This window comes from Symsagittifera roscoffensis, chromosome 8 (assembly GCF_963678635.1).
Source record: "Symsagittifera roscoffensis chromosome 8, txSymRosc1.1, whole genome shotgun sequence".
Classification (NCBI taxonomy): Eukaryota; Metazoa; Xenacoelomorpha; order Acoela; family Convolutidae; genus Symsagittifera; species Symsagittifera roscoffensis.
In genome coordinates, this window is record NC_087069.1 from 51,680,987 (window position 1) to 51,753,075 (window position 72,089).

Genomic DNA, 72,089 nt, shown 5'->3' on the forward strand with positions numbered 1-72,089 from the left:
TATAACAAACAACTATAGGATCAGAAAAGAAGTTTAATTTGTTGATAAAATTTGATAAATTACTTCTGATAGATATAGGGACAATGACTTCAAAAAGTTAAAATAAACAAATCAAACGTCAGATATAATATATAATTGAACTTAGTAAACAGGTACTCAGAAAAGAAACATTGAACGCATAAAAATGGGAAAAAACTGGGCATTTAAAAAAAAAATCAACTTCCGAAATCAGAAGAAAAAAATAAATGGCCTTGAAACTCGTCGATTGTCTGGAACAACTTATGGCTGATATTTTTTTGAAAAAAAATATAACAGTTTGAGATAAATTAATCAATAGGTAAAACTTTTACTTCGCAAGGAAATTTCATAATTGAATTCCAGTTTCGAAACTAGAAGTCAGTCTTTATGACTAATTTACTTTAGCTGTTCAATAGTGGAGTTTGCTTTCCTTCAATCAAAAGAATTTAACGGATCAGAAAAAGCAACCAAAGGTCAAATGCAATTAATCATAATTGAATGTGAAAAAAAATGTTCGACTTTCATCGACTCTAGGTTCTTCGACTACGTTCATCGATTCTTAATAACAAAAATTTTTCTGGTAAGAGATGTTTCTGTTCTCCTTCGCTCAGTTTTTAAGAGAAATAATGTAAAGTTTCTTTGCAGCTATTAAAAGCAGTGAATCATATGTTTTATATTATTATAGATCAGTATTAGGACTTTGAACTGCATTTTTATAGCGACGAAACTTTTCAAAAAAGCTTTTTATAGACTGAATGAAGCGTGCATAATTATTTTCTTTCCACCCAGAGCGCCATACTTATAGCTTAAAATTAAAGCAAAATAAAGAAAAAAGCCGAGTTTCTTTTCTCTAATTGGATTAGGTGGATTTGGAATTTCTCAACTGGCTTTTGACAACAATTTCGAGTTTTATGAAAACAGGAAACTTTTCATTGATAAAGCAAAAATTAAATTAAAGTTTATCTTAAGGAGTTGACCTTGAATTTTTTGAAAGCACTCCCATCAATGGCTCAACATAAATTTTAATTGTTGATGAAATCATTTTAAACCATTTGTTTTGTAACAATAGCGTTACTGAAATATCGAAGTTCGATAACACTTAAGGTGAAGAATAACATGTTTCATCAAATTGGGGGGGGGGGGGGGCAGTGCCCAACCACAAACTACAAATATAGTTTTCATCACGACACAGAGAGCTGTTTTACGAATCAAAACTTTGAGTCAACACTTAATCTTGGAACTCAGTTAAAAATATGGTTTCAAGATGCCGCATCTGTTCTTTATGGTTGATTACCTAATAGTCAAACTCAAACTATTCCAAATTCTTTGCAAAAATGTTCAAATCCAATTGAATCCCCAATCAAAAGAATGATAAAAATATGCCTCAGCTGGTCTGTATTTTTATTTTTAGTCCGATGAATAGTTCTTAAGCTCCAAAAACAGTTCGCATAATGTTTGGATTAATTTCAATCCATACTCAGTTTATCAACCACAAACTACCTTGACTAATAAACTGAAAACTGTTTAAAAGCAGTAAAAACAAGTAATGGTGCCAAAAAGGTTTCATTTAATTCATTGTACTGTAAGCACAAAGTTTAAAATAAGTTACAATCATTATTTTGTTGGATGCGTTGAGGAAATAACTTAATCAGTCAATAAACATCTTGTTAGATAATCGAAATACCATATATTTTAGTGTAGATTTTCTGTATGTGCTAAGAAAGAAGTATTTTAATTACTTCACACTTTTAGAAGCGATAGGGTTTCCACCTAATTTAGGAATATACAAGAATGCAGAGACGAATATCAGGGGAGGATAGATTACTTTCAAAATCGAAAAACGCAAGACATAGCAGTTTGGATTCTAGGACAAGCTAGTGTATGAAAATTTGTTGATGTATGAGTTTGATTTTTGTAGATAATATTTAGATAGAGCAATTAATGGAATTAAAAAATTATTGGTATAGTTGAAAATTTTTCGGGATTTTTTTTGAGTTCAATAATAGAAAATAAAACATACCAAAGGAGAACTTTGTAGGCTTTCAAAAAATGCATTCTTGTCGAAACACTCTCATCAACTTTCTGGTTAAAGTTTGGGTTGATGAAGAAACAAGAAAAAAGCAGAGACATCAAAAAAGCTTACAAAAAAGCTTAAAAAACAATTTAGTTTTTTCAACAATGAGTGCCAACAAAAATGTTGTCGGAGAGAACTGTACGCTATTTTTAAAAACTCGGTAATTATTCTAAAGAAGAAAACTGTAGAAAGTTTTTGGCTATGGTACCTCAATTTTATCTCAGATCTTCAAAGGTTGAAATTTTTCCAAAAAAAATACCAATCATGATTTTACGAAATGATTGAAGTTTTGGCAAACTCCTCAAAATAGAAGAAAATTAGCGTAACTCTAATTGAAAAAAAGCCTGGGAAAAGCTAGAAATCAATCATTATATCATTTTTACATCTAATTTTCGGAAACCATTGAACATTTTTTACTAAGTTTTCTAAATATTATCCCGAAAAAAATTCAAGACTCATTAAAAAAATCTCTTCCGTAACAAAACACTTGATGGGAAAAAGGAAGCATGTAGTTTCAAAAACGCCAGAACAGTCACTGTATCAAACTTAAGCAAGTTTACACCCTTAAATGGTAGAAAACGATCCGAAGATAAAACGAAGATTGAACCGATGTATTTTGAACCAGGGTTGTATTAGAGAATCGTTGATGTTTTTGTGGCCATGGATGAAATATTCGTAAACGTCTAGTTGCACATAATTTTGAATGTTAAGAACTTTATGTATTAGAAGGAATGATTACCCCGAAGATCGTTTACCTGACTTTTTTTCAGCACTTATCCTTCAAAGCGCTGACTTGGAAAAACTTTTGACTATTAAGCTTAATGCAAAATCAGTTTGAGATGTAAATTTAGAGCTTGCTTGAATTCAATAAATGGCAATTAAATGAACTAGAGGCATTTTGCAGGCTTCCAAGAAGATGATTTTCGGTCAAAACAATCTTGTCAAGTTTCTCGTTAAAATTTGGGTTAATGATGGATTCAAAAATGGAGGATATTTCAAACAAGCTTGCATTAAAAACAATGGAATAACTCAACAATGAGTAATATCAAAGCTACATTATCGGAGAGAGCTGTACAAAATTTAAACAAATTACTAATTTTTTAGAGAAGACCATCATGGAAAATCGATTGCTAAGGTACCTCAATTTGTGTCTCGATAGAATTTATAAAACAATAGATTCATTGACATATTAACTAGAGAAAAAAACAATTTTATCTCAATTCTGTACTATTGATCTCTGGAATACATTTGAGAACAACAATTCAATGTTTGCGATGAAGTGAGATTTTAAAAGGTTCAAAATTTTTTTCCAAAAAAAATTGAAACCACGATTTTACGACATGATTGAAGTTTTGTAAAAGTCTTGGAAAAGTTTTGGAAAAGTCTCAAAAATCGACATTTTGTCGAAAATATCAGAATAGAAGAAATTCCTGGAAATTTCAATTGAAAAAAGCTTAGGAAAATCTAAAAATCAATCATTATATCATTGTTACATCTAAAGTTCAGAAACCATTGACTTTTTTATACAAAAGTTTACTATAAACTGTCTTTAGAAAAGTCAAGGCACATTTAAAAAAACTCTTTCGTAACAAAACACTTGAAGTGAAAATGGGAGATTGTAGTTTCAGAAATAGCAGAAAACTCACTTTATCAAAATCTTACTGCGGCCAAATTTTTACCTTTAAATGGCAGAAAAGGAAGATTGAACAAATGTATTTTGAACCAGCGTTGTATTATGTATCGTTGATATTTTTGTGGCCATTGATGACAAATTCAAGAACGTCTAGTTGCACACGAAAGTTGGTGTTACGAAAATCATGATTACCCAGAATATAGACGTTCATTTACATGAGGGTTATTCAGTATTTATCCTTCCAACTGCTGACTAGAGTCATAACTTGTTGTAAACTTAAATCAAAATCAGTCAGGAGTAAAAGTGAGTGGAAAAATCACCCTATTCTCGTTATCTTTTCGACGATATGAAATTAAAATCTCTGATGTTATACAAGGATGTTTAAGAAAAGAGTATAGTCGGTGATAGAGAAACTCCTTTATTGCGTTGTATACCTCTTGTTTCCAAAAATCGAAAATCCACGCATCAGTACTTAACTTATCAGTTCTATATAAAGCTACAGTTTGGAAAGGAGAAATAATTTCTAACTTATGGAAGTAGAATTAAGAGATTCTAAATGCAAAACAAATTATTTGTATCCGAAAGATTTCAACGAGTTACTATTTTAAATTCTGAAAACTCATATACTCATTTTTGAAATACACTTCATAGAAACTGGTCTGCCAAGAAGTCCCAAATTTTGTTGACATGCCAGACACCGTGGAAATGTATTTGGTGTCATTGCAAAATTGTGTGATAACTTCAACACCATTCACTTTAAAAAAAGTTGCTGCTACAGAGATTGGTGAAGTTGTTTATGAACGCGAAAAAGTTTTGCAACAAAAACTTTGGGAGATATTGTTTTTAAAATCTTATTGCAACAATGTTTTTGGTCGAAAACTTTCAAATTGAGTCAAAAGGTGTTAATTGCACAAGCAAAAAAACAGCTGAAAAAATCTCAAATTTTTTTTTGATATTTTTTGTGATATTTTTTTGACAGCCTTTGCCCACATTTCAAATGCGGGTCAGATAAAACGTTTAATTTTAAATCTGAAAAACGCCGAGATTAAATTGGGAAATTATTGTTTTTAAAAGAAATTTGTTTAAGAATGAATACATACAATGAAACAACAAATTTTTCAAGCATGGAATAATAAAAAACCTGGTAAAGCAATCAAAACTAATCAGTAGTCGTCCCACTCAAAACAAATAAAAATAAATTAAATGAACATAAACAGCCAATTTAGTTTTGATTCTGTTCAAAGAAACAAGCTGGAATTATAAACTGATGAGCCACTATTTTTTCGAGACTACTTGTATTCATTCAGCTGTCTGAAAACTACTGTAACTTTTCTCATAACTTAAACAGAGGCGAAGCAGAGCTTCGCACCACTTGTGATGCAAAATTTAGAAGTCAAGAAAAAATATCAAAAAATTACTTTACGAAATTATTGCAAATAAATCTTTTTTAATTTATGAAAGCAAAGAAAGCCGCCTACGTCCAACATACTTTTCAAACCTTCCTGCTATGCATCGAAAAATTCCGAAGACACGTGATCACCACTTATTCTGGTTTAATTTTTGAATAAGTAAATGAAAATCACATAAATGCCGAACACGTTACTAAAGTTTTCAAAATCCTAGAAAACTTAAAAAATCTAAAACAATTCAAAAACTCAAAATTTATTTTTATGAGTTGAACCAAAATCAAACAGAAAAAAAACCAACGAAACAAAAAAAACTGGAAAACCGCCAATTTTCTTTTCCAAAAAAAATCCGACCAGACTAGACCAACGAATTCTTTTGAACTTTTTATAGAGAAATGTAGCCCGAAACCAGATCAAAATCAAATAAACGTGAGAAAAAAATTAGTAAAACTGTATAAACAGCGAACAAAAAAAATGAAAAAAAAAAAACGATAAATTCGTCTTTGCAATTTTGATCAAAAGTTATCGTAAATATTGATATTGAAACATTCTGATTAGATAGCACTTAAAACTTACCTTGTTCACATTTTAATTTTTTAATTCAGTGAAACTACACAAAAATGAAGAAACAAAAAATTAGCGAGAAGCAACTGAAATTGACTTTGCAAAACGATGAACTCGATCAGAAATTTTAATTTAATTTATCGAATAATTTGAATTTAATTGTTCCTGTTTGCTGACATTTCAGGGTTGCTTGCTTCTCATTTGTCAATTGAAACAGCTAACCTTCAAAACAATTTGAGCTAAGAACAATGTGAGCATTTTTTCATTTGTTGTTGAAAAACTCCTAAAAAAAGCAAACAAAGTTTGCGAAAATACAGGAACTCAAATAACTACACCAAAAAATATTTAAAAAAAAACAGCTGGTTCAAGAAACAGAAGCATTAGAGGTTAAAGCCGATTAAAACCAAAATTAAAGCAAAAACGAAAAAATATATAGATGTAATTTTTTTTTCAAAAAAATCGGGGAAAGTGATTTAAATTTGACCTAAACATCTGAAACTTCAATCAATTCTACAAGAACCAACAAAAGTAATCGAAAAAAAAATCATTCGGAAACTGAGCCGACGGAGTTAGAGTCGATACTCAATTGTAGAAAAAAAATGTCGACATTTTTTGCAAAAAAAATGCTCTTAAAGTAACTCATAACAGGCACACAAAGTCAATACCTGGCATGCACAAAATACATTTACCTCTGCAGTCAAACACATGCAAATTCTTGTGCAAGTTCTGTGGACAAAGTTGTCTACGGGAAAAAAAGTCTGGTACCCGATTGCAATACCCTTTCTTATCGGAAGGGTATTGCAACTGGGTACTAGATTTTTTTCCCGTAAACAACTTTGTTTATAGAATTTGCATGCAAATCGCACGTGTTTACTGTAAAGGCAAACGTAGTGCGTGCATGTTAGGAGTGGGCCTTGTGTGTCTCTTATGAGTTCCTTTGATAGTGTTTTCTGTGCCATAAAGTCGGTATTTTTTCGGCACTTAAGTGAACAAGCTTTAAAATATTTTAAGTTTCATTTGATGAGCTCAATTGTTGGCCTCGTTAACTTTTTGGGACCATAATTATCCGCATGTTTATAGACATCCTTTCAGGTTCGAATTTTGATTGCATTTTTGATCATCTCTTGTTTTTTGTTTATTCGGACATCAGCAAATGTCAAAAAACTACAAATGTATTTTTTTATCAAATTACTAAGATTGCAAATTGACTTTTAAACCTTTTCCAGTTTTGTTCTCGGTCTAAAACATTCAAGATGCCGTTCGGAAAAACTTTAACAAGATTTTCCTCTCCTTTTGTCAGTTGTTTATTAAGAAATTTTGCTCGGTAGTGATAGAATTTGCTTATGGCTCTAATCCAAGGTGCTGTAATTTAGTTACCACAATGCTGAATCTGGAAGCGCTTCACTTTTTGGGCTACTCCCCTGACAAGGAATTTTCTTAAGCTAAGCGCTATCAATAAATGGTCCAATTCTGCCTGATTTTTTTTTAATAACTTTTTCTTTGTTTTCGAAGATTCAATACCGGTTGGCTAATATCAATAGCTTAGAGCAGAGCAATTGAGCCAAATACTTGGGCTGACGAAAACGTTTTCAAGGAGATCAATTAGCTTCTTAAAATCTGTATAGCCGTAAAAATTTTCGGTTCCCGTGTAGTCGAAACTGTGATTAAAGGTGCAACTCTCAAGATACAAGGAGCATATTTTGGACACAAAAACTATTTTGCACGTATTTCAAGTTTTCGAAAACTGAGCTATTCCAAAACATTAAAAAGACACTACATTGGGGTAATTGTTTGCAACAGAAGCAAAAGTCGGAAAAACTCGGCTTTAAGCAGTTTTTTGGCGCAGACTCCCAGCCTTTTTTAGGACAGTTATTTAACAGTCCATTTATTTGGCCATTTATACCGAGCAATTTTCCAGACTTTAAAAAGTCAAGTTCGGAATAAGCTCTTTCTGGAACGTTTACTTTAGACTCTTCTTTTTGGGGTTGTTTTTTTAATGGGTTAGTTTTAATCCATATAATTTACGTCTATTTCTCACCCGCATTTGAAAAAGTTTTTCTATTGATTTGCTCCTGGTTTGCACCAGCATTTGAGAACTTAGAGTTTTTTAACCCACTTAAATTTTTTCAGGACTTCATGCCTGACCACATTCACTTCGTTTTAGCAATCTTTTAAATATTCGTAATCTTTGAAGCGTTTCACAGCTTCAACTGATTGAAGAAAGACACATGTGATCAATAGAACAATACAATTGGGTTCAAGTATTTGATTAGTTTTGATTTCAATTTCTAGCTGCAATATATCTGTTTATTAATTATACAATTTTTGTTTAAATTATTGAGAAAATCTCGCTTTTCTGTAGTTTTTTCAAAAAACTTTATCAACTGTAAGTTTTTACTATTCTTCATAGAATGATTTGATCAATAGCCGTTTGTTTGTGGCGTTTATAACTCCAATATCAAAAATTTCTTATGGAACAGTTCGAGAAAACTATATTCTATTTTTTAATTTTTGCTTTGCTACGGGATGCAACTGAGCTGTTGCCGTGTCCATAATTTAGTGGAAAACGTTTACAACAGAAAAAATTTTTGAGTTTTTACTTAGAATTAAAAAATCGAAAGGAGAAAGGAAAAAAAAGTCAAAATTCGAAAATGACAATTTCGGAACAGATGCTGTAAAGTTTTCCGAATTATCTTTTCGTCTTAAAATCAAGTTTTACAAAAAAAATTCTCCTGGAAGTAATTGCAAATTGAGAGATAATCTCTAGAACAACACGAAATGCATGAGTGTAAATGGGTTTCTTATATTAAATATTTTTTTTCAACAAGTCTTGTATCGGAGTTTTTGAAAAAATGAAACCGCAATGCCATTATGAAACATTCGTCTTTCAATTTTGCTGGAAAGAGAGAAGTTTTTTCTTTTTTTTCTGTTTCAAGTCATACAAATTGTTTGCAGAGATGGATAAATTGTCACTAGTATCGGTTATTAAAAGAAGTCCCGAACTAAGTTTCAAAAGTCTTTTGGGTCATACCCGGATGATAAATTCCCTCTAGTTTCGAAAGATTTGTAGGCCATCCTCAACTCGGCTCCAAGCAATGACAGAGTAGATAATTGGGTTGTGATTGCACAATTACGCAATTATTTTAGTTTTGCTGATTCTGTAGAAAAAGTTATGCATCTAGTGCTAACTAAAAAGCGGCAGTAATAGACCCAAGTTAAGCATTATCGTTCCTCAAATTATTAAATTTGAGGGCTAAAATTGTGAAACTTCAAGCTATTTTGTTTTGTAGTGTGCAAACTTAGTGGTCTAAAACTACGTTGCTAATTCATGATCACATAATGGTATGAACAGGCTTCAAAATTCCAATTCTGATTCTTAACAAGGACTTTACTTGTTTACAAAAACTTATAGCAACAAACTGTTTGCTCCAAGCACATGTCATCAAAGCAATCAAATCTAATAGGTAGTCAACTCACTCAAGCCTATTCAGATTAATCCAAACTTACTTAAGCAGCAGTTTTTGAATCAAATGAGCAATTTTTTCTTTGAAAAAAAAACTATTTTTCATTCAGTCATTTTAAAACGAGCATAAGTTTTCTCATAACTAATGATACACTAAAACAAGCTAATTTTAGTTGAGTTTCACTTGATTTCCACAATTGTTAGCCCCATAATTTAAGTGTGACAATAAGTACCAGCATGATTATAGACATAAGTTTAGTTTCGAGTTACTTGTTTGTTGTTTGCCTTTTTTCCCTATGTTTTGAACATCGTTTATTTGTCGTTGATTCGGATATCGGCAAATACCGAATAACTACCACATTGTTTCTTCATCGATCGACTCAGAACGCAGGTTGACTAAAAAACCTTTTCCTTTTTTATTCGCGGTCTGAAACATTCAAGTTCGCGTCGGAAAATTATGCCTTCTTTATTCTCAGTCTGAAGCCTTCAAGTTCGCGTCGGAAAAATATGAAGTATTTTCCTTCAAAAATTTTGCTTTTTGCTCTAATCCAAGGCGCTGTGATCAAGTGATCATCATGCCGAATCTAAATTTTGTCTATTCCCGTGACAAGGACTATTGACGAAAAAAATTTCGTGCTGAACGAGTTCGCCAAACAGTCCAAATCTGACAGGCTTTTTAATTATTTTATAGATTTCATATAATCAATGTTTATTAGCCAACACAGTCAGTTTAGGGCAACTGAGCCAAAAAATTAAAAGGTGAAAACATTTTTTACGGAAAGCCGAACAGCTTTTTAAAATCCGGAAAGTTGCAAGACTTCTTGTTAACGTAAAGTCGGAAATGTAATGAAAGGCCCCAAGCCTTAATAACAAAGCATTTAATTTGGACTCAAAACTATTTCGTACGTTGTTGGGGGATTTCGAAAACTGAGATATCTCAAAACACAATTAAGGCATTACATTGGGTTGATTGTTTGTGACAGAGGCAGAAGCAAAAATAGAAAAAACCAGGTTTTGTGCACTTTTTTGGCGCAAGCACTCAGCTCTTTTCAAGTTATTTTTTAACAGTTGCTATGTTTGGCTATTTATACTGAGCAATCTGTGGGATTTCTGAAAAAAAAACGAGTTCGGAAAAAAGCTTTATCTGGAGCGTTTACTTTCGACTCATCTGGTTTTTTGGAACGTTTTTTTTTTTATTATGGAAATATTTTTTTTCCATTTAGTTAATGTTCATTTCTCACCCGCATTTTTTGAAAGAACGTTTTGTATTGATTGGCTCTTTGTTTGCTCCAGTATGTGATAACTTTGAGGTTCTAGGCCAACTTTTTCTTCCGCAGGATTTCCTGCCTGACTATATCCACTTTGTTTTGTCAGTCTTTTTTTATTCTGTCGTAACCCTTGAAGGGTAACAATAATTGACTTCATTGATTTTTTTAGATTTGAATTTCTATCTATAATATGTCTGTTTACTCATTTGTCAGTTTTTTTTTCGTTAAATTATTAAGTCTTTCTTTTTCTAGTGTTTTTTAAAAATCTTTACCAAATGTGAATTCAACCATTATTCATAGAATGACACAAAAAAGAGCAGGTTGTTTTTTTCTTAATTTTCTTTAAATAACCCATTTATGAAATATAGCTGCTGTGTTCTTCAGTTTACATCCAGGGAAGCCTATCTCAGTTGTTTGAGAAATCAAGTGATCAAAAAGCAAAACAGCCTCGTACAATATTACTTTCCGTTAAAAAACGTGCATCAGAAAAATGATAACGAAATTTTTTTCAAAAAAGATAACTAAATATCACCATGTCCCGCAAGAGAGTGGGTGGCTATCTAGAGTAAGATTGCACCAAATGTTTAAATGTTTATACTATAAGGCATACCTGAGTATCAAAAAGTTTAACTTGGAGATTTTTCTTAATCCATTTCAAAAGAAATGTTTGTTTTGGATTCTGGCTGATGTGCCTGTGCCAATTTAAAGGAAGAAAAAAAGGAACTATCAAATTAGTCCCTTACTGAAAAAAGATTTGGAATCCAAATAACTCCGATCATAACTTCAGCATTGAAACAAATTTTGCACAAAAACTTATGAAAAAACTCGTACATTTTGTGTCATTCAATAGTTCTGCGTTTCGTTTTCCACGTAATAATTTCATTCTACAAAAAGGTTTACTTATATATTTTTTCTAAAATGATAAGGAAACAATGCGTCATCAATTAGCAGAAGAAAAAACTCAGCGATGGTCAGTTGGTTCAGTGTTTCAATTTGTTCAAAAAACAACCATGTTGATCAAAACTCATATAAAAACTTATCATCATACAATTCTATATAAGTCCAATCGTACTAAAAGTTACATGAAGTCTCTTTGAATAATAATTTTCCATACATGAAAGTTATATGACAAGCTTTTTTGAAAAAGAAAAACAAACAGCTATTAATTTTGCTGAATGGCTGAATGTTTTTGACGTGTTTATTAACACAAAAACTAAATACTTTCTCGTTTCTAAGATAACAAAACTCTTTGGTTGAGGGTAATAAATTGCCCAGAAAGTCGGCATGTGTAGTTTTTTTTGATGTTTCAGAAATCACTCAAAACTGTTAACAAAAACGGTAAATTATTGTTTACGCCTATAAAACTTTGTGTCAAAATTTTAATTCGCCGGCAGTTTAAATGTTAACAATTTATGTAATTTTTGCAGAGACAGCGCAAAAACAAAAACTGAAGTTTGATTTCGAAGAAAAACCTCAATCAATTTGGTTTCATTTTAATGAACAACTCAGCCCGAACTAAGTTATAGACAAAAACCATAACTTTTACATGCAATCAAAACATGCTTCGAAGTTTGGCGTTCTTTTGTTTTTATTGTTGTGAAACAATTATTAATTACAAAAAGTGTATGATAAGCGGTTTTTTTCATACACTCTCTGTGTGGAATTGTATGATAAACGTTTTTCTTGTATGAAGTTGTATGACACTCGTTTTACCGGATAGTCATTTAATTTAGTGAACATTTTCGCTGTAATCATATAACATCACTCCCAATGTTATAAATTATCGCAAAATTTGCTAATTAAAATGACGCAAACTATCATTTGAACTGGCCGTTTAAAATAGTTGCGATGTTTAGTTGCGATGCTTGAAAATAGTTTGCCATGTTTAGCTTTTCTAATTTAAAAAAAAACATTATTCGTGATAGCTTTTTTAGTGTGATAAAATCAAAATCTACACAGAGGCAAAGCGGAGCTTTGTACCACTTGCGATACAACACAATCATTAAAAAAACCTAGTTCGAATTAAATCGTAAAAAGGGAAAAAAATGAACCATACATTTTGTATGTCTAGATCAAAAACAGCTGGGGGCCAAGCTGAAGCTGTAGATATGTCATTGATATTATATGGATTTGCTATACTGATGTGTCAGAAAAAAAAAAGATTTCAAAAATTAGACTTTGTCCAAAACTTTAGTTGTTTCACTACTAAAATCTGTGAAAAGAGTTTAAAAAATTGAGATAATCAAATTTCCCTTGGAGATAACATTTCTCTCATAAAAAGTGATGAAAAACCTATGATATGAGATTTGGCAGTATAGTTAGCAAGAAAAGTGCAAAAAACAGTCAATTAATGAAAACTTCAACCTTTCTGAGAATCATAGCTTATGATGTGAAAAATTAGGGGGTAGCCGCTTACACGTGGGGGAATCAATCATTTTTTGTCAAATTCTGACTAGCCCAATAACTCATATTTTGGAGGCTAGTCCACGAGAAACGTCAAAAAATTAGAATAAAAAAGTCAAAAAATCAGATCTTTGAGAATCCGAGGGCAAAAAGTTTGTGCCAGAAAAAATTAAGCGTAGCTGCTTATATTGTGAGTTTTTGAAACCGTTCTATTCTTTAAAACCAAAAACTCAGATGCAGATGAGAAAACAAAAAAAATCAAACGCATACGTCAAGTATTCCCCCACAGACATTTTCGAAGGCTGTAGACAGAAGAATCAATTTAAAAAAGACTCTAAGGGAGTACACAGGCACACAGGTGAATATACGGTCTTTCAATGATAAAATTTTTTGAAAATCAGTAGAAGTTTCCGAGATTATTTGAAAAAAATTTTAATACGAAAAAAAATCGACAACATCGATAAACATACAACCAACATGAAAAGTGCGAAACGGAGTACTCAAGTTGTGTTTCCCTTGAAACGACACATAGTTATATTATTAAACCAATAAAAAAGGCCGATAGTATTTTGGCTCAGGAACTTTTTAAGCGAAACAAAAAAGAAGGAAATAAGGAGTCAAGGTAAGTAAAGTTACAAATTGTAAGAAAACATGTAATCCTAGAATTAACCTTTTTTAAATCGCAAAAAAATGCTTTCAAGATGTCACCATTAAGCTGACAATAGATAACCACGCAAGTAATTGCCGGCAATTTTATTTAAAACAGAGTTTTTTCCGTGTAAAAAGAAAACAGGTCCTGGTCAGATTCGAACCCAGGACTTTGCCGTCCCAGGCATCTTTGTTACCTCCAGGGTAAAAACGCCGGAAATGCATAAAAGTCTGAATTCATTTTAAATCACGATACAAGTTATTCAAGAGATTCTGTTAACGCGAAAAAAAGTCTTCTTTCCAATTCGATAACGTTTGCTAATTGCATGCATCACCAATTATTAAACTGCTCAAAAAAACTTCAATCAGTTTGTCCAGTTAGAGCTGCTACACGCTTTGCTATTCGAAATAGTAAAATTTGAGATTTCATCGCTGGTCAAGATTACTTCCAAGAGCAGTTTTGAGATAAAAAATAATTAGAAAGTTTATTTAGTTTGTATATTCAAAAAAAAGACTGTTTGTCATTGGTTTTCCGGTTGTTTTTCAATTAGTGCAGTGAAATCCAACCAAATTTTTTTTTCAAACTGAAGATAAACACGAGTACTTTTTTTTGTACAATTGTTTCCTTGTGGGAGGTGATTAAAAAAACTCAAAAAAACTCAAACTTTCGAAACGAGTAGGTTTTCTTGTTTTTACCTCAGTTGTGTTTCAAAAATTCCTTTCAAAAAATTATGGGGTTGAAATAAAAAGAATGGGGATTGGCTTATGTACACTTCACATTGGCACTCACACTCTCACACGCCCAAACACAAAGACACACACTCATACACACACTCAAAAAAACCCTCAATCAACTCTTTGAACAACATTATTGGGAAACGAGGTAAGTTGAGTGCATATGGGGGATCGAGATAAATTGTGCGTGTATGGGGGAATGAGGCAAGTTGAGTGCGATTTACAAGAGGAGGAAGAAAGAAATACATATTAACAAAAAACAGCTTTGATTTAGTTTAAAATCATATACTTGATTAGCCAAGAATTTTTAAAAGAATTATACACACACTCAAACAAACCCTCAATCAACTCTCTGAACAACATTATTAAGTATATAATAGTATATAAAAGAATTATACACACACTCAAACAAACCCTCAATCAACTCTTTGAACAACATTATTAAGTATATAATAGTATATAAAAGAATTATACACACACTCAAACAAACCCTCAATCAACTCTTTGAACAACATTATTAAGTATATAATAGTATATAAAAGAATTATACACACACTCAAACAAACCCTCAATCAACTCTTTGAACAACATTATTGGGAAACGAGGTAAGTTGAGTGCATATGGGGGATCGAGATAAATTGTGCGTGTATGGGGGAATGAGGCAAGTTGAGTGCGATTTACAAGAGGAGGAAGAAAGAAATACATATTAAGAAAAAACAGCTTTGATTTAGTTTATAATCACATACTTGATCAGCCAAAAACTTGGAAAAGAAGTGCAACGAGCTAACTAAACAAAAAAACATCAAAATAATCAGTCATTCATACAAACAATATTAGTTCTTACTATTTTTAAGGAAAAAAAATCAATTATAACGGTTGAATAAATATTTATACTTGATCAAAAATGAACTTAATAAATCGACTAAAATCAATGAAGTTCTTCAGTTTTTTTTCGTGATCAAACCCGCTATAACCAAACTTTTAATCATGAAACTCCAATTCAGTAATTTTGCAGTGAGTGAACTGAAACATTACTTAATATAATAGAAATTTTATTTTCACATATTATTTGAATCATGTGTATAGTTATTATTTATGGTTTCTCTTTAATGATCTGCCATCGTGTTGGAATGTCATTTACCCGAAAATTTCAAGTGTGTGATTTCTCCAAAAGCAAGGAAGTTCTTTGATTTGATTGGTTTCATCTTTCCACGCGCTAAAACCATGCAACTCCCCTTAAATTCTTAAATTTTTCAATTAAATTTCCACGCTGTTTGTTTGCTTCTCTCCTTTTTTTAAAAAAAACCAAGCTTTTTTAACCAAAAAACTGTAATTTACGCTTGTGATTGAGATGCTACTCCATTAATGGCCCTTGTGATTTTTATGAAGCATTTATATAACCTCAGATGACAATTAAAAGTTTCGGTAGAATTTTCGGCAAACTGACACTTCGGCAAGATGAATATTCACTTCCCTTGCATTTACACTGAAAAACTGGCTGGTAATGACAATTTGCTAAATTTTCCATTGTTAGAGGACTTACACTTAACATTTTTTTTGTCTGAGACACATGTGATGAAATAAATAAGCATATGATAAATGTTGCTTCTGAGTTATTTGGAGGCGTTATCTTTTTTTAATTCCATATTAGTGGTTTGCCTTCAAGTATTTCTCTTGAAATCAGCGTCAACTCTCAGATGGCAGTTCAGGGGAAAATTAGGTCTGAATTTCAATCATCTCAGAGGGTCATTTTATGTGGGTGTCCACGCAACATGTTTTTAAATTTTTGAGACACCTATAAATTCAAAAACCAAATAAAAATAACCTAAAAGTCTTCGATCCTGTTTTGACACAATTTTGACATTGAAATCAGCCAAGCAACTTACGTCAGAGTTTGTAAAGCAAATAAAACGAAACCAGTCATTTTGGCGGTTCCAATTACATGTATCTCACGTTTAATTCCACTAGAAGCTAATGAAGCTAATAAGTTTAGGCCAGTTAGCCCAAAAAATGAGCAACTTATTTGAATTTCAAGCGGCACGATATCGAAAAAAGTATAATTCTTTGATAACAACATTATCTTAATGCTGGCATAAAAAGACCTCTCTTTCTTAACTATCTATCGAATGAAAATTTAAGTGTTTGAACTATTCTTTTAACTGTATTTTGTCGATATTTTAGACCAAACAAAACTGATTCGAGCTAGAGGCATGAAAATTAAATTTAGAACAATCAGACAAAAAACATATTACCAAGAGCAATTTACTAGCCTCCAATCAAGTTTGAAAGACTTAGTCAACCGCTTAGGTTTTAGAGTAAAAGATACAGTGCTGATTTAAATTACTAGCAAAAACCGATTAAAACATGAAATTTACAGAGAGGGGAAGTGGCACTTCACATACACAAGCAAAAATTTGACCGATAACGCTACTAGGAAAAACTGAATGAGTAAAACTTTGAGTCTACAAAAACTTATAAATGACGCACATTAGCAGTACCAGTCAATTTGAAAAAAAATTTACAAACTAACATGCCTCAAATTTTAGAGCGGACGCATTTAAACAAGTATACGAAAAATGTCATCAAAAAAATTCAACCCTGCCCAGGTTCGAAACCTTTTATTTTGCTGCTGGTCTCCTTCTCTACCTCTACGCTAGAGATACAAGATGCCTAGAAGCGAAAGTGCCATTTGTAATAAAAGTCTGCGTTAAAAAACTTAGCATTGGCTGTACTTGAAAGCTGGATTAAATGAGCGCTTTCAAAAGAAACACATTTTGTCGCAACAATTGCACCGCAACAAAATTTGCGACTTACGTAGGAAAAAAAAAGAAAATTCTTACTATATCACAAGCTATGCTTGGGTAAAAATGCTTTTTTCTCAAGTTGGGTTTATTTTGGACAAAAACACGAGTAAGGCTATACCTTAGATTTTTAGCGAATTTAAAAGGGCGCGAGTTTTTGCAGAATTCGGGCACAATCTCAAATGTTTCCCTCTAAAACAAAAGTTTCCGTTTTTGTAGTCATTCCCAATTTGAGCCAGAATAAAATGTTTGGTTGCTGAGAAAACTACAATACAAGAAGCTTCTTATGCAGTTCAACAAAGTTTCAGAAAGGTATAGTTTTCAAAAACTATCGCAAAAAGTTTGGAAAATTTTTTTGTTAAAAATTGATTTTTTAAAAAAAAAGTGTCTTTTTTTGGCTATCAAACAAAAGTAAATTCACTTTCGGAAACTTGTGAAAATGAAACAAATAGTTTTCTGACAAGAAGTTTCTCAAGAACTAGTTTTTGAAGTTTTTTATTTCGTTTCAAACGATCTGGCTGGTTTATAACCTGCAAGTTTCAAATGATCTGGCTGGTTTATAATCTGAATTTTTTTAAATGTTTTGTTAATTTCTGCTTTACTTTTTTGAGAGTATTTGCTCATAATTTGTATTTCATTTAGATTTTTAAATTACTCCTTAAATTGTTGAAGAGTTCTAGCTTATAATTTCTAAAACTTTTAGGTTTTGTGAATTTTTGATTTTATTGTTTCAGGTTTTTGGATCGCTTAACTTGTCTTCTTGTGCATAATTCAAACAATTGACTGGTTGAAAATATCCATTCCTGAATTAAATTTGATCCAATCAGATTATTTGATTTTTTTCGCAAAAAAAATCTTTATTTTTCACTTTATTTTTGGAATGAACTAATTGCGTGGCTACTCAGTTGTCTTTAAAATTGTGATTTGCGGCAAGCGAAATTGAAAATTAGTACCATCCTCTGACAGCGATTTTCGCTAAAAAATAATTAGCAGAAAATCATCGACGTTTTCAAATCAATCAATGAAAAAGGCAAGGCTCGATTTTTGCATCTGCAGTTTGATATACAAATAGTGTAATGCATGTATGATTCGATCTTGTTTTATCTTAATTCCTCCTGCCGTGGCCCATTAATCAAATTAAGTAAATTACTGTAAAAATGAGTTCTGATTATATTTGATTAAAAAAATAGAACGTTTTAGAAAGTCGCTTTTAGAAAGTTCAACGTTTTTTACCCAGAATTTTCTTAAATTGATCCCATTTTTATGGCAAATTAAAAATATACAAGATTTTTGTCGAAACGTGTAGAGGACAGATTTTGAGCTAGAATTCGTTCAAAGCAATTTTTTGGCTGCAGAAAGGGTTTTGCTTTTCAGAAAACAACAAGCGACAGAAAAACTAGATAAAAAGATCAAAATTTGTTTCATTTCCACAAAAAGTGCTGAGAACACAAGCAACTTAGCTTTTTACCAAATATAAACAAATGCAAGTTAGTTCGCGAAAGTCGGACACCAATTTCCATAACTAAAATTAGTCATTTTTGAGTTCTTTAAGGTCAAATTTCTACTAAAAAAATAGGGTCAATTGCTGAGCAATACACATCAAAGTTAGTGTCAGTAATAGCTTAACAAAGATTATTTTGCTTACTAATTAATGAATACTCGCTGAACATCCGTGGAATTACTAGCACTCTTAGCAGAGTTAACAATTTTCTGTCAATGTCGGAACTTAGTATATCGCCACATAAGCCGAAAAAAACCGAGAAATTTGATATTTTTTAGGATCCAGCTACAAGCGATTTTTTTAACAAGTTGTTCAGCCTGAAAAAACTTCATAGTTTGATTCGATAATTTTTGCTAATCACGACAGTATTGGACTATTAATGGGAGAATGGGAAATAGAGGAATAAATAAAAACCGATCAGGTTGTCCTTTTAATCAGATTAGAGCTATTATTCAAAAGGGCAAGCCAGCAAGTTCCAAAAACTTCTTTCTCGTTAAATAAGCTAAGCGACTGTTAAATCAAAATTAACGCCATTCAAAAATGTTTAAAAAACCTTGTCTATTGTCTTTGAAAACAATACAAATTAAAACTTCTTATAATTATCAGCAGCTATATTTCTAAAAATTGTAGTTTATTCTCAAACTTTTCTTTTGAAAATAATTACACATTACACTAGATATTTTCGATCACAAATAATTGAAAACTCAAGACGCTCATTAAATCTTAGAATCAGCTTGGCTATTGTTTTTGAACAAGATAAACTTATTTAACCTTGTAATTGAGATCTAAAATAATGCTTTTATTTACAGTTTTGCATCATTTTTACAACTTTTCATTTGTACATCAATATACATTAAGCTAGAGAAAGATACGCAAAAAAATTAACACCAAACATGTACAAATATAGCAGGAAAAAACTCAGACTTTGCAAAGAAAATTTACATAAACAATTTTACGTTGCACTCACTATCAGCCGTGAATCGAAGTCATGAATTGTTTCACATTTAACTTCGTGTATATTGTATACTAATTTTGGTGACATATTACAATAGGCGGTAATTTTGAGCACTAATTGGTAATGAATATATTAAACTTGAAAACTATGAAGCATAATATAGCCATTTCACTTTCAGTCTATTTTACAAGCTATAAATATAGTTGTTGTAAATAAATTATTCTGCCAGATGAAATATTATTCAAAAATTAAATTTTAACCTTTTCTTAAAATCCGGCTTTGAAAAACAGAAAATGCGGCTCGAAATAAAACAAACATAGATCCAGCTATTTAACTTGGTTCTACTACCTATATCATATGTCACCTAGTTTTTTTTCTAAAAGTTCCAGCAATTCTTGTTTCATGAACGTACATTTCTTGAAACTGTAATGTATTCTTGTCTTTCAGCATTTTTGTTCCGGTCCTTCAATTAAACATTTGGCAAATTTTGGGATCTGGAACGGTTAGAAAAATTCGGAATTTCGAGTAAAAACACATTTGACTCTCATGAGTTGTTGGCTGTTATGAGTAGTTTGGCTGCCACTTCAATAATATTCTGATGGCAATTGTCTTGATGGCAAATAAACACTTGACGTCCATTCTCTTCTGCAAATTGGCGCCTGAAAAAACTCAACTTTGAAAACATAAACTCCAACTATCTAGTGAAAATATCTTAATTTTGAAAAGATAAACTTCAACTACCTGGCTGCGTTCAAAGTTTGATTGATTTTCGCAAACTTTGATTACTAAATAAGCTCAAAAAAAAAATCCTGACAGGCTACTTGATCGCTAAACTGTCTGGGAAACTTCAACTTAAAACTCGATAATGTAAAATTATTCAACGTCACAAAAAGTAATATACAACGTCACAAAAAGTAATAATCAACAATCGACAGCCATAAACCATTCGGAAAGAAACCATACTAACCCTATGATCCAGTACCGAATAACATTTGACTCGTAAACAGTCTTTCTCGATTTCCGACTAGTCGTCATTTCTGAATCAGATTGCTGTCTCGTCTTCTTTGCTTTGGCCGAACTGCCATTGGCTCTATACGTGAAAAGATAGCCGAGCTCATCGCAGTTCTGAACAGCAAAACACTTTTTTTAAACTAATTCCGATTTTTTTGTTTCCAATCATTTTAAGCGCTTCAAGCAATCAAACCTAATGTAAGAAATGTACAGATTGTATTGCCTACAAGTGTAAAACTATAAAACAACAGATACTTAAGAAACAAATTAGCCCAAATAAATATTTGGCTAAAATTTGTTTCAAATTATCTACCGAATCATTTACACATCACCAGCTAGAAAACAAATTTTACCCAAACAAGACTGCTCGTATCAGGGTGGAACCTTTTAATAACATAAAAAATTAAATGAAATAAAATAATGAGATGAAATTTTTTTTTCTTAAATTTGAAATTTTCATTCCGAGCACAAATATTCCGTTACTTTCGTATCGAAAGTCGGAACAATTATCAATTATCTGAAGATAAAAATCATTTCATGGCCCACTTAAATTTTACCTTTTTCTCAAATTGCTTTCTCATCCTTACAACTGCTTTGTAAAATTCTGCTACAATGTTCAAATGATGTTCGCCTCCCACTGAATTGACAATCTGGTCCAGCAATGGGTTGAATGCGTACAATCTACTAGTGGCGTTAGATGACGCAGGGCCAGTTTCGGTGGGTGGAGTAAAATGGTCATCTGGGTTATTTAGAAGTTCCTCTGGATTTGGTCTGAGGTCCAGATAATACAGAAGACTGTTTTCGATTCCAGCTACTACCCTGAAAAGAAAACCGCAAGCCATGAGAAAATTAAAAAAAAACTAGAAAACTCGCCCGAATAAAAATATATCTCTAAATTGAAGTTCAGTTCTCATGACTTCATTTTTATTTCAAGTTTTTGTATCAGAGAATAAATCGCGCATTCAAATTTTCAAAAATATATCTATTTAGTAGAAAACCAAACATGAAAAAATTGCACTCCATGATATATATTCCTCTAATTTTCACCGCTTAATAATCTACAAATACTCCAGGTAACCTTATAGTCATTTCACCACTCTTAATCTTCAAGTAAATTTTTGTCAATAAACAAAGTTCCAGTTAGGTTTTATTATATCGCGACTTCACTAGGAGTTATCGAATTACAGCAACATTTAAAAATTGTATTCACTATATCTTAAGAATAACACCGATGTAATAGCTTTGTTTTTTAATCGCGCGGTTCAATTCGATATTATCTCGCATCTTAGGTTTTTCAGTGTCATTCTTCAAAAAACTGTATAGCTTTTTGCATGATTCTTGGTGAGTTCTTCTGTACAAGCACTTTCATCAACTTATTGTATGTGTTCAACTCTCTCCTAAAAATATTTAAAATTCGTACTGTTTGGGATCAAACTTACTTTGCTGGCAGTGTGAGTGCACTGATAAGTTCTGTTGTTTCCACAGAAAGAGGCGGCCACTCTTCGTAAAATGCTGTCCGACTGTCCAGCGAAAACTAAATACAGCAACAACAAACACGATTAATTAAAAACAGACCAGTCTTTTTAAAAACGAGTTATTTAAGAAGGCAGCCAGCAAATAACCCAGGTTACTACAGTTCATGGCAAACTTGTTGTCCAAACATTTATAATAAACGCTCAAATTATTTCCCAGAAAAAAATCTATAATTGGAAGTCACGATTAAAACAAAACCGGTAGAAAACTTCAAGTTGATCAATTTCCCCTATTTTTTGTAAGCAACCAAAAAAGCAGCCAGTTTTTTTCTTCTGAAATTATCTCAATTCGTGTCAGGCTAAACAAATTTTAAGGTCTTTCCAAAGTTTTGACATTCTCAACTGTTATTTCCTTACTGAGTTTAATCAAGTAACTAGTTCTCGTCTGTATCTCAAATAATTACCATAGATCCTGACTTCTGAATTCCATCCGATGACCCAAACACATTCCTACTATTTGCCAACCCTCCTCCATTAAAGACAGGTGTGTTTGATGATGAATCAGAAGCTGATGATGATGCAAAATTAACATGATGACCATTGTTGTTGTGGTTTTGGTGGTGATTAACTATTCCTTGCTTAGATGAAGTGATAGGAGGTAGCTGGTCATTGCCATTTTCTGGCGCTTCCTTGGGCAGATTTTGAAAATTTGCTGACATTCGATTTCGCTTTGCACCCACTGAAACACACGAAAGTCTGCGCTTTTAGTCATTATAATGAGTTATAACCGAAGTGGTTAACTCATAGAGTAATTTCGGATAGGGTACACCGTCTGCTCGTCACGCTATCTAATTTTCGGCCGGATAGATTCGTGCAACTTCTTAGTCTAATACCGATCCTAATCTTACTCTTATACTATCTAGTCTCAGGTTGTTTAACTAGTCTCTGCTAGGCTCAATAGATCTAGGGTATACTGGTTTATTGCGGCTGCTGAAGTTCTCTTGGAGAGGCAACTAATTTCTAAGTTAAATTCAAATCTCTCTGGTGCTGAAATTACAAGTAATTTCAGCACTTACAATTAAGTGGGTTGTTAGTTTGATGGATCATGATTGGTTAAAATTAAATATTTAACAGTGGTAAAATATCTAATTTATCCAATCATAAAATGTAGTTTAGATCAGGTTCCACCCATCCGGGTTTTACAGAGTTTTTTAGAATTGTCTTTCTGCAATTCAATGGATGGATGATGGACGTTGGTATTTGGCGAACATCATATTCTTCTGGGTTCTCTTGTTAGAGAAGTTCCAGGACGCTGGAATGATGGATATCAATCGTTGTGTCTTCTTGAGACAACGACTGTGTTTCCCAACGAAATCAATCTGATTTCAGAATGGTTTGCTTTGACGGGTTTTTCTGTTTCATGTAGAGAACTTCTTTTGTGTTCGACCTCGTCTGGGAATGGCGTGGAGATTATGCGTGAAGGGGATGCCTTGTTACTCGGATCTGTACGTATACTTGAACATCGAGGTGGTCATTGGTCTAGTTCAATGAAGTCCTTTTCTGCGAAGTCAAGTCGTACTCTAAATCCTTTGAGTTGTGATTGTGGACGGCATATTGGTTGTGGTTGGCCATTCTTTTTCGAGTGTAGTGGGGTCATTTTGTCTTTGGATGTTCGTCTTTGGTGTTGTATGCTGATCTATATACTGCAAGGTATAATTTACATTTTATAAAATTTTTATTAGTTCAGTGTTTTAATTATGATTTTGGTTAGTTGTTTTCACAAAAGCATTTTGTTTTAGTTCGGTTATTTTGAAGAGTTACTCACCCTTGAGTACCTCTTATTAAAAATAGAAGTGTGGTCACAAAGCGTGGATGTAGCGCGGTGGGTTAGGCCGGCTATAGAGCATGCTCAGGACGTCCTCTCTGGTGGGTTAGGCCAGGAGTGGGAGTATGATTTCGTGCGGTTTCTGTGAGAGGTCCTGTTATGTGATAACGTTTTATGTCGGGTTTGTGGTGGTTTTTCTTATGTTTCGTTGGTTGTGTCCTTTTTTCAAAAATCAAATTGTTTTTGGTATGGGTTTGTCTTTCGACTTTTTTGTGTTTTATTATTTCTCTCTTAGACTTTATAATAGTCTTCAAAAGAATAAATTATCCAGTTTTAAACTGGGTTAATCCGGTTTGGGTACCGTTGGTTTTCTTTCCTTAGTCATGCTGTTATTTTATGATTTGCGGTGTTTAGTAAGCTGCGTTGGTTAGTTTGGTTTAGTATATAATTCCTTTCCAACCGGGTTAAAGGAAAGTTTGAAACTTGTTATCGTGTGTTAGAGTTGTTGAGTGTGAAAACTTGAAACTGAAATTCATTATTTAAACAATTCTTCGCGGGCGAGCTGTGCGAGTTTGGATAGAATTCTTGTGCGAGTGATAGAAAATATCAAAAGGTTAGTACTGCATTTTCGTCTTATCAATTTACTACATAGAATTTCAATTTTACTGCTAGTTTTGGGGAAAAATTAAGTTACAAATTTTCATCATTATTAGAATTACTGCTTTTGGGGAAACAATTTATAAGTTAATTTACTACATTGGTATGAATTTTATTATATTTATCTAGTGCAAAATATTAATAGAGTTTAGAAGAATTTGAAGTTTTCTATTTTTTATTTTTCTTTTGTTTTTTGCAGATGATCGTGGGATGAAGACTAAAATTCTAAATGAGACATGGATAAAGAATGGTTAGTTTTAATGTAAATTTATTAGTTAAGAATATGTATAAATTATACTTACCTGTTTAGTCGTCGGGGAAAAAACCGTGGGGGAAGATGTCGTGTATTATGTCGGAATTTGTTAGTAATTTTGCTAGTATGCGAATGATGTTTTTAGTTTGAAGCAGTGGCCAAAGCAATTGAAGTGCTTTAATAGTTTTCAGTTCTTCAGTGCCAACTGCAAACTCATAAGGTGTGTTTTGAATGAGATTATATAATTTGTGATTGTATTTAGTGTTGTGGATGAATTCTAATATTGGGATTTCAATAGGTTGAATAAATTCATGTGGGATAAGGAAGGGTCTGGATTCTTCTGCGTTAAGGGTCTTCGTGATGGGACAAAATACATACATTTGGGTTATGGGATCATAATTGCGGAGAATACCGTGAAGGTTAGTATCTTTGATGCAATATGTGAAGTTAAGAAAAAATGGTGAAGTGTATTTAGAGTTAATAAACTGAAAACGGTGGTGTGGTTGTCTTGATGGAGTGTGCAGATCGAAATGATTTTTGTATGAAACGATAATATGTATATGTGTGGGTTTGTTTAGTGCGTAACATAATGTCGTGTGAGCAGTGCAAATCGCGTTCATGTGGTGCAAGGAAGTTGAAGGTTAGTGAAAATTATTGAAATTTTTCTTTAAAACTTTCGTAAGCTTGCGTGTTGGTTAGTGCTTCAGAAATAACGTGGTCAAATTTGCGATCAAATATATTGAGTGTAAATACATATGGTGTTTTGATGAAGAATTTTTCTGTGATTTGTGGATTAGCGAAGCGATCATCATCTAAAAATTGGTCTTGGTTAGTTCGGATGATGTTGTAAATGGTCGGATGTTCTAGCGTAAATTCGTTAGCTCGGGGTGCAGTGAATGTTTTTAGTGATTTTTTTATCCTATATAAGTAAATTGTCTATGTGTTTGTGATGTGGTGAGTCGGTATAGCATACCTTGATTTCTTTCTATATCGATATGAGTATTAGCTAATGGTAGGCAAAGGGGATTAGTAAAATGATAATATGATGTCCAATGAAGTGTAGGCATTGAAACATGTTCATCTACAAAACTACGTGGGTCGTTAGTGTCATGAGGAGTGTTTAAAGTATACTGTGGAAATGAAGGTAAGGTGATTGCTAGAAAATCTTTCGTGTTAGTGTGATTTGGATGATTAATATATTCACGGGCTGTTCCTGGTTTTGTTGGAAATGGATGGTTTGGGAATTTTCTTTCGAAAGTGCGATAAGCTCTATTAGTGCTATTTGATGATTCGGTGGATGTGGATGATTGTGCTAATGATACGGTATAAGCTGAAGAGGGTGTAGGGTTAGGTGGGTTTGATGATTCTATTGTGGATGAAATCTGATTTATAGTGGGGGTGTCAAGGTGTAAGGGTTGTTGTTGTAGGGTGATAAAATTATCTAGTTCTTGGGAGATTTGGGGAATATCTGGAGAATTGGATGATCGGTCTGAATGAAATGAAGAGTAGGTTGGGATGACTTGTGAAGCGTAAGAGGGTGTAGAAATGGATGGGAGTGGGTTATTTGGTGGGATTGGTTGAAAAGGGGGTATTGAAAAAATTGAGGAGTTGGTTTGAAAATTATTGGATGGAGATGGTTCAGAGTCTGCAAATTCATCAGGGGTTTCAATATTAGGGTTATTGAGTTGTGAAATGGAGTATAAAACTGAAACATGTGAATTAGTGTCTGAATTCATGCCTGATGTTATATTACTGGTTTGGAAATCGGGTGGCGGGAAAGCAAAAAGTGGTATTATTGGGATTGGAGTGGTGAGGTCGGTTGGGTGGGAATTTGATCGGTGTAGGGATCCAAGTTGTCGGCTCATCGTGGGCTAAAAAAATTATTATTTTGAGACTGAAATGCGGTGGTATGGGGTTGTTCAATAATTTGTTCTTAAGTATTATCATCTTGTGACTGGTGTGTTATTATATGTTGTATGGGACTTTGTGATATGGTTGGTCTAAAATTTGGATTATGTGTTATTGCTAAATTTCGAAAATAGGGATAATGGATGGTTATGTGGTAGGGGTGGTAACTGTGGCGCTGTAGGCGTTATTTCTACATTATTATGTTCTTCGTCGTATGTGTTCTGTCTTGTTGCTATTTTAGTATTGTATTCTTTTAATTGTGCGTCTAAAAGAATTTTGTTTATTGATGATGAAAAAATTCCAAAGAATCCTGCAAATAGTATGCGTGCTACACTTGCTTGTCTATTGACTTGCGTGTGTATAGCACATGTGTTATAGATTCCTTTTAAAAGTGAAAAAAGAAATCCTATAAAGTTAAACATTGCGTATAGAATAGTCAACTTTTCTAAGATGTAATAGGGCCATCCTAGAAAATCAAGAATTTCATTTTTTAGTGTAACAAAGCTAAAAATGTTTATAGGCGAGATATCTTGTGGTCGGTATTTTTCACCGTTGAGATATATATATAGTCTTTAATGTCTTTAAAATATCCGCTATAATCTTGTGTATAGATATCTGCAAATCCTGCGGTTTCGGCAAGTTTGCGTAAGTTTTGGTCAATTGATTGTCTTTGTATAGTGTCCATTTGTGTTAACAATTCTTGGAGTTGTTGTGTTCTAATGTGATGTTGGATATCGGATTTCGAATATATTCCAATTGATTGTAAGTCGATATTTGGGTTTCGAGCAATAGCTCTGATGCTTTCTGGTGAAATCTTTTTGAGTGATTGCATTAATGTGGGGTATGGGGTAAGAAGGTAATATTGATCTTCATCAGGGTTCAGTTGTACTACATTGTGGCTATTTTCTGATCCACATGGTACTGCGGTATCCCAGAAATAGGTTCGTCATGAAAGTGTGTCAACGAAATGTACTTTATTCTTATAAAAGATAGGGATTCTTTTATAGCATCGTTTATCTTCAAAAACATAGTGGTGATACTTTTTTGGTACAGGTATAAAACCATAAAAAGTTTCCTTCGTAGTCTAAAAAATTTGATCTATTTCCTGATAGTAAATATCCTGCGTAGGGTATTTTTAATACTGCTAGTGCAAGTGATTGTAAGATTTGTGTCCGTTCTAATTCGCATAGTTGGTGAAGTGTTTCTAATTCAGAGAGTGACATTTCCTGAAAAATTCGGCTAATTGTGTAGTCTAATTTCATATCTAAGTGAATATCATAGTGGATATTACCAAAATAAGTACTATTCATTAGTGATAGTTCTTGTAAACGTGTGCTTCTAGTGTCATGGGGCTTTAGATGTCCACCAGGTTGACCTTTACTTTTTTAAAAATTAACTGGTATATATGATGTTCCTTCGTTTAGAGGATGACTTGTGGCATATGGGTCGATTTTTATTTTTCCAGTGGTCATGTCGAATCCTTTTTCGTATTCAACTAATATTTCAGAGTATTGTGTTTTGTGAAGTGGGTTTCTGTATTTGCATGCAAGTTCTGTTCCTTGATATATTTGAAAACGTGTCAATTTATTTTCTATATTGTGAATGTTTCTAAAATTAGTACTTTGTTTTCGTGATGGATTTACTTGTTCATATGGAATTGATTGTATAAAATATTTTTCGTGAAATTTTATCATTCGTGCGTGTATTTTTGCTACTTGAAATGTTGTACATGTGTCTTCGGGGAACCAAACAATTAACAATTGTTGCTTGTGTTCGTGTTGTAGGGTCACAATGGCCTTGATCGTTTTTACAAGGTAATCCAAAAACGATGTTCCTTCGTTTGTCTTGTCAGATAATTGTGTTGTCAGATAAATCGCGTGTGAGTTGTATTTTTTCGAGTTGTATTTTCCAATCGAAAAACATTACTTCTTGATATCCTTTATTTTTTGTGTCTGCTTTGCAGTTTGATTGGTTATTTATACCAATGTGCGGTATCCAGTGTTTATCGTGTATGTCATAAGTTTATCTTCCGTGTGCGCCATTGTATGGGTATTTTTCATCTAGTTTTATATGTCCTTGATATCTTTCAAGTTCTGCTTGATGTACAGAATCTGCAAAAACTTGGAAATATACTAACTTTCTATCGGTGTTTTTATTTTTTGTGATATTTAGTCTGAGTAACTCGTTTTTACAATCTTCGGGATTGAGATGTAAAAGTCGTTCGATATTACTCTGGTAGAATGATTCGTGGTCAAGTCGGTTTTTATTTCCATTTGAGACTTGTGAACAATGTACTTTCTTTTCAGAAAATGTTGCTGTGAATTTATATCCTATAACTGTTGTTGCTCGGGCTTTTGAATAGAGTATCGCTATTACATTTGTAGTTTCTATAGCTTGTGGTTCTGTTTCGCATTGTGATACTTGATTTATTGCATATTTGTGTAGGGTTTTTTGTTCATTTTCTTCACAATCGTAATGTGTTACTAATAAATCTTGGGGTCCTGTGCAGGGGGAAGGATTTATGTTCTGATTGGAGATTACTAGAAAAAAGAGTTGGAGAAAAATTAATATTTTTAGAATATACATGTGTATGATAATCCTGAGTATGGGTTATAAAATGTGATGTAACCAATTGTCTTTTTGGTATATCTGTCGTAATTATATATAACTTCAGTTGTTATAAATGGTGGTGGTAGTGATTGAGCTGTTATATTTGGTGGGTTTAATGGGTAGGGATGTTGAGCAATGTTGTTTAGTTTAACCGTGATTTCAAATTTTAATTGTAGACTATTTTGTTGGAGTATTTGGATGTTATGATCACGAATGTCTTCGTGGATGTCTTGTCTATAATGTAATCTATTGAGTGCCCAGTTGTGGAGTCGGTTACTTTCTGGGTGTTCTCCAAATAATGGTGGGGGTGCTGTGAATGTATTCCAGTCTAATCTTAAAGGGATATTTGTTGATGATTGTTCTCGATATCTAGCGTCGAGGTTATTTGGGAAATTTAAAGGAAAAGGCGTCGGTGAAATCTGGCTTATGGATGGTGTTGATGGTAGTGATAATGTTTCTGGTAGTGATGATGATGTTGTTGTATCCGTAGAAATATCTATTGGATCATTGATTAAATTTGGTTCACCTTGTGTGAATGATTGTGTTGTCCAATATGGTAGTCGTGATGTTTGGTTTGGGGGGTTAAAGGGATTTTCACGTATTTGTTCAGATGTTGGTGTTGAACCTAAGTAATCTGAGGGTAGGCTTGAGGTGCTACGTTGTGAAAGAAGTGTAGGGGTTTCTGGTAATACACCAATGGGGTTTTCTGGAGTACTTTGTGATGGGGATTGGGGTTAATCAAAATGAACTCGGGGGGTTTGAAAATTTCTGTTTCGTCGAGGATGTATAATTTGTCTATTTATTTCAACTGAATTTTGATTTTGACTAAGATTTCGTATTCTACTTAATTCTTGTGGTAGTGTTGGGTACAAGTTATATGTTGGTTCACTTAGAGGTGCTTGTCGTTGAACTGGTTCTAGTGGTTCAGATAAGCGAGCGTGTCGTTCTTCAAAGGTATACGGGTTATCTTGAAAAGAAATTCGTGTAGATGTTTGAGGGTTTTGGGTAGTTATAGGTGGTGTTGGGTTATCTTGGGATAATGTCGGTGAAGACTGACTGTGTGATTGTTGGTTAGCAATTTTTGATGGTTTTTGATCTATTTCTTTTAGTGAAAAAATTTATGTTTATTGTAGTACTCTTCTAGAAAAATAATTAGAAGGATTGTTGCTAAGGCGAATGTGATGATTGCTTTCTTTATACATTTGCATATTGTCAAGATGAGGGATGATAGAAATGTTATGAAAATTACAAATAGTAAAAAAATATCGGTTCTACTAAAAATGGTTCGTATCATTTAGATAAGTTTTGTGAATTGTACCTGTGAATATGGTCAATGGCTTTTGAAAGTTGGAGGTATAGTTCAAATATGGAATAGAAAATTTAAAAAATATTGCAAAAAATGATTAAGATTATTACAAAAGCTTCAAAGGTATCACAAAGAAATATGAATAAAAGTTTAATTATTGTTAAAAAGTTTATGAAAATGTTGAGAATTATGTTGACTGATTGAGAGAAGAGCATTTAAGAAATGGCTTCTCGATCGAATATTTTTTGTTGTTCGAGGCAATTTTCAAGTGTGGTCGAATTATTTATTGAATTTTTGACAAGTGGGTTGAGTTTTGTGAAAAATTGTTGGGGGCGAATTTTATGGTGTTCGGGAGGTCTTCTTTTTCTTTATTTTTATTTGTCAAGTGATCTGGGGTATTTTTGAGATTTTTATACTTTAGGCTAATTTAAATGGTCGTTCTTTTTTTTAGGCTAATTTAACATTTTTGTTTGGGGGGTATTTGAGTTCTGAGTTGGGTAAATATTGTTGATCTTTGGGTTATTAGATAAGGGAGGGTTATAATATTATGGTGATATTTATTTTAAATGTCAAGTTGGAATGGTTTGCTTATTTTTGACCTGGAGGTTGTAAAGTTATAATTATAGGTATGCCTGGAGTTTAATATCTTTCGTCTAATTGGTTTGTGTTAGAGTTATAGAAGGTGACGGATTGGGTGAATCCTATTGGCTAATTTTGAACTAGAATCGCTGCGTGTCTGTCAGCATGTTATTTTGAAAAATGAAAGTTCAAAATATTTTAGAGGTGCAAAGATTATTAATTGTAAAATTAAAGCTGTTTTTGAAATTCAACTTTCTTTAATATTTTAGATTGTGGGATGAATGTTTTATAATTTTTGCGTGGTTGATTTCTAAGTCGTGATGACTCTCTATGTTCTGATTTGTTGATCTGTTCTTGGGGTATAATTTTTTCTGTCATTTTTCTATTTTTTCTTTCTTTTTGAGGGATATATTGATCTAGCTTTTTTGTGTTGTTATTCGTTGTAGTTCATTTTTTATTTTGGTTTTCGAGGTGAATGTCATGTTGTTCTTTTGTTTCATTTTCCGTATGTGGGTTATTTTGAATAACTTTTAAACCTGTGAAAGAATATAATTGAGTTAGTTCGCGTAGTGCGTATTCTTTTGGGTAATAAGGTAATAGATTGTTTCGATGTTGAACAATTTCTTTTTGGTCTGAGTCGGTGATTTTATATGTGACGTCAGTGGGTTTGGCAATTATTTGGTATGGTCCTTTACGAAGGGGTTGTAATTTTTTAGAGATTCCTTTTTGAGTGTTAAAATTGGGTATTCAAACAAATGTTCGAATTTTTAAATCGGAGGCTGGTGTAAAGCGTGAATTTATTTGTTCATTTGTTTTGCCTTTGTAATAACTTTTTTGTTACTTTTTGGTAAATTTCATTGTGTTTTTTATCTCTATTTAAAATCCATTCGGTGTGTGTACCGGAGGCTAATTTAAGAATTTGTGGGTGATGAAAATGATCTTTATCATGTGTGTGTAAATGTAGGTTATAACAAATTGAGTCTTTATTCGGTTGACAATGACTTTGTGCATTTTTATTAGAGTTTGCTGTAAACATAATTGGTTTGTGTGGCTTTTGATTAAAAACCATTTCATATGGTGAAATTCCTAGAGTTGTCGTGATTTGTGAATTATATGCTAAGGGAAATAGTTTTACATCTGCTGACCATTCGGTGTATCTTGTATCATTTCCATTGATGATACATCTAAGATATTCTTGTAGTGAACGGTTCATACCTTCGACTAAGCCGTTTGTCCAAGGTGCATGAGATGTACGTGATTTGTGCTTGATGTTATATAAATGACATAGTGTGATGATTTCATTATTTATGAATTCTGTACCGTTGTCTGTAACTAAAATTTCGGGTAGTCCGAACTTGGCTATCAAGTGTTCATAAAGTGTTGTGTAAGCGTAATGAGCGTTACAATGTGGTCCTGGGTTAAGTGCTACATAATGTGTAAATGCGTCAACAATTACCATAATGTAGGAGTTTCCTTCGGATGATGGTGAAATTGGTCTTTTTGTATCAAATGAAATACGGTGGTTAAAGTACAAACTTTGTCCTTTAAAATCTTGTTTTTGTGCCAGTTGTTTTTGATTTGGATAAGGTTTATTTAGCTGACATACTATACAATCATTGCATAGTACTTTTATCCAAATTGGTGCATTTGGGAAATAAAAATTTTGTATGAAATTTGAATATGTTTTCTCTGATCCAGAGTGTCCTTTAATGTTTTGTGTATGTGAAATGTTAAAAGCTATGAGAATCATACTTAAAGGGAGACAGGGAACTGTTGATTCATTTAATTGGTATTCTAGAAGGTCTGTGTTTTCATTAATTGTTGTATTATTAAATTTTCGAAAATATCGGAGGAGTAATTTATTTCCTAAAATTGTGGTATCTGCCTTTACGGGTTTAGTTTTATATTTGTGCCATGATTTTAGTTGTCTAATTACTGGGTCAAGATATTGATATTGTTTCAAGGTATTAATTGTAATTTTTTCTGTTGGAGGGAGAAAAATGTTTTCAATTTCTAATTTAGATAAAGGAATTGTGTCAAGTGGGTCATGGAGGTCAAAAACTTGATTTATTGTGTATTTTGAATCTTTTGTTTGTGGTCCTGATAAATTTATTTTATCAGTTAGATTTTCTTTTTCAATCAACGGGAAAAGGTCTTTTTTATGCGAGTGTTGTTTTACTCTTTTTTGTTGGGTGTTATTTTTTATCCATTGTGAGTATGGAATTGGTTTGAAAGTTGATGTTCCAAGTAGATCAACTTCGTAGTGGTTATTTTGGCAATCTAAGTAAAGTGGGAAGTGTTGTAGGTTATTTATCTGTGATTGTTCAACGTCGGTTTTTACTGCATATTTGCATTCTAGTAGGGGTGATGTTTCGTTTTCTGCAAGGTAAAATTTTATATTTTTGGGTATTTCAACTGTAGTTTTACGTGTAAGTAATTCAGGTGGTGTATTTCGACTTAATGTGTCTGGTAATGCAAGATTTTTTCCGGCTGTCCAAGCTATATATAAGTTTGGAAATTTCATTAGAATTAATTGAAATCTATAAACTCGGTGATTTGGGTTTGACTTTTGTGTAAAGAGAAAAATGATTGGTTTGTGATCTGTGAATAGAACTGTTGGATGTTTTGATCCAAGTATCAGAAATTCATATTCTGTAAGTGTATAAATTATAGCTGTACATTCTCTCATTAGATTTGAGAGTCGTAGCTCTGCTTGAGTGAATAATCGAGAATTTGCTGATATAAGGTTCATTTTGTTTGTACCAGTGTGTGATTGTAATAATGCTGCGCCGATGCTAAAATTTGAAGCATCGCATATTGCATAGAATGGTTGATTTGGATCTGGAATTGTATTCGAAATTTGTTCAGTTAGGAGTTTTTTAATTTCTTCAAATCGTGTTTGATGTTCTGTATTCCATTCAAAATTATTTTGTTGTCTGAGTATATTATAGAATGGTCTTAAGTATAATTGCATTTTATAAACGTATTTGCTTAAAAAATTTAACATTCCAAGGAATTTTTGGATTTTCTTTTTGTTTGTTGGTGGTTGAAGTTTCTGAATAGCATCAATGCGTGATTTTAATGGAGTGATTGTTTTTCTTTCTATATTCTGTCCTAAAAATTTAACTCGTGTTAAAAAGAAGTGTGATTTATCGGGGGCGGCCTTCAGATTTTCATTCTGAAGTATTTTGTGATAGTGTTCTAAAACTTTAAACATTTCTTCTTTTGTCTGTGATTGCATAAAAACATCGTCTAAATAGGTGATTGCGTTTTTCTTGAGTATTAGTGGTCTAAAAATTTTGCTCATAAAAGCTGAAAATGCTGCTGGTCCTATGGATATTCCATAGAATAGGCGGTTGAATTCATATTGTTGATTTCCAATAACAAATTGTTTTAAGCGTCGCGATTGTTCATCTAGTGGCATTTGATTGTATGCACTATGCATATCTGCGGTTGTAAAGTATTTTCCATTTATTTTTGTTAAAATAACTTGTATTGGTCCAATAGGCCAATTGCATTTTGATTCGTCTATTAATGAATTAAGATATCTAGCGTCTAGAACTATTTTTAATGATTCTCCTTTTGCTAGGATGATAACAGGGTTGATAAATGTGTTACCCTTTGGTTGTTCTTCTTTGTTTACCGGTGAGATAATTTTGTATTGCTCTGAAATATCGAGTAATCTGTTCACTTTATCGTGTAAATGAATTGGTACTTTACTTGCTCTCTTTTTTGAAAACTGCGTCAGGTTTTAATGGGAGATGTACTGATGAACTAATTTTGCCAACATCAAATTTGGATGTTGCATAGACTGATGAATATTTTATTAGCTGTTTGGCTAACTTATCAAATTCGTCTTGTGTTATTTGTGAAAGTTGGAAGTTAAACATTGTTAAAAATTTCTGTTGATCCACTGTATAGTTATTTATGTTGAATGTAGGTTTGAAATATGGGGTTTTTGTGAAATAATCTGTATTTCTTTTTTCATTACTTATTATATTGTTTATGGATAGTTCTTCGTTAAGAATTGTGGATTGACAAATATCTAATAATTGGAGTATATTATTTACGCGGTATGCTTTTTCATGTATTGGTGATATTGTAGCGTTGGTTTCGCAACATCCTAAAAGTCCTAAGGGTAATGTTACTTGATACGGTGTATTGTTGTATACATGTAACGAAATGATATCTGAATTCGTATTTTTCAAATATTTTATGGATGAAATTGTGATTTTGAAAAACTTATGGATAGGTTTGAATTCAAAGTCTGACATATAGAGTTGTTGTTTATTTTGATTTTTATCATATTGATGAACTTGTTTTATTGAAAAATTATATATGTTTCCTGATAGTGGTTTCAGGTGTTTTCGTTGTTGGTTATAAATTGGATAAAATTTTGAAAAGAATGGTGGTTGCTTATTTAATCTTTGAAAAAATGTTAGGGCTGTGTTTTTTGTTTTTGTGTACTTATCTTTGATTAGTATTTTACTATTCAAGATGTTGATTGTTGGTATATATTTAGAGATAAATGGTATTCCAATGATATTGTGCTTAATATCAGTGATATGAAATATTTGTTTAAATGGTTTATTTAAAATTTTATTTTGCTCCATTGTTCTTGTGGGGAGAAAAAATAATTGAACTTTTCCATAGTTTACCAATGTTGATCCTTGTGCTGTTGCTAGTTTACTGGAGGTTGCAAGAGGTGTCAATTTTGGGTGTAATGTTTTGATTTCATTCCATGTGGGAATGTTTATTATGTTTGATTCTGCTCCTGAATGAATTAAAAAATCAATTTCAAGATCTGGTGGTTGAAATTCTTTGTTTCTTGGACTTTCTAAAAGAAATGGTATTGTCCAAATTTTTTCTTTGGGTTGTTCTTTTTGTATATTTTGATAGATGTGATTTGTATTCAAGCATTTTGTTTTGTCATTTTCATTGGATTTATTTACAGTGTTGATTTCGTTAGTTTCTTGTGCCATTTGTGTAGTATGGATGGGTTTAATATAATAATTGTGAAGGATTTCTAATTGATTTTCATATATACGTGATGAAAAAGGTTGTTCATATATAATAGGTTCGTAGTCGTTTTCGACTGCTATCATATTTATGGAGAGAGTGTTTTCTGTATCACTTTCTGTGTCTGATGATCCACAGTTTATTTGATTTAGTTGTAGTTCGTTATTTCCTGTGTCATCAATACCTGGGGGGTCTGATCTTGTTTCTTCATTTGATTGTACTTGATTAATATGTCTTTGATGTTTGGGTGTACTACTTCTGTGGCGATGTTTAGAATTATTATAATGGTTATTATTTCTATGTGGTGATTGGGAATAATTTCTATATCGATTATTATAACTTGAATGTCGATTTTGTGAATTGTTTCGTGATCTGTTTTGATAATTATCGTTTGATCTGTGATAGTTTGATCTGTTATATGAGTTATTCCTTGATCGATTGTTCGGGTAATTCTGATTTCGGTTGTTTGAATAACTTCAATTCAATTATTTGAATAGTTTCTATTTCTATTATATGATGAGTTTCGTGATTGATTGTTTGGATAGTATTTATTCGTTATGTTTGATTGGGAATTAGGTCTAGAAACAAATTGTGTTGTATTTGAATTTGATCTGGAGTAGTTATTTCGACTATTTGGTCGATTGTAATGATTTTGTGTATTTGTGAAGAATTTTGAAGATTGTGAAGAATTTGTGAAGATTGTGAAGAATTTTGTGTATTTCTTCGTTCTGGTGATCTTCCTCTATAACTTGAGTTATATGGTGATTGATTTCTCGTGTAATTGGTATTGTTTGGAAGTGGTTTTCCTGAACTGTTGTTGCTGTATACATTTTTGTTTGGTAGATTTTGATCTTTCTTCATGTATTGATAAAATGATTTATTTGGTTCTTTATATTTTTGAGGTTTGTTTTGGTTATCCTGTTGTTTTTGTCTACATTCAGAAATACTATGTCCGTATCGTCGGCAATAATTACACCATTTTTTGAAAGATGGTTTGCCTTTAAAGTTTGGGTTTTTTCATAAATATTTAGTATTTTAGTGATTTTTTCAACGAGGTCTATCTGATTCCTGTATGTTGTTAATATTTGTGGTATTTGTTTCAATTCGATTAACATATTGTAACTTCAGATTTTCTGTTTCTTCAAGTTTCATTGTGATTTCCGCTTGCTCTAGTTTGTCTACTAGTTTTCGAAAATCTAGATCGGGCTCTCGAATTGAGGAAGGATGGGATGCTCTCTTTTTTATTGCTATTTTCCTTAATTGAGGTGTTAAGGTCATCATTAAGATTTCTGTCATTTTTGTGTTTTTATAGTCATGTTTATTTAATGAATATGCTTTTCGAACTAGTGTTTCGATACGTACTGCTAATTGTTTGATGGTTTCATTTGGTAATCTGCGAATTTCATTACATAAAACTCTTTGTTGTTGTTTATTTCTCTCGGAGTCAAACATTTTTGAAAATTCTTGTGTAAATCTTTTCCAATTTGATTTTATTTCTATAGGCAATACTGAAAACCATTTTTGGGCTGCGCCATCTAAGGTTGTTTCTATCAACGCTGTGCGTCGGTGTATCCAATTTTGATGTAGTGGTGTATTAATTGGTTCAGGTCCTATATTTAAAATTAAATTTGCTGTAACTGCATTTAAATAATCTTCTACAGAATATTCAGGGTCTGTTCCTGTGAATACCATTAATGGCTTGTTTGATGTTATTGATGATCCACCCAAAGGGTATGGATTCATTGTCATTTGTAGTGATTCTGCGGCATTTGGCATTTGTGAAAAATTTGGAAGTTGATTTTTTGTTATTTCGTGTTGTTGAAGGTAATATGGGAGTGGTATTTCATTTTGCATTTGTGTTGGTTGATACGAGTGTGTGATCATTGGGTTTTGTGGCTGAATTGGTTGAAAAGTTTGTGTATTATTTGGGTTTTGCATTTGTATTGGTTGTTGATTTTGTGTATCTGTTGGATGTGGAGAAAAAATTCTATGATATGTATGTGGTTTTTGCACTCCTTGTCCGCGATATTCTTGAGTATATGGTGCAAATATATCTGGTTGTAAATAATCATCATCAGAGGATAAATAATCCGTTTGATGAGGTGCTTGCTTTTTATTTTTATTTTGTTGAAAGAATGGGTAATTTTCACTACGATCCTGTGGAGGATGTGAATTAGTTTGAAAATTTACTGAGTTGGTTGTTGCCATTGGGTTATCCCAATATCGAGATCTTATCTGATTATTATTATTTTTTCGTGGGGGATAGTTTGTTTTTGATGAATGTGCGTAATTATAATTGTGTTCCGCAAAAGTGTTTCTTGTGAACGTTCTGCGTGTTTTTGACGGTACTGTCATGGGTCTATATGTTTGATAATCCATTTGTGAATATTTTGGAGCAACCGAAGGTTTAACGGTTGATTGTAAGGTTACGTGCTAGTGAAGTGTCTGTATTTCTTGGTGTTGTTAAATTTGGACGTATCGGTGAAATACTTTGTTGTGTAGTTGTTGTTGTTTGGACGATTTCTTCGTTTATGAAGTGTGATGGTGTTTGAATATCTTGATGAGTAAGATTCCTAGTTCCATTAAGGTCTTCATTGTTTATGACGGTCGAATTTAAACTGTTATTTCGCGTATCAGGTAAAAATGTATTGTAGTTTAATGGTGTTGCATCAATGGTTAATGGTACTACTCTTACATAATCTCTTGTATAAGATATTGTACTTATTGCTTGATTTGAGATTGATTGTGGGATATTTATGAATGCATAATGAGACCATTCGGGGTCCCAAACGTAGTCTGACTGTTCTGTGATGGCGGTATCATCGTTTGAATTTTGAGGTCTGAAATTTTTTCTTGCTTGCGAAATTAAATCTATATTATGTGTGAAATAATCTATTGTAAACCATGCCAAAATTTTTTATAAGTCATGTTTTGTATGTTGTGAAACTTCATATTTAGTGAAATTTTCTTTAATTATATGTAGGAGAGTTGAAAAAAGTGTGATTTCATGTCGTACCCTTATATGTTTGGAGGTCTCTGTCGGTGAGACATTTGGGATTGGGATTTCATTTTCTAATATTGAAATATAACTATATATTATTGCAAAAACTTCATTAGTAAATATGGAGTTTGCTCTTTGTGAGTTATGATATTGTATGCTTTTTATATATTCTAAGAATATTTTGAAAATTCTAAGTCAAGATCGTCTGTTTGAATTACATATTTGCGGTGATTCGGGTTTGGTGTACTGAATTCTATGGTGTAGATTCCGTATTGTTGTGTTAAATTACATATATCTTTCAGATAATGATCAATAATTTGTCTTTTGATTTTTACATCTGGGAACTCTGCTTTACATGGGCTGATTCCGGGTTCGAACAAATTTAGGAGTAAATTCTTGCAAAGATCGTGTTGTCCTCTATTATCGGGTGCATCTACGAGGAAGGGGTAGATATCGTCGTCATCTGGACTATCTTCACTTGGAGTGTGTGTTTGGCTCAATTTTTCGTTTAATGACTGTTAATAGGTAACTATCGATGTGTCTCATTGGTTGATTCCAATTATACAAGTGTACTGGTTTGTGTTTATATTGCTTTTTTATTCTTCTTTTTCCTCTTTTTGATAAATTTGAAGTTGATTCTGAGTCGGAAAAATATAATTGATCGTGAATGGGACAATTTTTATCAATAGATTCTTTTAATTTATAAAGTTCGTCTAAATTGCTGGCTTCTGATTCTGAAAATGCGTTTCTATTTTTTGAAAATCTTTTTCGTGTGATTTGTCTTTGTTTGGTTATTATTTTCGTTTTTAGTGTTTGTCGTTTTGTTCTAATATATCCAACTGTTTGTGTATGAGGTGTGATTACAAGGTCGTATTTTTTGTTATCTATTTCACAGTTGTGTAAGACAATTGTTTGTTTATTTCCTAGATTTTTAAATGACATAAGGTTTAGGATGAGGGATGCAAAAAGTTGTTAGATGATTTCTATTTCTTAGACTGTTAGTCCTTACGATTTTTTCATTAGCTTAACCTGGGTCTATTTGTTCAGGGTTGGAGAAAAAAGTATATCGATTCCGAAGAATGATTTTTTACTTTCTCGTGGCTAGTATAAGCTAGGGTGTTAACTTAGTTAATCTTACTTAGGGGTAGTGATTGTGTTCAAGGGTTGGAGAATAGTAAATCGATCCACAAGGTTCAGGTATAATTAGAACGCGAGTAGTTCGTTAGATACTAATTTAAACTAACTAAGTCTAAGATTTATCCTGGGTCTGGTAAGAGGAGGGTTCAAGTGAAGGATGAATAACCGAAGTTCTTCACTGTTTATCCTAATTTGAATGATTAGTTTTGTTCAAAAATTTCTATTAGTCTTGGGTTTTTTTAGAAAGGGTTGGATAGTGAATCGACGTTTGAGGTCGTTAGACACCAGCTAAGTGGGTGGGGGAGAACAAAATTGTTCTTTTTGATCCAAGGATAAGCCTTGATGATCAAGTTTTAAATTTAATGAAATAGAAAAATTAATTTAGATCCAAGGATAAGCCTTGATGATCTGATTTTAAAATAAAGTGAATTTAAAAGTTTAAAATGGTTTAAATTGTTTAAAAAATTTTAGTTAATGATGTTTAGTGAGCTTATGATTGCTGTTGTGTTCAGGTGATGAAGCTGGGACTACAAATGATTTTATGATTACTAACAATTTATTGTCATGCTACTAATTTTTGTTTTGATTTTCAATAAACATTTTCCGAACATGTTTTATATAATACTGCAGAATTTAGGAAAACGATCTGAGATCTTTTTATCAATCGTTATTGTATATTAATAATTTTGTTTAGCGCCTGAAATGATCATGAAGATTGACTTCAAGATTTTATGTTTGTAAATGAAAATCTAAATTCATTGCTAATAAAATTCTAAATATAAAAGTTTGTGTTGGCTTTTGCCGTACTATCATATAACTATATGGTAAGTTTCTGCTTTGTCGTATGTCGTCTCTGGTTCGAGGTCTTCTTCCAATTCCGGGTAGTTCTATTATCGTTCGGAATATTGGCTCTGATCTATTGAGTCGTAGAGACATTTCGATTAAATTATCGTCGTATAACATTTTGAAAATGTTTTGTCTAAATTCTAATCTATTTTTGGTTAATTCTAAGCTATTAAGGTCTTGTTCGAGACTTATGGTCGCACCAGATGAGTTATAACCGAAGTGGTTAACCCATAGAGTAATTTCGGATAGGGTAAACCGTCTGCTCGTCACGCTATCTTATTTTCAGCCGGATAGATTCGTGCAACTTCTTAGTCTAATACCGATCCTAATCTTACTCTTATACTATCTAGTCTCAGGTTGTTTAACTAGTCTCTGCTTGGCTCAATAGATCTAGGGTATACTGGTTTATTGCGGCTGCTGAAGTTCTCTTGGAGAGGCAACTAATTTCTAAGTTAAATTCAAATCTCTCTGGTGCTGAAATTACAAGTAATTTCAGCACTTACAAACAAGTGGGTTGTTAGTTTGATGGATCATGATTGGTTAATATTAAATACTTTACAGTGGTAAAATATCTTATTTATCCAATCATAAAATGTAGTTTAGATCAGGTTCCAATAACTCCTGTGCCAAAAATGAGTTTATAGCATTCAAATTAAAATTCAGAACCCATTAACTTTCCACTAGATTTTCAGTTTCGCAAACACTAGCAAGAGCACGAAAAAAAGCAGCTCTAGAATTCTCAAAAAGCAATAAGAAAAAGTGAAAATAAGCTTCGAATTAGTAAAAATTCAGGGACGTCTCTGACTCGAACCTACGACCTAAAAACTTTGAGTCTCACGCACAAACCACTCAGCCACGGAAGCATAATCCACCACAAACACTAGCCATAAATAAAGCCGAGAAGAGATGCTATGAAATTTCCAATGCTACAGATCAAGATTATAGCAAAAAGGCACTCAAAAGAACACTTTTGATTAACACTTTTAATTGCGAGCTAGATTCGAAAAAAATCAGGTCCATACTAATACACTAGCTACTCGCTAGCGTAAAAAACAGAAAACTAACTGCACAAAATTGGCCTAAATAGCTTTGATTTTTAAAAAATTATATCAAGGACGACAATAAAAAAGGAACCTTGGATAACTTTGAACTTACAACTTCTGATTCTGATAGCCTTTATAATTACCTGGGGGTGCACTACTGCGTCGTCTATGCGGAGCCCGTGAGAGACTTCTATTCTGACGAGGAATGTCTGAAACAACACGCCTTAAAAGCAAACACTGTACTAGTAAGTACTGTTGTTTAACACAGGATGTTTTGAAAACAAAGCAACAATTTTGAAGTCCTAATTTAAAAAAAGAACTTCATCAATGGCATCAGAATTATGAAAACTCATAACAAGCTGTTTTAGTCGCCATGTCAAGACATAGTCACTTTTTTGGACAACAAAGTGAACTTAAACGGTAAAAAAAATCATAACTGCAAAACTGCATCGAGCATAACTAATTATAGCAGCCATTCAAAATAGAAATTCGGAAAATACCAGTTATCAAATTTCGAATATCGTTCTAGTTCACTAACAAAAAAATTTATGCCAACGTTTGACAAACTGTTCGAGTAAGTGAATTAAATATAAGTTGAAGTAATACCATGTGAAATTTTGAAAAAGTCAGGTAAATATAAGAGAGACTTACCATTATTATTATCAATTATAGACTCCGTTGACCCGTAGAACACACTGCCCCTATTTGACCTCGAATGTGCCTTCGAATACCTACTGTCACGACTAGTTCCCTCGCTAACTGTCGTTCTAGTTGTCAGAGTTGATGCCCTATTAGGAGAGGGGGAGGATTTGCGACTGCCACTTGCTAAACCTCTTTTGAACTAAAAGAGAAAAGATGAGCCTGTCATAAATTTAAGATGTGCATAGATTTCGCCCACCGATAGATTTGTCTTGGCAAAAAAATCACAAAATTGATCCTCTCTTGATATAGCAGCAGAATCCTTCCTATTTTTTGTATTAAACATAGCCAACAAACATATAAACTTGAAAAAACCGTATCAATACTAAAATTTTGTATTCAAAGAAAGCAAAGAATTAAAATCCACTTTCGAACCTTAAAGTTATTCACAATTTACTTGCTTATTTTCCACATTCTAAATAAGCAAGTAGGAGAGATATCGTAAAACTAGCAGCGTAAATTGCCTTCTTTTTTAGCGAACAAATTTGAATGTAACAAAGTCAAACTGCAAAAAAAATCAAATTTGGCGTTATAAATCTTAAGGCTTTTTCCTAAAAAAAAAGAAAAAAATCATATACTCTCCATCTATCTATTCACACATCAAACTTTACTTTTGGTACCTAGTTTTGTATCAAGAAAGAAAAGCAGCACATTCTCATACAATTTTCCTTCCATGTGGTAGCGTATGTTTAGAGACTGATATTTTCTTTTAAGCCTTACCCAGTGAAAAAAAAATCAATCGAAACCCGTTTTACAACTATATCACAACCTCAATTTTGCTGTTCTACTTTTATAAAACAAAAAAACGAGATATCTATAAATTAATTTAGCAATTTTTTTACAAAAGAAATCGGAAGTCTGCTACTAAATTAGAAAAAGCTCAGAGAGAACCTACCTTTTTTGATTATACGAAGAACTATTTGTGATGGGATGAATTTTGACTTCATTTATGATACTTGAAAAAAATTCCAGGCTTTTTTGGAGTGCCACACCTGTTCATTTCTCGCCTAGTAAACGATATTCTGCACAGGTGGCCTAAAGAATGTAAAATTAAAAGTAGGCAGAGACATCAGTAGTAGTATGCGAATTGCAGTTCTTGTACAAAAAAAAAAAGTCAAGTGGCAAAAAAAATGATCGTGAGCTGGTTTGAATAAAAAATAACCACAGCCTATTGTTGCATTCTATCGAGTCTTACATACACATACCTTATTTTTCTTTCCGATTGGCGACTGCTGTCTCAACGCTACTCTCGTTTGAGGAGTTAGCCCCCTTTTGTCCCTACTGAACACTTGTTGGACTCTCTGGAAGGGGGTGAATTTGACAGTCTCTACGTGGGGTTCACTTGAGGGGATGGAGAGGAAGTCATCTGCACAAGAGAGGGCGGGGTCTGGCTCAGAAAGACACCTGAATAATTAAAAACAGACTACCTAAAAATTAAAATTTATTAAACAATTGAAGAAACAAAATTCTGCGACAGAGCTCTTGAAACGTTAAGCAAAAAACATCGAACTGTAAAAAAAAACGCAATAACGAGTGTCAAATTTAAGCTATCGCCAAAAAAATAGGATCGAAACACATTAGAACCTTCAGGATTTTTATAACGTTAAAAGTTTCACTTTTTCTCGAATAATCAATTAATTTTCCCAAATGCGCCCAAAACGTTTGAACTGAAAAAAAATCAGCAATAATATGAAGCGTTTATGATTTCAAATCCAACCTCTCCGCAATTTCCTGTTCCAACTGTGTCTGTCTGAGACTGTACAGTAGATTCAGTCCCTCCTTGTAATATGCCTCGGGACACTTCACTTCTGGATCTTCACTCTGCGGCAGATATCTGCAAAAAAAAACAATTTTGTGAGAATGTAAGATGAAGGATTGATAAGTGATAAGTGCATCTGCCTCTCAGTCAAGATATTCGTTATCCTATCCGCTACGAACTAAGCAACAAAAAGTCAACATATCTTTGCGCCGTTTAACCCAAATTTCCGTTTTTTTTTTGCTGATCGTTAACTGTCCTTAACGAGTTTCAAAAATCATTTTTTTTCGACTAACTATCTAGGCTATTCAATTTCAATGAAATATGAAATAGAAACTTTTTGTTGCTAAACTCGACTCAACTTGAGTAATTTTTTTTAGTCCAATCAAAATATTTTAAACGAAATCCACTGAGTGTTAAGAGTGTATTTTTGCTTCACGAAAAGTTGTCTACAATCGTCATCTGCTTACCTTCTAGCACATGATCCGCCTTCCATTAACACACAGAGCGTGAACAATTTCTGAAACAAACAGAAATTTTTGAATATCAAAAGCTGAACTTTTCAATTCCAATTAACTTCTAGGTTTGACATCATCCTGTTCAAAAATATGTCGAATTTATTTACCAACACAAATGATGAACTACTTCATTAATTATTACACAACAATTGAAGCCAGAATAACTTACCATCCTAATAACAAGTAGAAAAGTCCTCCCAGAATACACTTCATATTCCATTGACGATTCCTCTCTCAAGAAAACTTCCCTCCACATGACTAGTTGTGTATCTTTAGGCGAAGATGAAGAATGATAATTTGGTTCAAAATTCGGATAGATAGATTGGACTGAAGATAGAAATGACAACTGAGAAGAGCGTGGTAATATGTCTATAGATGAAATTAGAGTGTGGATAGAATGAAAGTGAGTTTCTTGAATTGAGTTGAACAGGAGAAGATTCTGAAACAGACAAATAACGAGATAATGTAAAATTGACTAGAGCTGAAAAAATTAACTAAAAACTAATCACGACTTTAGGATCGATTTACTTTAATTTTTTTAAACATAAGTTCAATTTTTGAAAAAAAAAAATCTGGCAAAAAAAAATTAAGAAAACGAGGCAAAGTATTCTTCCCTGAAGTTGAATGACTTCAAATGAAAAAAAAACTAATCTCAAAGATTTTTGCTCAAAGTTCAATCGAATTTTGTTGTAACACAACTTGAAATGTGAAAAAAATCGAGCAACAATACCATGCAATGCAAGGAACCTACTTTATAATAGAGTCCTGTACCACGAATGAGGAATGGCTTCCGTTGTCCGATTAGAAACCCAGCCTAAAACAATCCCTCTTTGAACATTGAAGAAACGTCACCTGAATTAATTATCCAGTTGGTTCGTAACATTGACCGCCAAGTCCGCATATAAGCCCATTGACCTGAAGATTTATTTTTCTTATTCATTCCAGATTAGTTTTATTTCGTTGATTTTGTCTCACCAATTCAAATTGAAATCTTAACAAGGGCGGACCTAAGATTTTCTCAAGGGGGAGGATTTTCAAAAAATGAGAAATTTTGTTAACTTTTTCAGGTCGACCAAATTGATTTTCAGCACCATAGCTAAGATTATGAACATTGAAAATTTAAGATTTACTCACTTCTAATCGCCAAGCACAGCTCTCAAACTCAATCATATACTTAGCCAGCAGATTCTGAAACACAAACCAATCAATATTAGCCCAATAAAATATTTTGAAGACACGTTAAAACATTGACCTAAAAATTAAAATTACTGTCATAAAAATCCATTGCAACAAAAAAACGATACTATTTAAAAATGTAGAGCCTCATAAAAATTCAAATATTCGTATTTCGATAAAGCTACGCTAAAATAGTTTAACTCAATAAAATTATCTAAACTTTAATTAAAAGTTCAACCCTATCAAACCTTATTGGAAAACCACACCATGCGCCCAGTGCTTCAACTGTTTGTATTTCAAGGAAAATATGGCGTTATTAACCAGCCATTTAGGATAAATCTTTCCAAAAACTCAATATGAGTCTACAATATGCCATTAATTGCTTCTACATCGACCAGTAAGGCACGAAAGACAAGCCCCACAAGATGACAAAATCAAACAACGAAATTCGACACAATTTAAAAACATATTCAAAAACTTCATGAACAATTTATGCCTGGCTCTTGTTTGATAAAATTGACTCAATAACTCATTTTGAGAAAACTGGATCAATAGGTAAAGTTTTTAGTGAAGTCGGTCAAGTTTTTTGTGACTTAACACTTGCAGATCGGTAGTTTAGTTTGCCTTCCTTTTAACAAAGGAAAAGAACTGAACTTGAAATCAAAAATCAAAGCGGGAAAATCAATCTTGAGCGGGAACAGATTTAACGCAGCTGCGATGCTCAAGAAGCAGACATGAGAAAGACCGAAAAAGGAGATAGAAAATAAGTTTGAAAAATGGTCCCCGATAGATTCGAATCTCAAGCTTTTGTCTCACACATGCGTGTACACCTCTATGCCAGATGTGCTGGACGATTGATCAAATTAAGTTATAATGAAGCAAGTTGAAACAAGTTTAACATTATCACGTGCTAAATCTTGTGAATAAAGTTGTTCACGGATAAAAAAAAGTCTAGTACCCGATCGCAAGGTACAAAAATAACTTAATTTTTTCAAATTAAACAATTTTTACGACTTATGTAAGTGACAATTTACTCGTTGTTTTACACTTAACGGAGTTAGGCTTCTTCTGAACGAAAATATATCTTGATCAGGAAGGCCATTCAAGGAGAAAGGAGGCTAGATAAGAGATAAGAAAATCATGGAAACAGATAGAAAGATGATAGAAAAACCACCTGAACAAGAGACACCAAGTTGGCCAAACCTAGTGCGACCTAGAGATTGTAAGTCTCAAACACTAACCACTCAGCCACGAACGCTTAAAAATCACAAAAACTAGCCACAAATAAAGCGGCAAACAGACGCTATGAAATTTCCGATGCTACAGATCTAGATTATACCAACGGCACACAAATAAGTGATCACTTTTTAATAACAGTTTAATTTGCAAGTTAGGTAATACACTACGCTGCTCTATAGTTTAAAGAGGGGTATTTTAAACGGATAAAGCTGCGATGACAGAACTATTAACTTAAAGCTTGTTGGAATGCTTATCGCGTTGTTTTTTTTCGACCTTGGGCTCTTTGGTCTATCGCAGTGAATTTCATCCCAAAAAAGTACTAACTTGATATTCCATTGACAACTCTACTCTATGCGGTATCTCTAACGCCAACAACATCTCGTAGTCTTTCGCCGATTGTTTAAACATTCTCGAAGTCGCTTCCAGCATATAATCCAGTGACTGGCGCGTTAGTTTAATTAGATGTTCGTTTCCACTCCTTAATGTATCTGATAGATTCGATGAGACTGACACATCTAAGATTGTTCGATAGAGTTTGAGAAAATGAGTTGACATTGAAAGCGGCATTCTGAAACAAAAAAAAAACGACATTTTAATATGGCTTCATGGGTTTCGGTAAAGATTTGGTATAAGCGCCGAGGATCTAATAAAGGCTTTCACGCTGGTCTAATAATAATAAAAAAGAATAATAATAATTATCATAATAACTATAATAATCATAATAATAACAAATAGTTTGCAATATAGATTCCATTCACTGTAAAAATTACTACAGTTACAGCAAAATGAAATCTCATTGCGAGAAAACCGTGGAACTTTGCAGCCCGTTTTCAGGCGCCTCTGATCCTGCTATGACTTGGGTTGGTTTTTAATATCGATAGTTCATCAATTAAACAATAAAAAAGATTTACTGAAAATAAAAAACTTTGAAGCAAAAAGGGGCAAAATTCAGCAGTATACATAACCTTGACAGCAAAAGGTAATTTCTACTCAAAAATGAGTTTAACCAGTTGATAATTTCCTAGAATACAGTTGTCTATAAACTCATGATTGAAGATTTGTAATTAATATTCTGAGCAGCTTTGAATCCAGGTAACAAAATCTGAGAAGTATTTTGGCACAAAGTTGAAAGTTTTCTACTTCTAACAATTATCGGAGTTTTCTTTTAGCCTTTGAATGCACAGGTAACCGCCAAGCTGAAACTCTCTTATTGAAAATTGTATTCAAATTTTTCTTAGTTACAGCTTCCTGAACTATGGCCGATATGCACTCTTTTCTCAAAACCTTACATAGTGTATTTTCGTTTTTGTCATAATTCTTCTATGCTCTCATTTCTTCTCTTCAAGCAAAGAAATTTTAGTTGTTTCATTTTAAATTCAATAGTTTCCAATTTAGATTTGTCTGTTGACGCATAAGCCAAAACCACGTACTATAAAATGGGTTTCACATAAGCGTTATATGCACACAGTAGTTGATCTTAACCTTAATTTTTTCTTAACCTAGAATACACACCACAAAATCTGACCAATTAGTTTCAATTTTCGTAATATGGTCTATGAAGGAAAGCTTAGAGTCAATTTGAAAACTTAAGTAACGGAACGATTGTTTCTCTTCAATAGTTATTCCATTCATTTTTGCATAGGACTATCCGCTGCTTCTGAGATAGAATCGTTTTTTTTTTCATTATTTAAGGCCAGATTGTTTTTTTTCCTAACCAACTTGCTGTTTTGTCCAACGCTTCTTGATGTCTACCAATAATATCTTTGTTTCTAGCGGTTGTTTTTATGACAGTGTCCTCTGCATATAAAATCAAATTACTTTCACTATTTTCATCTAGTGCAATATAATTTATATAAATCATGAAAGAAGCGGGCCTAATACGGATCACTGTGGTACTCCATAATGCACATTTAAATTTTGAGATCGTTTGGTTTCAGAAGCAACGTACTGTCGTCGATTTTTTAAATTGCAGTAGTAAAGATTGGGGGATATATGTCTCACTTTTGGCTCATATGTATTATATCTGAATATAATACAAGCATGCAATTGTCGAACAATAAAATAGATAAGAGAAAAATGTACAGTTAATTCCACTATTATAAGATAGAAGCCAAACGTGAGCGATATACCCCCATCTTTACTACTGAAATCCCGTTGCAGTGTTATAAGACATTATAAGATAGAAGCCAAACGTGAGCGATATACCCCCATCTTTACTACTGAAATCCCGTTGCCATTATACTAATAGCCCGTTGCCGTTTACTTTTTCGCCTCTAGCACGTCTTTTACTTCTATCAATATGGTTTGCATAGAGGCGAAGTTGCACTTCGCATACACAAGCAAAAATAAGACCGATAACGCTACTGGAAAAACTGAATGAGTATAACTTTGAGTAAACAAAATTTCTTAAAAGACGCACGCCAATTATGAGTCTATATAATTGCTACGTGACGTAAGAAAATTATGACGCATTAGCAGTACCAGTCAATTTGAAAAAATTTTTACCAACTAACATGCCTCAATTTATAGAGCGGACGCATTTTAACTAGTATACGAAAAAGTTCACTTAAAACTTCCCACCCTCTTATTTTGCTGCTGATCTCCTTCCCTACCTCTACGATACAGAAACATGATACCTTGAAGCTAAAGTGCTATTTGTAATATAATAATCTGTGTTAAAATCCTTAGCATTGGCTGTACTTAATAGCTGGATCAAAATGAACACATTTTGTACCAACAATTGCATCGCAACAATATTTGAGACTTAGGTTGGATAAAAAAGAAAGTTCATACTACAACACAAGCCATGCTTGAGTAATGATGGTTTGGCAAATGATAGCGATCTGTCTCGAACAACTCTTTTTGAGGAACGGCTCTATTTGTAAGACAACAGCAGCTTTTAGATCTTTTCATTCGGAAACTTGAAGTCGGGGTATTTCTGGCAACTTACATGGCAACCGCAAATTACACAAAATTCTTCTGAGCAGTGCAAACTAGAGCTTTACTTAAGTTGACTATTTTTGGAGCAAGAAAGACTGATGGCTGCTGGAACAATGAGATAAAAAATCATTAACTCAGTTTTTAAAAATCAGAAAAATCTCAAATTTGAACGGCTTAAAATACAGTGCTGATTCTAATTATACGGACTAAATTTTGCTTGTATTTTAGGCTTGATAGCCAAAATATTTATTTAAGCCTTTCGCACAAGTTTTTGGATTCTGTACCCTTCTTTAACTTTGCTGGGCTCACACAACAGGCTAAGTAGAGCTACACATGATTCGTTTTTTGGGTTAAAAATTTGAGCCCCAATTTCGCTAAATAATATGCACGACAAAAATTCTTATCAAAATCTAAGCATTAAGAAAAACGCGATTCAAATTTCAAGTTTGAATCGTTTAGTCCGGATAATATCAATCAGCATGGTGCGTTGAATGGCTAATCAGCTTAGCGCATGTAGTCCTTTCAACGTGAAATGGTCCCCCCTCCCCTGGAAAAATAATGAATTATCGACTCACAGAGACTCTTCGCATATGAACATGAGCATATGGTGATTCATCTTCCAGTACGCAATGTTCAGTCTGTATTTCCCAACCAAAACAGACATGCTAAAACAAGGAATAGAGTATCTATTTATGTTTTAAAATTTCTCGTGGCTTAACCGGACAAATATCTTTAAGCCAGTCACGACATTTTTATCCATCCAGTTAAGTGTTTATATATATGTTTTAAATTACCTCGATGGTACGTCCTGGTTGAAACTATTGTATACCAGATCGGACAGAGTTAAAGTGATGGCTTTCAGTGTCTCGTCTAGTTGTTCATAGGATGATGAAAAGTCAGACGGGTAACAGTAGTTCTAAGCAAAGAAAATATTCTAATTCAGAAATTCTGAATTTATTGAAAAGCTTTTTAAGCATATAATATTGTGGATTTAAAAAAAAACTGGGATCATAAAAATTGATTTTTAAGCTAATTAATCAGATAACATACCCCATCATCAGATGACATCAAAGGCAGAATCCGCAGTGCAAACAACTCTTTCAGATATCTGTTTACGCCTCCTAGCCTTCTGTTCATGCCTGGTTCTACTTTGACAAAGTTCCCATTGATGTATTCAAATGTGTCTTGCTTTACATAATCGTATGAATTGAGTTTGGATATTCTCGAAAGGCATTTGCTTGCGATTGATGGTTGCTCCGCTTTCATAGGTGAGGCCTTTCTGATTGAGAGTATGATCTAAAAAATAGCAGTATCATTATGAAAACTTATATTTGCAATTATTCACGAATGAAATCTTGCTGATATAAATGAGAAACTCAATTATCAATCGCAAAAACGCCCTAGCAATTAATTGGTCCTAGAACAAATTTTACCATAATTTCATTGAATTTTAAATTTTACGTGCGTTTATATCAAGCCTAAAAAAGGAAAATGCTATTTCTCAGAAAAGAAATTTATATTAGCCAAATGAATAGAAGGAATAATCAGATATCAAAGGTCCAAAACATCGATGAGCTGAAACAGATAATAATGTGTATTAAATTACTACTACGCCAACGTACCTCGGTTTCTTCCTTCAACTGTTCCAAATACGCTTCCACGCTCCTTAGCGTGGCAATATCGCCATTGATATGTTCAATCACATCGCCAATTCCGATATATTCACATTGCATGGCAGGAGAACCTGGAATCAACCCCTTGACCAATACTCTATCGTCAGAAACAGCACCGGACCCTGATAGACCCGGACGACCACTCTGCGCCACACGACCAGGGTAAATTCCGATTAGTGACTCCAGCTTGGACCAATCGTCGCCGAAGTCGGAAAAATCGCTTTCGTTGTCTTCATTCTGAGTGATTGAGAAACTTGAAGCGGTCGAATTTTGAGGGTTGATCAAAAGTGGTACCACAACAAGGGAATGCGGCGTAGCTAAAACTCCCATGTCGAAATTCAGATCCTATCTGAAAATTTAATAAATGAACATCATTATGCCACGGCCTGCCAGAAAAGAGTATTCCTCGTTTACAACTTCGCCGGTTATCATACCCCCCAGTAAATAAATCAAATAAACAAAAAAAAACACATTACTAGCCAGTTTGAAGGAATTTTCAAGTGTACAACTGTCAGTCAAATTATGATGATAATTATTGCCAAATACAGCAAATTTTTTAATTAAAAAATTTAAGCATTTTTTGATAGTATCGCAATCTTACTGAATAATCCTTGAAAAAATTTGAAATCTTACCATGAGATTTTTTCATAGAAGGCCACTATTATTACGGAGCATTCCCATGGGTCCAATATTCATAGCTCCCACCGGCGAACTTAGACCGAGACTCGGCTAATTTAGTCTTTTGACCAATAAAAAAAAGTAAAATATAAAAGGGGCCCTTCCGTTTAGGTACAGTCGCGCACAAGCTGGATAGGGCTCATTCCAGCATTATATAATGTGCCAGTCGGTCATGTCTGGGGGTTTGACCTTGAGAAATACGTAATTTTGGAGTGAAATTTTAATTTTGCAAAATTCGAATCGAGCCTGTCATGCTCAATTTTCTCGAACCAACTGAAAATGAAAAAGTCAGAAATCAGAACACCCGAATTAACAATTGCGGGAAACTACTCAAGAAAAAGGCAGGAAATTGCTATTCGCAATTTCTCGATACGAAATATCAAGAGAGTAGAGCTGTCTTGTCCTGAAAACAGGAGAATCGAATACGGACTTGAGACAGAACAATTATTCGAATGGAAAGGAGTGGACTCTGAATGGAAGAGTGGACAACTCGAGTGTCCAAAGGGTTCATTCAGAGACTTTGATTCTAGAGACAAAACTTACTTCTGTTATTGAAACTAATTGGCCTTAAAACTTATTTAGTTATATTACTTAATTCTCAAGCTGCTCAGTTATAACTTACTCCTCATACTCAAGTGCGTCGATATGTAAGTTCCAATTTAAATTTCTCGAGTGTATTTTATGATAGTTATGTTGAGATAAGGCGAGTTTTAGGTTGATCCATCTGAAATGGATCAAAGTTCCACTGTCCAATAAAAAGTAACTAAGCGGATTGTTCCGACCCGGTTTTTAACGGCGTTCATGTATTTTGGGTATCCCGAGACCTAAGTATGGGGACGTTTTTATTTCTAGAGTGGGGGGGTATTTTGGTAGTGGCCTTTAAGCTGTAATGGGTTCCAGTCTCATGTCGCAAGCGAACCGAATTGGCTCCGACCGTTCTTGAGGCGGAAAAACACAAGAGATAGTGTCCCTGACTCTTGAGCCAATGGTTATAGGGCCTATTTTTCTTAAGCCTCATATGTGACTAAAGTAGGCGACTGTTACATAGTGTTTTTATGGCGCTCCTGGGTGTTTTTACGACATCATGACTACGGAGTCGAACCCACTTGACACAGCTCCGGGCTACATGCCCATTCTAGAGTACCGGTGGTACGGTTCAGCGGGAACGTGTAAACCTTCCGGTTGTACCGTGATAGCTTTTTAAGAAAACTCAAGAAAACTTCCTGGTACGCTCTCCGAACGAGGCTTAGCTAACCGAGTAAAGGGGGGCAACTAGGGGGACAAAAACACGTGTAACATTCGTCTACTGCAGTCACACATGAGGCTTAAGAAAAATAGGCCCTATAACCACTGGCTCAAGGGTCAGGGACACTATCTCTTGTGTTTTCCCACCTCAAGAACGGTCGGAGCCAGTTCGGTTCGCTTGTGACATGAGACTACGACCCGTTACAGCTTAAAGGCTACTACTAAAATATCCCCCCACTCTAGAATTAAGAACGTCCCCATACTTAGGTCTCTAGATACCCAAAATACATGAACGCCGTTAAAAACCGGGTTGGAACAATCCGTTAGGTTACTTTTTATTAGACAGTGTGACTTTGATCCATTTCAGATGGATCAACCTAAAACTCGCCTTATCTCAACATAACAATCATAAAACACACTCTAGAAATTAAATTTGTACTCACATAGCAGCACGCTCAAGAATTGGGAAAATAATCCAGTCAGTAACTAACTCAAGAAATAAATAACTAAGAGAAGTTTAATGTTTTATAGTTTGGACAGCAAGGATAAGTTCATGCTCTAGAATTTGAGTTCTCTTGGACCGTTGGGACACTCCAGTTGTCCGCCCTTCCGCTGAAGGTTCACTCTGGTCCAACTTTAGTAATCGCTCTCTCGGGGATACTCTGTCTTCTATTTCAAGTAGGACAGCTCTACTCTCGATTGTATATAGACGGAAATTGCGAATAGCAATTTCCCACTCGTTTTTACTTTCTAACTTTCCCGCAATTGCTCTAAAATTGTTCTGATTTCTCCCTCTGATTTCCAGTTGTCGCAAGAAAATCGTGCATGACATGTTCCTTTCGAACCTTTGAAAAATTAAATTTCACTTCAAAATCAAGTATCTTCCGCTCCTCTCAAGGTCAAACTTCCAAATATGACCGACTGGCACATACTCCCCGGACTCGAGATCGATGTCCTCATCGCGCGCTGTCTTCTGCCAGTGAGTCCCAGAAAAACCGAGTGTTGCTCAAGATACAGTGCCAGTGGTCATTTACAGAAGTTTGCAGCAGATTTAAGATTATCTACACCCCAAAATTCACGACCATTTAAAATTTTCACACTATTGCTAAACAGCAATCAAAATCTGCATTTACCTGCACCTTTGAATTTTTCGCTTTTCAAGCCAATCATTTTAAAAATTCTTTTGTCCTATTCAATCAGGAAATTGTCATGCAGCATTTCGATTTATATAATAGATATAGTATATTAGTAACAATATTTACTTTGTTAAAATTTCTTTTTCGTGAATCCAAGTTTCACTCGGATTCACACTCAAGCCCCCCTTCCCTCTCAAGACTCAAGATCCATCCGATTTGCCCATTCACCTCGTGCTCTTCGCCTTGGATGTACTGCATCCTGAAGTGCTAGATGCGGCAAACTGTCTCAACAGTTCCTCTTCATCATCGGAACTAATCACAATCTCCTCCCAAGCCTTCAGTTGTTCATAAGATCGCATCCATTCTCTCTGCTCCTGCAATCTCTTTGCCTGGTTGGGTAGTGCCTTCACCCTAGCTTCTCGGTTCAAGCAAAAGGAGTTGTGCAGGCTCAAGCTCACGTTCTTCGCCAGGTCTTCCTCTAGTATCGACTCCCTCGCTTTGGTATTGTCTCTAGACATCTTACCCACTCTCTTCCATCCCGTCGTGATCGCATTACGATGGGTTAGCAGGGGTCTCTTGAAAGCTTCCGGCCCAATCTCGGCCTGGAACTGTCGATACTCCTTTTGATGTTTTCTCATGTGATCTTTCGTTGCCCTGTACAACCAAGACGTCAGTGTCGCCCGAAACCATGGAAAGTACCTCAAGCGACTCCATACGTGCCTGACTTCCGTTGGTATGGCGAATACTTTGCACGCAGTCTCAAACAACTCAAGTCTCCTGCTGTAGTCTATCGCGTATATTGACTCAGCCGTTGGCGTCGTCGCCTCCCGATACTTCGTTATATTCTCTTCTATCCATCTCAGAGCTAACATCGTGCTCACTACTAAGAGCGTCACCTTCTGCCGGTGATCCGGCAGTCCGATCGACCGAATCTCTTCCACATCCCACACCAGGCAAAGGTTCTTGTGATCTGGATACCACACCGTTTGTGCCAAACAGTGGCATGGGCATTCCCCATGAGAGATCTCAATGCTCCTGAGATTACGCTCCCCTGAGGCTTCCAAGAGAGGCTCAAGCTCCATCATTTTCTCGTGCATCGTGTCATTGTCTTCCAGGTTTGGAGTACTTCCCACAGGTTTCCCGATCACGTTTTGTCTCTCGTGATCGCTTGTGTTTTCTCTTTCCAACTTCAGAAGATCTTCTCCCCAGATTTCGCTCAAGTCATCTCTCAATTCTTTTGGTACTGTCCCTTTGATTTTTCTCAACAACTTGTGCGAGTGATGCGATATCCGAGCCAACCTCACGCACTTGGGCACTGAGAAGGCCTTGTCCACCAGTATTCTCTGGCTGGACACTTCCACCATCGCCATGTGTAGCGGGTAGTGACTTCCGCACAAGTTGGCCATCATTGACCCTATCAGCGACTTCGCGTTCAATGGCAAGCCATAAGCTTCGCTCAAGGGAAATCCCATTTCCGCCTCAAGACCAACCTTCCAGCTCCGGATGTGTTTTTGAGTCACCTGCAACACCCCGGGCCATGATTCTACGCTCAACGCCGTCACTAAATGATGCTCAGACTCCAGTCTCTCCAGTGCCTGCAGATCACACATTCTCGAGAAGAATCCGAGAGCTGTCGCTATATTCACCGTGGTTCTCGCGTAACATTCCGCTATTATTTGCACTTCACTTTTCTCCCTTTCTGTGATGTCTTCGAACCAAGTGACCAGATCTTCTTTTTGAAACGACAGTATTCTGACGCATGACCGTCCATCGCAGATGTGCTCTCCGTTCCCACACGTCGAATCCAGACAGCTACCCGGCTCCAATTTCTTTGTTGACCCGGGGTCGCTCGTCCTTTCGCTTGGTTCTTGCATCTGGGGTGTGATTAGCTTATGTAGCACACTCAACTTCGCCAGATCTTCATCTTCCGTTGGGGCTAACCTCACTCGCTCGGTGGTTTCCTCGATTAGACTCGCATGGGGATGTGGACACCAGGAGGGTCTTAGTAGCTTCCATATCACTCCCAAGTTCGTGGTTAACAAGCCATTTCCACCGCCCATGTTCACTTCAACTCTCTTGTTTGAGCGCGGTATGCTTATCACCTCTGGTGTTTTCTCAAGAATCAGGCCCAGGCTCGGCCCCTCTTTCTCCACTGCGTCTATCTCCATTATCCTTTCTGTCCAAAACTTCAGTAGCTCCGCTACCTCATGGTTTCTGTGGGCTCCTCCAGCTTCCGAGTCTAAGAAGGGATTGTAGGCTATTCCCATCACTCCAGACACATATTGGTATTCCCCCTTCTCACTGAGTCTCGAGTATTGTTCTGACGAGGCCAGGTTACGGTGAACATCATGTTCTTCCTCGAACTTCTTATTAGAGAACCTCCGTACCTCGTCCAGCTTTCGATGGTTCTCCAAGGATACTCTGGAGCTATCTTCTTTCTCTATTCCTGTACTCTGATATACGTTCAAGATGATCGTTGAGACTCTTCTCTCCATGGTTTTACTTCCACTTGCTCTCTGGTGGCATGCCAGGATGGTGCTATCAGACATCATAGACATTGTCCATCTCAAGAAACATGTGGCATCTTTTCTTCTAGCCAGGCTCAAGCCTGAATTGTCCCTGGCCACGTGTTGCATCAGTGCCTGATACACCTCTAGCTTCTTGCTTCCCAACTTCAGCCTGTCATACGAGGTCAATGTCTCCAACTCTATTCCCACCAGACTCCAGGTGAACATTAATTGTCCCGCAGTTCTAACGAAGGGATTCGCCATTAGTGGCGGTGCTGATGAGGATGTTCTCATCGCCTCTTCAAAATGATCCTTCAACAAACTCTGCCAGGACCTCTTCAGATGACTTGCCATCTCTATCTTATTAACCTCGGCTTTCTGCTGGGTGGCCCAATTGCGTCGCCTGCGAGCTATTCCACTATCCAACTTCTTCAAGCAGTCCTCCATTTCCTTCAATGTTTCGAGGGCCACCCACCACGTCCGGGAAGTGTTCCTCGTCTTGTTCCTCTCCAATGGATCACTCGTCACTTGTTTGCTCATGTCCTGATGTGCCTTCGAGATCCATTCTTTGCCGATCTCCACTTCCCCTACCTGTCCGTTCGTTGAACCTCTCTTCACGTTTACCTTCTGAGGCTTGAAGTCTTCTTCTGACGTAGAACTGGTGGAAACCTCTATTTCCTTTTCTACTTCAAGTGGTTTCCTGAGTTCCGAGCTGTTCTTGTATGCCGCCGTCTTGCATCGGGCCAAAACGATGGGCGCCGTCTCCCTCAAGTTTCCCTCCGAAACAGCATCCACTGAAGGACTACCCCATCCTTCCACTTCTCTCTTCCTCTTGCGAGTCTTCACGTCTCTGCTCGAGGGTGTGGTGGCCATCATCATTGATTCTACCTCTCCATCCACTCCTTCCAACTCTTGCCTCCCCCCTGCTCGAGCCTTAAGGATATTAGTACTTTTAATCATATTACTAGTCCCAACCTTATCCCTTTTTATATCATCAACCATTTTATCCACAGTTTTTCGTTTCAGAGTAGAGCTGTCCTCACATTTCTCTTTTCTAGTCTTCGATCGTGCGTTCCTCAGCTCCACTAGCTTGTTCAGCAGCTCTTTTCTTGCTTTCTCATCCAGGCCCGTTCCTATCAGGAGCGGTTCCCCGAATCTTACTACTGCGTCCCACAGTTCCTTCTTGAACTTGTCCAGCGTCGTCTCGCTGCCCACTTCTCGATTGAATTCTTCCAGGAACTCCTGCCAAGCGTCATCCTCGAGAGATCCCAAGAATATGTCCCTGTTCCCTTCGAACGTGTTCTTCCCCCTTTCCTCCGAGCTCAAGAGTAACATCCCCATATTGAAGGTCTCACCTGCCAATGGCAATTCTAGGTTCTTCCGCGGGGACGGGTTCAGAGGTGGTGTGGCAGTATCTGCCCAATTCTCTTCGCTCAAGTCTTTCAACAGCTCTTGAGTGGTGAGTTCCTCCCCTGATGGCCCTGGTTCAGGTGTATTCCCCACCTCCATGTCCTCTCCAGCTTCACTGAGAGTTTCATCCATACTTTCTTCCTCCGATTCATTTCTTCTTCTCTCAAGAATTCTTTTGAATCGATCCTCAACGGGTCCGCTCCTCTTGTCTCCAGGCGTGTCCACGGACAGTGGTGATGGTGTCGCAGGACCCAGCTTCTTGTATTCCGTCAGTGCTACGTGCAGTTGACCTGCTGCATCTAGCTCTGTTCCTTCCTGTCTTATTTCCACCTGTTCCAAGCCATAGGGCGCCTTATATTTTCTCGTGGCAAATTTCATGTCGTCCACCAGTGCGACGTGCCCCTCCATCACGATCATCCTGCCATCATCCCATATGGGCAACATGTTATCAAGTCCCTCCTTCTCAAGAGTTCTCAAGACTTTCCTCACCTCATACCCTGGGGGCTGCGAACCTCTACTCTTTTTCGCTTGCGTCGTCCACGAATTTACCTTCATCTCGCTGGTATGGAAATAGACCGCCGCCGTGTAGCCAATGAACAGGGGGTCCCAGCCATCAGTGAAATCCTTCTGCATTTCCTCCGCCCTCATCCTCGCCATTATGGATGGAACTACCAAGGGACTATTCATACCTAAGGTCATCCTCCTGACTATTGGGAACTCAGGCATGGTTGCCGGGAGGATTTCTTTCTCCATTATGGTCTCTAGCTCCCTCTTCACCAGTGCGAAGCACTCCTTCCAGGCAGGAATTCTCAAGATTTCTCGTCCGTCCGCCGTCAATGGGTTCAAGTTCCAGAATTTGGGATACATTTCAATAGGGCCCTCTCGCTTGCCTCCCATTCTGCATTGCATTTGTCCCCTGAAATTGCACACCATCATCTCAGCATCTTTCACTTTTCCGAAGAGTACCGTGTTGCTCATACGCGCCCTGAGCACTTCCTGCTGACACCAATTCAGTGCTGCACCATCCAGTACGCTGATGAGACTCAAGTGCGTCACCGAGTGACGATACGTTATCACCAGGGGATCTGGAAACGCGTACGTTACTGCTGGACCATAGATGCAGGTCACCACCTCCTCCAGACCTCGGATTATCCCCATTGGGTCCGACCTCATTGCCAGACACAGGTCCGTTAACAGAGGCATCCCTCTGTTCGCCTTCTCCCATTCTTCTCTCGAGGTTGGGTTTTCATCTTCACCCGTCATGTATCGATTCTGCATCATGAGGTATTGCACCAGCAGTGTCTTCAACCCTGCGGCGCACTTGTAGGAGCTGGTTTCAATGCTCGTGTGGACTTTCCCCATAGACAGAGGTTCTCCATACTCCATTAACCGATGAAACGACACCAATTCCCCATGGGTCAAGAGCACTAGTGCCAGATACCCATCAACTCGAAGTGTCTCCACTCCCCGACTAAACATATATGCTGGACCCATATTGAACAAGTATCTGGGGTAGACCAAATACAGGGCCAAGAGCAGGCTGATGGGCATGCCCAGTATCTCCTGCACGAAGGCTCCGAAGATAGTCGCCGTGGTGCCGAACACTCCTGCCAAGAATTCTCTCTCCCAGCAAGGACTCAAGAACTTGAGAATCTCGTAATCTCTCCTAGTTTTCAATTCGCCGTTGGCGTGCTCTCTCCAAAATCCTCCAATCGTCACTTCATTGGCGGCCGAGACAAATCTAACCACCGTCATGTCTCTCCTTTCAGCTAGCTCCAGTTGCTTCTCTAGAAAACTCCAGATTTGTTTCACGAGGAGTGGTGCTTCCTCCCTCGTTTTATTCGTGGCGTTCTCCAGCCTTGGTGTCAGGAATGGCCACCAGCCATTCTCTTGGGTCAAGCGATATTTCATCGATTCTAACTGTTTCTCCGTCTCGACCACATTTCTTCTCTCGTTGCTGGGTCCTCTAGTCCTGCTGGTGGAATTTGCGACTTTCACATCCATACTCCGGAACCACAGGCTGGCCGTCAACTGGTTTATCGCCGGGTGATCGTCCCCGATGACTGGGCTGAACTTGAGTTGTCTAGCAAAGTTCGATATCTCTAGCAAGAGTACCTCATCCAATACAATCAAGACATCGGCTAGTCCGTAAAAGCCCCTCAGCGCATGAGATATGTCAGCCCATGCCGCTGGTAATTCTGATCTGTAAAGTCTCAAGTTTACTGGCTCCAGCTCTCGATTGGGGGCTGCCATCAGAATCCGCCATTCACTCCCTTCCGCTATCAAGATTAAGACCGCATACACGAATTGTAGGGCGGGTGGCATGCTGGCGTATCCTGGGGATGTGGTAAACACCACCTTTGTCTTGGACCCAAATCTCGAGGCTACGTTCTCTTGTACCTCATTCATTGCCGCAAATAAAGCCTGAATAGCCTCCCATATCTTCTTTGATGTCGGAATCTCTTTGCCCTTCAGTTGCTCAAGAAGTCCCATCGCGTGCAGGTGGTCATTCATTCCTGCAAACAATAACAGCTCAGGTTCACAGGGCATCTCCGACTTTATTGCCACCACTAGGGTCAACATCTGGTTCAATTCGGCTCCTGGCAAAGAGTATACCAGAGTCTCCGGCCAGAACAACTTGGGAGACGTTCCTTCGAAGTCTGATCCCGCCACAATGATCACTCTTGCAGCAGCTGGATCTGCTCTATCATAAACTGCCAGAGTCTTGGCCAATTGGGTGCCACCACAGGGCTTCCCGTACCTGGGATCCTCTGCCAGCCTTGGACCTTCGTAAGCAGCGTCAGGCAACTCCATCCCCCCGGGTTGAGCAGCTTGTCTACTACCTTCAATTGCGCCGGGGTTGCCAACTTGATCCTGGCGATGCCAGTTCGGTGCTTGGGAGGTTCTGCTATAAGTCCAGGACTCCCTAGCTGCTTAAGAGGCCTGTAGTTAATGGGTCCCATGATCGTTTTTGTGGGAATTCCAGTCAGGTCTGTAGTCTCCATTAACTTCGTTCTCGAGAAATGCGCCTCGTGTGCTTTCAACCAGTCTACGCAATGATGTCTATTCAAGTCCTCATGCGACACTCGTTCAATCCCCAGGGTTTCCGCCAACTCTCGTCTGCATTCCAAAGTCTCTAGATCCAGTTCCTTCACCTTCTCAGGATATCTCAAGCGGGTAGTCTCCCTAGACTTCTTTTCTCTCCTGCCATCTGCCACCACCACGGAGGACATCACCGAGGTCGGAGGTGTTGATGACTCTACCTCCTCCGACTCCATTGGTGTGGCACTCTGCAATCGGGTCTGATTGCTCCTCGAGCTATCTCTAGTATCAACTCTCGCTCCCAATCGACCAGCCAAGGCCCTCGAGGCAAGGAATGGTGGGTTGGGAGGTGGCCCTAAAGTGAATTGGGCTGTCTCCAGCAGGTCCGCTTCTAGCGTGTTTATGTGAACCTGGAAGACGTCGTTCAGCCACTCAGCTCCCCTTGGCCTATCGAAATGGATTCCATCTTTCGAGGTGTCTTCAGGGAATCCCTTGTTCTCCATGCGTTCTGCAACGTCTAACAGCCTGAGAGGAAGCACACTGTTTCGGTGTATTTCTCTGATCGCCTTGTTCAGGCTCCGCACCCTCTGGTTCATCTCTAGGGAGTGTTGATCAAACATCATGTTATAGGGGACCGTGCATATCGTCAACAGGATGGGATCCATTTGGATCCTCAGCTCCTCAAGAAGGCAATTTATCTTGTCGCTTAGCCTCGTCACTTTCCTTGCTTCTCCTCTCGACACGTCGTTGGTCCCAACCATCAAGGTGACTGTGTAAACTTTGGTCATTCCTAGCATGTCCAGAGTTGCCAACATCTGTGGCGTAGCAGCTCCAGCGAAACTCAAGACCCCCGTCTGCCAATGTGACCGGATCTGGGTCAACACCCGCACCAGGCTGTCCCCTATAATCAGGTGAACCGCACCCTCTGGCACACGAGGTGGCGCTAGATACTGCACCCAGGCTGCGTCGTGGAAGCAGTCCCTCCTGGCTTGCTGTTCCGCATTCCAGTCCAGCCGACTATGCTTGTGGTAGTTCCCCTCTGTGTCCTTCTTGTAGCTCGCGATCACGACGTTTCTGACCGGCTGTTCCCTCCAAGTCGGTGGAAGCTCTGGCCTTGTCGCTCTTTCACGACTCTGCTGCTGCAATTTCTCGCCCAGCTCCTTCAGGCGCGATGAGGCGCCACTCACCTGACTACCGCTCGAGGTCGAGGTTGGTGTGTATCCTGGTAACACCACATCCATCAGAGGACGTACAGGTTGGGTCTCTAGATTGCGCAAGGAGGGCGTCGCGTCATTCGGTATCCAGACCTCCAACCCTTCACTCATGTGTTCCCTGGCCTCGCGGTCAAGGTTGAACCGTCCTCTAGCCCTGGGAGCTTCATCCACCTCCATGCGCGACTCTGGCCTTGAGCTTGTCACCACTCGTTCGTTTGACCTGGCTCCCTTTTGTGCGTCCAGCTCGCGTTGTCGTTGTTCTATCCTTTCCAACTCCGACTTTAGTTGATCGCGATTCGCGGCGTTCTCCCGCACCTTTAGCTCCTGCTGATGTTCCGCCCTTAGCATCTCAAGTAATCTCAACGTCTGATCCCGCTCGTCGACTGCCTGGTCTCTCTCCAGCTGAAGCCTCTCCCTATCCAACTTCGCCTGATCCCGATCGAGGTTCGCTTTATTCCTTTCCTTCAGCGCCTTCTCAAGATCTTTCCTTAGGACTCCCAGCTCCGGATATGCCTCGGTCGTCTGTTGCGCTCGCGACATCGACGGCACCTTACTCGAGCTCTGGCCCGTGGATCTCGCTGTTGGCCTCGTCGGTAGCGGGAACTCTCCTGCGCCGTGTTCGGTGTTGTTACTCAGGCCAGGATTTCTTGCCAAGTCAAAGCCCCTTACTCCTCCATCCGCATTCCAAGACAACCATCTGGTCTGTGCTCGATTTGATATGCCCTCAGTGGTGTAGCCGACTATCAAGACAGCCTCCGTCGCAGACTCCCTGCACTCGCCCTGATCCTCCAACTGGAGGATCGCATTCAGCATCACCGCCATTCTCTCGTCGATCTGGGTGTGGTCCAGGTCCCTCAAGCGTCTGTACAGCTCGTCAAGAGTGGGCCTCTGCAGAGCCGTGGGCATAGAGTTCCAGAATCGGTCTGCCATTCTTTATAACTTCGGGATGTGTGTAGATAGATGTCAACCAGCTCAAGAATTACCTTACCAACTCAAGTATTACCCAATTCAAGAAATCTCTAGAAATCTTCTCTTGCAAGCACTTGCTGTAGATCCGGATTGTCGCGTGTTCAATCAAGATTCTCTTTTTCTGTTTCTCGTTTGAGTGTAGTTGGATATTCAACTTTGTTTTCAAACTTGATCTGAAAACATAGAGCTCATTAAAACTTAGTATGTCACGTTCCTATCCTAGAGACCCCCCTTCTACCCATATGATTAAAATCTTATCATTCACATATCACTTAAAACAATTTGATTGGATCTCCCTTAAGAACATGCAGATTCATTTTATGTTTTAGCACCATCAATTCTTTCTTTTAAAATTCAATTGTCATGCCAATCACATCTTAAGATCCCTTTACCTGCGCCGCACCCCAGTACCTGACTCAAGACTCCTCCCTCACACCCGACCTGATACCTCCATGTACCCGACTCAGGCGATGCTCAAGTAGTACTTCTTGTGAAGATGCACCATTATCTCGGTTTCTGCAAAGACCACATGTAGGATAGCGTACAATTCCCTCGAGCTCAGTTTGCCCCTATTTGGGTCGTACACCGGCATCGAGACCTCCACTATTCCTCTTTCAATCATGAAGTCACGTAGTCTTGTCAGTGCCAATATCACGTGTTCGGGATCAATTGTGTTTCTGTCGTTGACTCTCGTTACTAGGAAGCAGAGGTATTTGCCCGGGACTTGTGCCACTGACGGTGGAAGCGCTGCTATGCCTCCCAGTCCTGGCCTCTGTCTGAACAGAAACTCTACGTTCTGGTACTCTCTTTTGAAGTCAGCCTCCAATCTTGATTTGAAACTCATATCCGCCGTGATGCAGATCGCGCTGGTCCTGTTTGACAGGATGAAGTCGCTATCTGTTATCATGATGTTCTCTGAGTATTCATTGGGTATTTCGAATTTCGTTTTGAAATTCCTTCCTATGGTAGGCTCTGGTTCTTCTTCCTCCAGTTCCAATCCGCTTGTTTCCCTCACTTCCTTGAGCTTCTTTATCATCAAATTTTCGGTGTGGGTAAGTCCTACCCCCACTCCCCGGACAAAAATATTTATCGACGTCCCCGTCGATGTAGTCGGGTCTGAATTGTCCTTAGGGATGTCCAGTGGCCTGTCTGTTGCTGTCCATCCGAAAAGAGGGTCCTCTGTCTTCATGTAATTTGCTGCTGATATATCGACTTGCTGAATGCTTTGTCCTTCGTGGCTCTCGTCCTTGACATCACGCATCCACTCTAGAATCCTCAAGTTCGTGTTCTCCCTCCTTTCTATTTCACTCTGCTCGAGATCCGTCTCCAATTCTGGCGTCGAGTAATCATCCTGCGGATAATGTCCACCATCGTCAATGACCTGCCATTCCTCTCCGGCTTCCAGTTCGCCTGCGCTTAGTAGTTCATCGCCCAACTTGTCTGGCTGTATCTTATCGATCAAGAAGTCATCCCCGTACCTATTGTACCTCATGCCTGTGCGTTTACGATTGCCAGTCCTGGTTTCCGGTGGTGTTGGTCGATCCGGCTCCATCCACTTCGGTACCTCGTTTTGCTCTGGGTCGTTCCAGTCTTCTTCTACAAATGAACCTGCATCCGACTCCACTTCTATCTTTTCGTTGTCGTCCAAACTCAAGTTCTCATTACCATCATTTTTCTCTCTAGTGCCTTTCTCATTCACTTCGCACGCTGGTTCCACCACCAGGTACTCAAGACCTTCCATGTCTCTTGGTAGGCACCAGTCCTCCGGGGACGGGACATGAGGCTTCAGATTTTCGTAATGTGCTGCTCTCCCTGTACTCAAGCGATAGAACCGTCCTTGTTGATGTACTTCCGTAATCATGAACGGTCCTCTCCATTTCTTGAGTAGTTTCTTTGTTCCCTTGGGCGGTATGACATTTTGGAAGACCCACACGTATTGGCCCACTTCGTATGGCTTTGCTCTTAGTATCTTTTCGTCATATTTCTTGCGTTGCCTCATTTGCGCTTGCGCCGTGTTTCTCCGACATAGCTCGTTTAGCTCTTGTTGTCTTTTGATCGCTTCCTTCACGTATGCTTGAGGTGACGTCCTCTTCCCCTCGTACTCCGGGTAAAAGAATGTTATAGGCATTGCCCTTTCCCTGCCTGTCAACATCATGAAAGGACTGATACCCGTCGTTGAGTGCTGAGTACTATTATAGGCTCCTACTACCTGTGGCAGGTATTTGTCCCAGTCCGTCATGTATCTCGAGCAGTACACCCTGAGCATGTTGACCAGTGTCCTGTTCTGTCTCTCTACCAACCCATTGGTCTGTGGATGATAGGTCGTCGAGTGCGCTTGAGCAATGTGTGATCTCTTCATCAATTCTTTTGTCAAGTCCCCCACAAAAGCCTTGCCGTTGTCTGACTGGAAAGTCATTGGACAACCATATCGCGATATCCAATGCGTTATCAGGTGATCACATGTCTCCTCTGCCGAGGCTGTCTGGCACGGAACCGCTTCCGCCAACTTGGTGAAGTGATCTATTATAACTAGTATTTGGTTATAACCCGACTCCGTCATGCAGATTTTCTGATGGTCTATCTGCACCACTTCATTGAATTCCGAACTCTCGACAGACTTGAGGGGAAACTTCATCTTCCTTGGGTCTTTTACTTGAAGGCATGCTAGGCAGGCATTCACCCATCTCTCGCAAGCTTTTCTCATTCCCGGCCAATCAAACCTGTGAAGTATCCTTTGTTGTACTTTATCTATCCCCTGGTGGCCCATCTGGTCGTGTGATCTGAAAAGCACCTCCGTTTGGTACAATTGTGGTAGTATGATGAGGTTGTGTTTGTGTAATATTTTTTCCTCATCTCTTCTCTTGCACGCTACCACCCCTTCAGCTGTGTGATAAAGTAAATCTCTCTTTTCCTTGTAGAACTGGCTCAAGATCTTGTAGCTGTCTTCCTCAAGTTCCCCCTTCTCCTTGACTCCCGAATGGATCCATTTGGAGAGGTTACTTGTCATTTTGTCATTCTTCTGGGCCCTTATTAGGTCAGACAGCCTGTATCTCGCCTTAACGTGCTCCTTTAGCGCCATGATCTGTCCATTCATTTCACCAGGGTTGTGGGTGTCATCACTCAGCTTCACACATATCATCCTTTTCACGATTTTCATGTCGTCTTCTGGTACCAGATTCGTTCTGACGTTTGAGTTGCACGATAGTTCCCTTAGTGGTTTTCTTGAAACTGCTATTTTCTCAAGCTCTTCACCACCTCGTACCTCTTGTGTTTCCAGATTGTACGTCCCTGAAGATGGATCCGTCTGTAATTCCCTGTCGTGCTGTCTTATCTTCTCTTCCGCCAGTATCATGCATAGACTGTCTTGGTCTTCGCTGCTCTCATCCGAGTCTTCATCCCATTCTTCACGCTCCCCGGACAATTTCCCTTCTCCGGTTTCGTCTTCTTCCATGAATCTGGACCACTCCCCGGACTCTTGATCTAGTCCCAGGTGTTCAACTTCTTCTCTGAATGTTACTTTCTTATCCCTGACTTTTGTCTGTTCCAGAATTTTGTCGGGGATTTTTTCAACTAGTGATCGCACAACTTCCTTGCTATCAGTGATGCTTCCTTTTGAGACGTCAGTATTGTTCACTGTTTCTTCTTTCCGAAGTATGGTTAGTTCCGGTGCCTCCTGACCTTTCCCTTGGATCACGGGCTTGTCATCTGATAGTTTCTCAAGCAACCTCATTAAGTTTTCATCTATTCGGACCGTTCCCTCCTCTACCTGGGTGAGATCATAACCTTTTGCCTTGAGTGTCTCCCTCACGATCTTGGACTTGAGCATTATTCCTATCGGAATCCCTCTATTTTTCTTCAAGATGGTCTTTTCAAGAGGCTCTTTCGGCAATTCGGGATGATCTTCTATCGGTTTGCCTGATTTGTCCAGCCATCTCGTGAGTGGAAGACTGTCGTACGTTTCTTTGTCCATAAAGGAGAAGCCGTCTTTGATCTCAGGTCTGTCCGCCTCTCTTTGTTCTTGCCTCTCGTAGAACTCCGTCTTCTTACTCAAGCTGTCAGCATTTTGATGTTTATCTCGTGTTCTGTGCTCAATTATCATGTTGTATCCATCCAAGCGAACTATCCACCTCCCAATATAGCTCTGGTCCATTGAGTACGTTTTCAGCCAGCTTAGTGCTCGGTTGTCGACTCGCAGCTTGAAGGGCTCACTGCCTAGGTATGCTCTGTATTTTTCGACAAAGGTGACCACCGCGAACATCTCTGCTTTCGGTGCTCCGTACTTCATTTCTGTGTCACTTAGGACCTTGCTCCCGTATGCTATTGGTCTCAAGACTGTCTTCCCATTCCATTCTTGTTCTTGATGGAGAATCCCAGAAATGGCGACTACTGACGCGTCCGTGTCTAGCACGTACATCCCCTTCTCTGTCGGCATACCCAGTACTGGTGCCTCACATAGCTCTTTCTTTATTCTCTGGAATGACTCTTCTGCCGCGTTGTTCCACGTGAACTTCTTGCCCTTATGTCTCATTAGTTGTTGCATCGGGTATACCTTGTCCGCATAGCCCTTGATGAATTCTCTATAATAGTTGGCGAAACCCAGGAAGCTCATCAGCTGGTGCTCCGTCTTCGGTGATTTCCAGGTTAGGACTGCTTCCACGGCGTCTGGATCAGGTCTAATGCCGTGCTTATCTACCATCCTTCCCAAGTATTTAATCGAGTCCTTGAGTATCTCGCACTTTGATGGTTTACACTTCAGCCCCGATCTCTTCATGCACGCGAACACCTCGTCAAGCCTCTCGATGTGGTCTTCTAGTGTCGGCGTCGCTATTACCACGTCGTCCACGTAGCACATTACCAGGTTGCCGTACTTCTTCGTCACGCCTATCAACGCGTGTGCCATCAGCCGCTGAAACGTGGCTGTTGCATTGCAGAGTCCAAACGGCATCCGTTTCCATTGAAACAGACCCAACTCGCAGGCGAACCCTGTCTTGTCCCTGTCTTGCTTCCTTAATGGTACCTGCCAAAAAGCCGAGCCTAAATCAAGAGTCGTAAAAAATTTTGCATCACCTAACTTCGAGAGGCTCTCATCAATTCTAGGTATGGGATAGGCATCCTTCACCGTGACGGAGTTCAGGTATCGAAAGTCACAACAAAACCTTAACTGGTCGCCTTTCTTTTTGGCCATCACTACTCCACACGCCCACGGTGACTTGGATGGTTCTATCATGTCATACTCTAGTAACGTTTCGATTTCTTTTCTACACGCGTCCGATTTGTGTGGGGTCATGCGCCTCGCCCCCTCCCTGTGTGGTACCGCGTTTTCCTCAAGTTCAATTTCATGTTCAACAAAATTACAACACCCGATATCCGCCTTATGCCTTGAAAAGACCTCCTCATTTCGCTCTAGTACGTCCTTGATAGCTTCGAGCTGTTCATCTTTCAGTTTGCCCCTTAAATGTTCAATCTCCGGCAGAACCGGTTTATCAATTTGCATTTCATCTAGTGTGGGTCTCTCTGGAAAGTTCGAACAGCTCGAAAGCCCATCGTCCGTTTCTGACTTAAGTGATTTGATAAGACCTGAAGAATCTTTTATTCTCTGCAATCGTCTCAAGATACAAATTTTGTCCCTGTGGTTGGGACAATCAACAACTTCATTTTGTTTTGAGTTTTCAATTGTTTCATATCGAGTTTTAACCGGTAAAGCATATCCCAGCTTCCTCCCTCTCTGTATCGTGATCGGTATATCAAGGGTATTCAACAAGACACTGACGCAGAGGCCGCTCTTCGTTATCGAAAATGATCTTCCTAAAACAGCAGCGCTTTGACTATTGGGATTCGGAACTATACACACTTGCTTGTTGTCACTTAGTTCATTATAATTTTTCATCCTCAAGCTTACGATCGCCGCTTCATTAGCTTTTAACCTCACTCTCCTACTCAAGAATACCGGTGCTTTGTTTTCATTCGCCATTATTAAATTTACCGGTTTGATTGCGTACCTCCTATCCGGATTCCGTATCCTGAACATTGCATTATTTAGATCAATCGTTACGTCGAAATTCCTGATGAAGTCTCTGCCCAAAATGAATTGGTCAGATTCATCTAGGTTTTCTACCACGATGAAGCTCATCCACAGGTTACGTTCCCCCAAATTGAGGGCTATTATCGGCGTCCTGCCCAGCACCCGTAGGGCCCCTTTGTTTGCAGCTGACAGCCGTATTCTCGAGTCTATCAAGTCACCTTTGTCAAAGCCCATCTTTTCCCATGTTTCGATTGGTATGACGCTCAAGACTGCTCCCGTGTCAAGTAATCCACGCAACTGAGTCTTTTTGCCATTTATGTCTAGCACGTGCCCTGTCACGTCTGCTTCCGTCCCGATGTGCATTGCATCTTCTTCAAGCATAGCACAGTGTCCGATCGATCTTACTTTCAATTCTTCTTTCCCTACATAGATTTGTCCAATTAGGTCTTCGTCGCATGTTATCATCGTCTTTGTATAGATGTTGATTCCATCTATATTCAGCATGACCTCGTGTGGACCATAAGCTTCAGTGTACCTATTATCAACACGTACCGTTTTGCTGCCCCCTCTCGTGAGTAGTGCCCTGAGCGCTCTAGAAGTCGTTTGTGGACTTATTCCACTCAAGTAGTCTGCATACACGTCAATGTGCATTATCGTCTGGTCGCTCGGCTCGCTCAAGTTTCTGGTTACCTCGTGTCCGCCCACTGTGATTATCGACATTATTCTTGCTCCGATTTTCGATATCCCAAAAGGTTTACCTGTCACCATTTTCACGGTGTTACAATTCCCGGTCTTCATTGAGCCCGTTCTAGCCTCTGGTATTGAGTTCGATCCGGTTAATGCTTCGTTAAAATTCTGTCTTTCGATCTCCAACTTTAGTCGTTGCTCTATTTCTTTCGCAGCCAGATCTTGTTTCACTTTGGCAATTGCTTCCGTCGCCGCTTTCTCATAATTTATCTCTAGAGAGCTTCCGGCCGCGGACTCTAACGCACCGCTAACATGTGTCACAGCTTTCACTGTCTTCGTCGGCAATTCGGTGTTTGGTGCCCCCAAGTTCCTAGATTCAAACTCGTTTTGCCTGTTCCGCTGATTCTGCACCGCCGCTAATGCCAACTTATGTTTGGGGTGATTCTGGTCCTTGACCGCTTCCCAGAACAAGGGACAATCCATTCTGAAGTGTCCCTCCTGGTTACAGAAGAAGCATCTGGCGCCTATCTTGATGATTAAGCCGTTATAGTACTCGTGTTCCTCCATCTGGCTCATATCCTCTTCATCCGGTGCATAACCTAGGCTCTTCATGCCTTGTTTGTACGTTGTGCAGTCAGCCACATGATGATCCGCTGACCCGCAGTTCGCGCATGATCTGCGCTTGTCCATATCATCTCTAGGTTTGTACCATGATGACCTCTGGGGTTGGCTTCCCCCTTGCGTGTTCCTGTTTTCGGAATATGAGTACTTCTTAGGTTTCATCAGCATGTATTCTCTCGATTTCTGTCTCATTTCTTCTGGGGTGGGTGCGCTGTCCTTCGACAATGTGTAGTATGTTGCTAACATTGTCCTTAAGTCATCACTTTTCACCCCATCGATGAACTTCGAGGCAATGCTAAAGTTCCGTCTATTTGTCGACTCCTCTGGGTCACTCCTCCTTCTCAAGCTCTCGAGGTCATCTAGGAACCGATCTATTGACTCGTCGTCCCTCTGCCTTCTTTTTTCAAATCGCATCATCGCT

The 72,089-nt window shown here is 36.9% G+C and overlaps 1 protein-coding gene across 1 annotated transcript; it reads right to left on the reverse strand.

Annotated features, from left to right (window-relative positions):
* Positions 1 to 19,211: 19,211 nt before the first annotated feature.
* On the reverse strand, positions 19,212 to 52,516 carry LOC134853047 (protein inturned-like). The gene is made up of 18 exons (XM_063868973.1): positions 52,087 to 52,516; positions 51,515 to 51,760; positions 51,259 to 51,380; positions 51,040 to 51,129; positions 47,849 to 48,092; positions 46,244 to 46,297; positions 45,861 to 45,923; positions 45,279 to 45,548; positions 45,062 to 45,111; positions 44,553 to 44,669; positions 44,041 to 44,239; positions 42,788 to 42,977; positions 42,280 to 42,345; positions 22,417 to 22,691; positions 21,920 to 22,014; positions 21,038 to 21,299; positions 20,437 to 20,594; positions 19,212 to 20,128 (listed from the first exon to the last, which is right to left on the reverse strand). The coding sequence occupies exons 1-18, from the start codon at positions 52,465 to 52,467 to the stop codon at positions 20,014 to 20,016; spliced, it is 2,997 nt and encodes a 998-aa protein (XP_063725043.1). The 5' UTR covers positions 52,468 to 52,516; the 3' UTR covers positions 19,212 to 20,013.
* Positions 52,517 to 72,089: the final 19,573 nt, after the last annotated feature.

Coding starts and splice junctions, on each gene's coding strand:
- LOC134853047 (XM_063868973.1), bottom strand. CDS start 52,467: ATGGGAGTTTTAGCTACGCCGCATTCCCTTGTTGTGGTACCACTTTTG. Junction 45,924..46,243: donor GCTGTGCTTGGCGATTAGAA/GTGAGTAAATCT, acceptor GGATTGTTTTAG/GCTGGGTTTCTAATCGGACA. Junction 45,549..45,860: donor GTACAGGACTCTATTATAAA/GTAGGTTCCTTG, acceptor TGTCTGTTTCAG/AATCTTCTCCTGTTCAACTC.